The sequence below is a fragment of the Piliocolobus tephrosceles genome, chromosome 5 (genome assembly GCF_002776525.5).
Source record: "Piliocolobus tephrosceles isolate RC106 chromosome 5, ASM277652v3, whole genome shotgun sequence".
Classification (NCBI taxonomy): Eukaryota; Metazoa; Chordata; class Mammalia; order Primates; family Cercopithecidae; genus Piliocolobus; species Piliocolobus tephrosceles.
The window spans coordinates 43153196-43225284 of NC_045438.1; the positions used below are offsets into that span (position 1 = coordinate 43153196).

The following is a 72089-nucleotide window of genomic DNA, read 5'->3' on the forward strand; positions in this document are numbered from 1 at the left end:
TGCACCCATCAACTCGTCAGCACCCATCAACTCATCATTTACATCATGTATAACTCCCAATGTCATCCCTCTCCCCTTCCCCCTCCCTATAATAGGCCCCAGTGTGTGATGTTCCCCTTCCAGAGTCCAGGTGATCTCATTGTTCAATTCCCACCTATGAGTGAGAACATGTGGTGTTTGGTTTTCTCTTCTTGTGATAGTTTGCTGAAAATGATGGTTTCCAGCTGCATCCATGTCCCTACAAAGGACACAAACTCTTCCTTTTTTATGGCTGCATAGTATTCCATGGTGTAAATGTGCCACATTTTCTTAATCCATTCTGTCACTGATGGACATTTGGGTTGATTCCAAGTCTTTGCTATTGTGAATAGTGCCGCAATAAACATACGTGTGCATGTGTCTTTATAGCAGCATGATTTATAATCCATACCCAGTAAGGGGATGGCTGGGTCATATGGTATTTCTAGTTCTAGATCCTTGAGGAATCGCCATACTGTTTTCCATAATGGTTGAACCAGTTTACAATCCCACCAACAGTGTAAAAGTGTTCCTATTTCTCCACATCCTCTCCAGCACCTGTTGTTTCCTGACTTTTTAATGATTGCCATTCTAACTGGTGTGAGATGGTATCTCGTTTGTGGTTTTGATTTGCATTTCTCTGATGGCCAGGGATGACGAGCATTTTTTCATGTGCCTGTTGGCTGTATGCATGTCTTCTTTTGAGAAATGTCTATTTATATCCTTTGCCCATTTTTTGATGGGGTTGTTTGTTTTTTTCTCATAAATTTGTTTGAGTTCTTTGTAGGTTCTGGATATTAGCCCTTTGTCAGATGAGTAGATTGCAAAAATTTTCTCCCATTCTGTAGGTTGCCTGTTCACTCTGATGGTAGTTTCTTTTGCTGTGCAGAAGCTCTTTAGTTTAATTAGATCCCATTTGTCAATTATGGCTTTTGTTGCCATTGCTTTTGGTGTTTTAGACATGAAGTCCTTGCCCATGCCTATGGCCTGAATGATATTAGCTAGGTTTTCTTCTAGGGTTTTTATGGTTTTAGGTCTAACATTTAAGTCTCTAATCCATCTTGAATGAATTTTCATATAAGGAGTAAGGAAAGGATCCAGTTTCAGCTTTCTACTTATGGCTAGCCAATTTTCCCAGCGCCATTTATTAACTAGGGAATCTTTTCCCCATTTCTTGTTTTTCTCAGGTTTGTCAAAGATGAGATGGCTGTAGATGTGTGGTATTTTTTCTGAGGGCTCTATTCGGTTCCATTGGTCTATATCTCTGTTTTGGTACCAGTACCATGCTGTTTTGGTTACTGTAGCCTTGTAGTACAGTTTGAAGTCAGGTAGCGTGACCTCCAGTTTTGTTCTTTTGACTTAGGATTGTCTTGACAATGCGGGCTCTTTTTTGGTTCCATATGAACTTTAAAGCCGTTTTTTCCAATTCTGTGAAGAAAGTCATTGGTAGCTTAATGGGGATGGCATTGAATCTGTAGATTACCTTAGGCAGTATGGCCATTTTCACGATATTGATTCTTCCTATCCATGAGCATGGTATGTTCTTCCATTTGTTTGTGTCCTCTTTTATTTCACTGAGCAGTGGTTTGTAGTTCTCCTTGAAGAGGTCCTTTACATCCCTTTTAAGTTGGATTCCTAGGTATTTTATTCTCTTTGAAGCAATTGTGAATGGAAGTTCATTCATGATTTGGCTCTCTGTTTGTTTGTTACTGGTGTATAAGAATGCTTGTGATTTTTGCACATTGATTTTGTATCCTGAGACCTTGCTGAAGTTGCTTATCAGCTTAAGGAGATTTTGGACTGAGACAATAGGGTTTTCTAAATATACAATCATGTCATCTGCAAACAGGGACAATTTGACTTCTTCTTTTCCTAACTGAATATCCTTGATTTCTTTCTCTTGCCTGATTGCCCTAGCCAGAACTTCCAACACTATGTTGAATAGGAGTGGTGAGAGAGGGCATCCCTGTCTTGTGCCAGTTTTCAAAGGGAATGCTGCCAGTTTTTGTGCATTCAGTATGATATTGGCTGTGGGTTTGTCATAAATAGCTCTTATTATTTTGAGATACGTTCCATCAATACCGAATTTATTGAGAGTTTTTAACATGAAGGGCTGTTGAATTTTGTCAAAGGCCTTTTCTGCATCTGTTGAGATAATCATGTGGTTTTTGTCTTTGGTTCTGTTTATATGCTGGATTATGTTTATTGATTTGTGTATGTTGAACCAGCCTTGCATCATGAAGCCCGCTTGATCATGGGGGATAAGCTTTTTGATGTGCTACTGGATTCGGTTTGCCAGTATTTTATTGAGGATTTTTGCATCGATGTTCATCAGGGATATTGGTCTAAAATTCTCTTTTTTTGTTGTGTCTCTGCCAGGCTTTGGTATCAGGATGATGTTGGCCTCATAAAATGCGTTAGGGAGGATTCCTTCTTTCTCTCTTGATTGTTTCAGAAGGAATGGTACCAGCTCCTCCTTGTACCTCTGGTAGAATTCGGCTGTGAATCCTTCTGGTCCTGGACTTTTTTGGTGGATAGGCTATTAATTATTGCCTCAATTTCAGAGCCTACTATTGGTCTATTCAGGGATTCAACTTCTTCCTGGTTTAGTCTTGGGAGAGTGTAAGTGTCCAGGAAATTATCTGTTTCTTCTAGGTTTTCTAGTTGATTTGCGTAGAGATGTTTATAGTATTCTCTGATGGTAGTTTGTATTTCTGTGGGGTCGGTAGTGATATGCCCTTTATCATTTTTATTGCATCTATTTGATTCTTCTCTCTTTTCTTCTTTATTAGTCTTGTTAGCAGTCTATCAATTTTGTTGATCTTTTCAAAAAACCAACTCCTGGATTCATTGATCTTTTGGAGGGTTTTTTGTGTCTCTATCTCCTTCAGTTCTGCTCTGATCTTAGTTATTTCTTGCCTTCTGCTAGATTTGAATGTGTTTGCTCTTGCTTCTCTAGTTCTTTTAATTGTGATGTTAGAGTGTCAATTTTAGATCTTTCCAGCTTTCTCTTGTGGGCATTTAGTGCTATAAATTTCCCTCTACACACTGCTCTAAATGTGTCCCAGAGATTCTGGTATGTTGTATATTTGTTCTCATTGGTTTCAAAGAACATCTTTATTTCTGCCTTCATTTCATTATGTACCCAGTAGTCATTCAGGAGCAGGTTGTTCAGTTTCCATATAGTTGAGCGGTTTTGATTGAGTTTCTTAGTCCTGAATTCTAGTTTGATTGCACTGTGGTCTGAGAGACAGTTTGTTATAATTTCTGTTGTTTTACCTTTACTGAGGACTGCTTTACTTCCAACGATGTGGTCAATTTTCAAATAAGTGCAATGTGGTGCTGAGAAGAATGTATATTCTGTTTATTTGGGGTGGAGAGTTCTGTAAATGTCTATTAGGTCTGCTTGGTACAGAGGTGAGTTCAATTCCTGGATACCCTTGTTAACTTTCTGTCTTGTTGATCTAATGTTGACAGTGGGGTGTTGAAGTCTCCCCTTATTATTGTATGGGAGTCTAAGTCTCTTTGTAAGTCTCTAAGGACTTACTTTATGAATCTGGGTGCTCATGTATTGGGCGCATATATATTTAGGATAGTTAGCTCTTCCTGTTGAATTGATCCCTTTACCATTATGTAATGGCCTTCTTTGTCTCTTTTGATCTTTGATGGTTTGAAGTCTGTTTTATCAGAGACTAGAATTGCAACCCCTGCTTTTTTTTGTTCTCCATTTGCTTGGTAGATCTTCCTCCATCCCTTTATTTTGAGCCTATGTGTGTCTCTGCATGTGAGATGGGTCTCCTGAATACAGCAGACTGATGGGTCTTGAATTTTTATCCAATTTGCCAGTCTGTGTCTTTTAATTGGACCATTTAGTTCATTTACATTTAAGGTTAATATTGTTATGTGTGAACTTGACCTGTCATTGTGATATTAGCTGGTTATTTTGCTCATTAATTGATGCAATTTCTTCCTAGCATTGATGGTCTTTACATTTTGGCATGTTTTTGCAATGGCTGGTACCGGTTGTTCCTTTCCATGTTTATGCTTCTTTCAGGATCTCTTGTAGGGCAGGCCTGGTGGTGACAAAGTCTCTAGCATTTGCTTATCTGTAAAGGATTTTATTTCTCCTTCACTGATGGAACTTAGTTTGGCTAGATATGAAATTCTGGGTTGAAAATTCTTTTCTTTAAGAATGTTGAATATTGGCCCCTACTCTCTTCTGGCTTGGTGAGTTTCTGCCAAGAGATCTGCTGTTAGTCTGATGGGCTTCCTTTTGTGGGTAATCCGACCTTTCTCTCTGGCTGCCCTTAACATTTTTTCCTTCATTTCAACTTTGGTGAATCTGACAATTATGTGTCTTGGAGTTGCTCTTCTCGAGGAGTATCTTTGTGGCATTCTTTGTATTTCCTGAATTTGAATGTTGGCCTGCTTCACTAGGTTGGGGAAGTTCTCCTGGATGATATCCTGCAGAGTGTTTTCCACTTGGTTCCATTCTCCTTGTCACTTTCAGGGACACCAATCAGACATAGATTTGGTCTTTTTACATAGTCCCATATTTCTTGGAGGCTTTGTTCATTTCTTTTTCCTTTTTTTTCTCTAGACTTCTCTTCTCACTTCATTTCATTCATTTGATCTTCAATCATTGATACTCTTTCTTCCAGTTGATTGAGTCAATTCCTGAAGCTTGTGCACTTGTCACGTGTTTCTCGTGTCATGGTTTTTATCTTGTCAGTTCGTTTATGACCTTCTCTGCATTGATTATTCTAGTTATTCATTCTTCCATTCTTTTTTCAAGATTTTTAGTTTCTTTGCGCTGGGTACGTATTTCCTCCTTTAGCCCTGAGAAGTTTGATCGACTGAAGCCTTCTTCTCTCAACTCATCAAAGTCATTCTCCATCCAGCTTTGATCCATTGCTGGCGATGAGCTGCGTTCCTTTGCAGGCGGAGACGCACTCTGATTTTTTGAATTTTTTGAATTTCCAGCTTTTCTGCCCTGCTTTTTCCCCATCTTTGTGGTTTTATATGCCTTTGGTCTTTGATGCTGGTGTCGTACTGATGGGGTTTTAGTGTGGGTGTCCTTTCTGTTTGTTAGTTTTCCTTCTAACAGTCAGGAGCCTCAGCTGTAGGTCTGTTAGAGATTGCTTGAGGTCCACTCCAGACCCTGTTTGCCTGGGTATCAGCAGCAGAGGCTGCAGAAGATAGAATATTGCTGAATAGCGAGTGCTGCTGTCTGATTCTTTCTCTGGAAGCTTCGTCCCAGGGGTGTACCCCACCGTGTGAGGTGTGAGGTGTTGGTCTGCACCTAGTGGGAGATGTCTCCCAGTTAGGCTACTCAGGGGTCAGGGACCCACTTGAGCAGGCAGACTGTCCGTTCTCAGATCTCAACCTCTGTGCTGGGAGAGCCACTGCTCTCTTCAAAGCTGTCAGACAGGGTCATTAACATCTGCAGAGGTTTCTGCTGCTTCTCCCCCCCCCCCCCCCCCCCGCTATGCCCTGTCCCCAGAGATGGAGTCTACAGAGACAGGCAGGCCTCCTTGAGCTGTGGTGGGCTCCACCCAGTTCGAGCTTCCTGGAGGCTTTGTTTACCTACTTAAGGCTCAGCTATGGCGGGCGCCCCTCCCCCAGCCTCGCTGCTGCCTTGCAGTTAGATCTCAGACTGCTGTGCCAGCAATGAGGGAGGCTCTGTGGGCATGGGACCCTCCTGGCCAGGTGTGGGATATAATCTCCTGCTGTGCCATTTGCTAAGACCCTTGGTAAAGCACAGTATTAGGGTGGGAGTTACCTGATTTTCCAAGTATTGTGTGTCTCAGTTTCTAAAGGGATTCCCTTCCCCCTTGCGCTTCCCAGGTGAGGTGATGCCTCACCCTGCTTTAGCTCTCACTGGTCGCTGGTCGGGCTGCTCTAGCTGACCAGCACCGATTGTCCGGCACTCCCCAGTGAGATGAACCTAGTACCTCAGTTGAAAATGCAGAAATCACCCGTCTTCTGTGTCACTGGTGCTGGGAGCTGGAGGCTAGAACTGTTCCTATTTGGCCATTTGCTCGCACCCCCACCCCCTGCCACTTGTGTCTTTATATTTAACAAGTACCTTTTCTGTAAGCAGCATATAGTTGCATTTTTCTTTTTTGTACAGTCTGACCATCTCTGCCTTTTAACTAGAGTGATTAGACTACTTATATTTAATGTGATTATTTATGTGTTAGTCTGAAATCTAACATCTTGCTATTTGTTTTCTGTTTGTTTCATTTGTTCTTTGTTCCCCTTTTCCTCTTTTTCTGCTTCTTTTGGATCAATTGAGTATTTGAATAATCCCATGTATTCTTCTCTTTCAGGTGACTATAAATGCAAAGTAGAGCTTGCTTTGATATTTGATGGCAGGATGATATTATGCTACCACCCTTCTTGTGGACATTCCATATGAACACACCAAACCTATCCCTCTAAACAGATCCTGTGCATAATAACTAAGAAACACATGACCAGGTGCTCAGAACCAAATTAGAAGAATATGAGCACCTTGAGCAAGGACCCAGATAGACCAGCTTAGCAAAATGTTTGTTACTACTAAGCACTGTTGGTATCCTCATGGATAGTATCACAGAGTCATAAAAAATGGAACCCTCCAAAAGACTGATGATTTTGAGGTTCCTGAGAATCAAAGAGAAATGTTATTCTTTGCTTCATTTGCCATTTGTGAAAATGCAATCTGTTATATTCAATAATATGATATATCATAAAAATAACTATAAAACCTCTTCATAAAAAAAGATTAAGATACAAAAGCTTTCTTCTTATCTTTTTCTGTAGAGTAGTTTTATTTCTTCCTTACCCTACGTATTAGTCTGTTCTCACACTGCTGTAAATACACAAGACTGGATAATTCATGAAGGAAACAGGTTTAATTGACTTACAGTTCACCATGGCTGGGGAGGCCATGTAAGTTTCAAACTTACAATCATGGCAAAAGGAGAAGCAGTCACGTTCTTCACAAGGCAGCTGGAGGGAGTGACTGTGAGAGTGCAGTACCATTTATAAAACCATGAGATCTCGTGAGAATTCACTATCACAAGAACAGCATGGAGGAAACTGCCCCCATAATCCAATAACTTCCCTCCCTAGACACATGGAGATTACAATTCAAGATGAGATTTGGGTGGAGACACAGCCTAACCACATCAACTTGTGTCAGCTCTGTATGGAGATCTTCTGTTAGTGCATCCTTCATGTAAGTTCTCTTTCTTTCTTTTTCTTTTCCTTTTCTTTTCCAGGATCTCAGTCTGTCACTCAGGCTGCAGTGTAGTGGCATGATCACAGCTCACTGCAACCTCTGCCTCCTGGGCTCAAGAGATCCAGCCTCATGAGTAGCTGGAACTACAGTAGGGCACCACCACACCTGACTAATTTTTGTATTTTTTGTAGACACTATGTGGCCCAGGCTGATCTTGAACTCCTGGGCTCAAGCAATATGCCTGTGTCGGCCTCCCAAAGTGCTAGGATTACAGGAGTGAGCCACCGCACCCAACCAGTTTTTTCTTTTTTAATGACATATGAAACAGAAGTGTATCTTACAAGCAAAGGTGTCTCATATTAAGGGAAATATAATTTTAATATTTTCATGTTACAGATTAGGAAACTGAGGCACAGAGAGGTTAGTTAGCCAAATTCAAACAACCAAAAATTTGTAGTGCAGTATTGCAGATTGGGTTGTCTAGAAGAATTTGCGGAGACAGAGTTTGGGATATAAGATGTTTATTAGGCATCAACACCCATGAAAGGAAGATATTGGAGGCAGAATTGGGCAGAGGAAGAAATGAAACTGGGATGGACGACTGGCAAAGCCTCAATGAACCTGACCTGTAGCATACTGTGCTCATCAGAGTATCCTGCATATAGTTGAGATGGCCCCAACTTTATCCCTAGCACAGGACACAAGCTGCTGGAGGAAGGTGTAACCTCAAGGAACCAGCTTTCTGTAGCCAAATTCATATTCAAATATATTCAAAATAAAGAGAATCACATAGCTAACAAGTGAAATACAAAACACCCAAATGACCTTTTTTACTTTTAGAATAAACTTTCATGGCTTAGTTTCATCAAAACAATGTTAAATCAATGTTGTTTTATTATTATTATTATTTTGAGACTGGTCTCATTCTGTGGCTCAGGCTGGAGTTTGGTGGTGCAATTATGGCTTACTGCAGCCTTGACCTCAGGTGATCCTCCCACCTCAGCCTCCCAAGTAGCTGGGACTACAGGCTTGCACCATCACACCTGGCTAATTTTTGCTTTATTTATTTATTTATTTATTTATTTATTTTTTCTTGTAGAGATGGGGCCTTGCTCAAGCTGGTCTCAAACTCCTGAGCTCAAGAGATTCACCCATCTCAGCCTCCCAAAGTGTTAGGATTGTAGGCATAAGCCACTGTGCCCAGTCTATTTTAATATTATTATTAATTTTATGCTTTTATTGTATAAGTTGGTTTGGATTTTATAGTTTTTTAAAGGATCTACAGTCATAAGGAATTTATAGCTTGCTTATGTTTAGTAACACTGTGTTTATATTACATTCAAGTAACACTGTGGTAGAAAAAATTTGTCAACACTGGGTGCCACATTGGTTTTTTCTTGAAAAGGGATCCACTCATTAATTTGCAGAGATGCTGTGCCAGGTCTGTGTAATAGGTGTAAATAAATTATGTCTAGCACCCACATTTGCACAGTAATCAATTATGAATTCTGGTTTGCATGTGGGCTTTTGTAAATGTTTCTTTGTGACTAGGGATACAGGGTTGTGACAAAAGTTCCTGTTTCATAATTCACCTTTCTTCATCACCAACCTGTAGAAAAATAGGGTTTAAAGAAATCAGCTCCAGCAGCATGTTTTCAACACCCTGAGTGACGCAAGCCATGTTAGACCCTACCAAAGATCACTCCTCACACCTGGGGCACACAAGGAAAGGAACTGACAGGACTGAGAAGAACATCCGTCAACTTCTGCAAAGTATCAACAAGATCATCACCCACAGAGGCAGATGTCTCAAGGAAAGACTATCCCTTGAATCGGTGAGTTCACTGCCCAGACTTCAACCTGTTTACTCTGCCATTTGTGGTCAATTCATATATATACATATATGAATATATATATGAAACATATATATATATATGAAAAAACATATATATATATGGTTTTTTTTTTTTTTTTGAGACAGAATCTCACTCTGTCACCCAGGCTGGAGTGCTATGGCGTGATCTTGGCTCACTGCAACCTCTGCTTCTTGTGTTCAAGCGATTCTCCTGCCTCAGCCTCCCAAATAGCCGGGACTACAGGCACATGCCACCATGCCTGGCTAATTTTTGTGTTTTTAGTAGAGATGGGGTTTCTCCATGTTGGCCAGGCTGATCTTGAAATCCTGACCTCAAGTGATCCTCCGACCTTGGTCTCCCAAAGTGCTGGAATTACAGGTGTGAACCACCGGGCCTGGCCCAATTCATCATTTGAAACAACTTGTTTTTTGTGGTGCCAGTATTGTACTTTCAAATTTTCTTCAGGGTCATGGAAGTTTGCTAGCAGGCTGTGGTCCATGAACTCACAGAAACTATAAACCATCCATGAAGAAGGAATGGGTCCATCTGAAGAGTGCCAAAGGGAAAAGTAAGACAAAGACATGGAGCAGCCTCCAGGGGATGAAATCGATGAATGGGAGGAAGAAGAGAAGAAAGCCAGATCTCAGGAGTTTCTAAGTAGATGGCACAAATTCATCTAAATGAACAGAATACGGCTGTGCAAATGTTTAATGTATTTGTGAAAATTATACTTTTTGAAAACTAATTATTCACATTCAAAACCAGTATTTCAAGGCTTGTGGCTAAACTATTGTCTGTAAAAGCCATGGCTTATGTGTTACATTCTGTTTGTGCTTTTCTGTTTCACTTTTATCTGTTCTGCAGATGAAGGCAATGGTGCAAAAAGGAGTTTACCAGAAATGAGTATTGAGTAACAGTCTGATCTTAAAATACTTTTGCAACTTGTTATGCAAAATCACAGTTGCAGAAAAATTGGTTTCCATCAAAAGCTATTAAACAGATCAACTAGATTACCTCTAGCTCAGATTTTTTAAAAACCCAATCTCCTTCACAGAAAACTTTTGTTCTATTTGTATACATTAGAGCAACCAGTACATATCAAACTTCAGGCCTCTTACGAGTAAGCAAATATATCAAAGAAAAGTTTTTACTTAATTGAAATCTGGGTTAAAGTAAAGATGCAATAGTGTCAATTCAGGAACTGTAGGCAGGAGGACAATTTAACAAATACCAACATAATACAATTTTTCGCCACATGTTTTCTACCTCTATGGTTGTATTAAACTTGGAAAAAGAAATGATCTTAGTAAATAACAAGAAGTTTGCTTTTCTATAAGAGTTATCTATTGCATACTTTTCTTTTTTTTAGTATTTTTTCTAAGCTTACCTTGAGTTTCATATTACCCTTTTGTGCAGATAACAGGATGAAAAAAATCATTTGCTTTGGAAAGTCATTATTTTCAGTTTGTTGTTGTTGTTTTGAGACAGGGTCTCATTCCATTGCCCAGGCTGGGGTGCGTGGTGCAATAATGGCTCACTGCAGCCTCGACTTACTGGGCTTAGGTGATTCTCCCAACACAGCCTCCCAGATACACAGTATCTGGGACTACAGACACCAACCACTACACCTGGCTAATTTCTTTGTATTTTTTTGTAGAGACGGGGTTTTGCCATGTTGCCCAAGCTGATTTTGAACTTTTGGGCTCAAGCACTCTGTCTACCTCTGCCTCCCAAAGTGCTGGGATTACAGGCGAGAGCCACTGTGCCCGGCCTCTTCTGTGGTCTCTAACATTGTTCTTGAATTATTAACGGTGAAGAACCTGGATTTTTGTGTTGCACACCAGTATTTGAATCTGAAGTCTTCTGCTTGTTGTTTCCTGGACAGTGGACAGGAGCTTATATGGTTCAGTCTATTCCTCTCTTAAATAGGGTTGAGTTGTGTACATCTCACATATTGGTGATGAGAAATTAAATAGTATACAACAACGTGAACATGATACTTGGCACATTGTAACCAAAATAATAGTACTGGTTATCTTTAATATTGGTATCAGCATTATTAGGTTTATATTTTTTAATGATCTCATGTTTGCTAAAAATTGTACGTTTAAAACAAGCTTCAAGGGATAAAAACTGTGTTCTCTGGTATGTGAGTAATGACGACTTGTTTGCAGTACTGAAACCTTTGCAGATTTCATCATATATCTAGAAGTAATTTGAAATATGCTTATTACATACTGAAATATTTAACTCTTTTATTATACACTGAAATATTTAAAACTTTAACAATTAACTTGATTTTACTTTGTAAATTCCCATTTATGGGATAAAGAAAATGTGGTATATAAACACAATGGAATACTATTCAGCCACAAAAGAATGAAATCATGTCATTTGCAGCAAAATGGATGGAACTGAAGGTTATTATATTAAGTAAAATAAACCAGACATAGGCACATTTCACATGTTCTTACTCATGGGAGCTTAAAAGTTCATTTCATTGAGGTATAGAGTAGAATGATAGATACCAGATGCTGGGAATGTTGTGTGAGTGCAAAGGGGGATGAAGAGAGTCTGGTCAAAGGGTACAAATTACAGTTACATAAAAGAAGTAAGCTCTAATGTTCCATAACAGTTCATAACTACAGTTAGCAACAATGTATTGTATATTTCAAATTAGCTAAAATAGGGAACTTGAAATGATTCCAACACATGGAAATGATAAATACTCAAGGTGAAGAAGGCCCCAAATACCTGGACTTGATCCTTATACAGTCTATGCATGCAACGAAATATCATATGTACCCCATAATATGTAAAATATTAGGTACCAATTCAAAACACAGAAACATTTCTCATTTGTATGTTTCCATAAATTACCTTTTATGTAGAAAAGCTATATGCAAAAAGATTTGCCTGTGAATCTGGGAATATATTTCTAGTCTGCTTGTACTGGAGAACAATTATATGACATACAGTCTGGCTTCTTCATAAAGCTAACAAGTGGATTGAAATAATATGATAATATCACTAGGGAACATTTCTGTCAGGATTGTACTTATAAAATTTTCAGAGATGGGATTTAGAGACTATGCTCTAGCTACTAATTAAGAAAACTGTATTAGTTAAAGTCCCAAAGGGAAATGGATGGCATATTCAAATTAGGATAATTCAAGCAGAGGTTTTAAACAAGGGATCTATTATAAAGATATGGACAGGGTGGAGGGGAGCTGTAATGGAACCTTTGACTGGGAATCACGAGTTTGGGAAAGTATCTGAAACCAGGAAGGGAGAGAGAGACATGTAGAGGAGACCACCTTAGAGGAATTGGGATGTTTTCTTGAGGGGCACACACGAACTTCTATTTGGAATAAATTTCCTGACCTCATTCCCTGCCCCTGGCCTCCTGTCAGAGTTTTCCTATTGGCAGGAAAGCTATGGGGCACAGGCAGCTGTCAGAATAATCCATTCAGATTGGAGAAAGTGGATTGGAGGGGCAAAAGGAGATCTCTGCACACATGCTGATGCTATACAAATCTAGAATTTATTTGTTCTCATTATTATATTCACTTATGGTAACAGGTGTTTACAAATCAGAGTAGTAGCTTTATAAACATGCATTAGACAAGATCCTTATAGGAATTAAATTTTAAGTCATTTTTTAAATAATGGGGAAAAGACCCTAGCTTAAAAATCTATGCTCTGTAAGAAAAAACATCTTTTCTAACTATTAATATATGAGAGCTAGATAGATATTCCCAGGTCTTGTTATGTCTAGGTGCCTCCCTCCAAAAGGCTGTATCAGGGCCTTCATCTCAGTGCTTACTATGGTCATTCATTAAATCATCTTTCAACAAATATTTATTGAGTGTCTCAAATGGTCTAGGTATTGTGCTAGGCTTTAGGTAAAAAGGAGTAAGTGAAACAGACATAATCCTTGCCTTCTTGAAACTTATGATTTAGTAGGTGAGTTGAATGATATAGACAAAGCTTTAACTAGTTTTGTAAGTCTGCATTCACAGAGGTAGTAAAGAGCAACAGATCCACATGACCACTGAGTGTCCAAATACAATGTTTAAACATGAAAATTAGAGAGTTTACAGAGCAGCCGTTGAGGTACAAAAAAGTCACAGAGTTTTAAGCAGCATATTTTTTCTTTCCTGAAAGAAAGATCTTAAAGTTGGCCAGTTCTGGAAAAGCTTATTCAAATATTGTTTGTAAGATGAGGCAGAGGTGGCTACCAGAATCTAGAAACTGTTGTCCAATATAGAAGCCAAATATTAATAACTGTCTACAATGATGGAAATATTATATTCTGCACTGCCCAAAATAGTAGACACTAGTTGTGGTGGCTGTTAAATTCTTAAAATGTTGCTAATGTGGCTGAGGAACTGAATTTTAAATTTTATTTAATTTTTATTCATTTAGATTTAATTAGCCACATGTGGCTATGGTAAAGAACAGTGCAAATCTAGAACAAGGTGCACTAACTGAGACTTGCTGAGCACAAGTTGCTTCATTTAACCTCATTTCCTTTTTGACAGGGTTAACAGCAGGGTCAATAATTTACTCATACAATATCATGTGTCCTGCAGGGTATGAAATAGAAATCAAAGATAGCCTAAGGAAAGTAAGTGTTGGCAAGGAGGTGGAGACATTGGAACCCTTGAGCATTGCAGGTATAAATGTAAAATGGCTTGGTTGTTGTGGAAAATGGTATATGACAACTCTACAAAAAATTAAACATAGAGTTGTCATATGACCCAGCAGATTCATTTCTGGGTATATACCCCCCCAAAATGAAAGCAGGGACTCTAAGAGATATTTGTACACTCATGTTCATAGCAGCATTAGTCACAATAACCAAAGGGTGGAAGCAACCTAAGTGTCCATTGACAGGTGCATGGATAAACAAAATCTAGTATATACATACAATGAGATATCACTCAGCCTTACAAAGGAAGGAAATTCTGACACATGCTCCATACAGCATGGATAAACATTAAAGACATAATGCCAAGTGAAATAAGCCAGTCACAGAAGGACAAATATTGTATGATTCCACTTATGTGAGGTAGTATGTGAGCAGTCAAATTCATTAAGGCAGAAAGTAAAATGATGGAATCTAGCAATTTCACTACTGGGTATACATCCAAAGGAAATGAAATCAGTGTGATGAGATTTCTGCACGTCCATGTTCATTGCTGCATTTTACAAGAGCCAAGATATAGAATCAACATAAGTGTTCAACAGTGAATGAATGGATAAAGAAAATGTGATATATATACACACAATGGGGTACTTTCAGCCTTACAAAAGAAGGAAATCCTGTCATTGCGACAAAATGAATGAACCTGGAGGACATTATGTTAAGTGAAATAAGCCAGGCACAGAAAAACAAATACCACATGATGACATTTACATCTGGAATCTAAAAACATTGAACTCATAGAAGCAGAAGTAGAATTGTGGTTATCAAGGACTGACAGACATGTTAGTAAAGAAAAAAAGTAGAATGGTGGTTGCTAACGGTAAGAGGGAGGAGAGATTAGGGAGTTAGTGTTTAACGGGTGCAAAGTTTTAGTTGGCAGGATAAGAACGTTCAGGATGGTGGTGCTGGTTACACCACAATGTGAATGTACCTGATTTAATGCCACTGTACACTTTAACATAGCTACAATGGTAAATTCTATGTTGTAAATATTTTATCACAACAATACAAGAAGTTTAAACATATTCTTTGTCTGCAAAGAGTTCTCGAACTAGCATGAAAAAGAGAAATGGTAGTTGATACGCAATGACTATTTGACTGAGAGCCGTGAAGGAGTTGCACCTCAGAAGGGTGGCTGTGTTAGAGGACCTTCCAACCCTGGCATTCAATGGGTTTATGCGCTCTGTAAATTAGGAACGGCACTAGTGTGCAGGATGATGGCCGCGGCTGACAGACCTCCATGCAATGGCCACACCCCGCACCCAGTGCCAACTCTGCTTTATCTGAGCTTCACCCTAAGGTCCTTATCAGTCATCACCTCTGAAAAACTTCAAACTGGAGGGGAGAGCTAAGGTTTCCAGAGACGTCTGTAAAACAAGAATAACCCAAGAATAAGCTGGGGTTTCAGCTGAGTGTGGGCAGATCAACTGCAGAAGATAATTTAGATTGGCCATACTCTAAACCCTGTCATCATGCGCCACCATGCCCAGCTAATTTTGTATTTTTAGTAGTGACAGGGTTTCTCCATGTTGGTCAGGCTGGTCTTGAACTCCTGGCCTCAGGTGACTCACCCGCCTCAGCCTCTCAAAGTGCTGGGATTACAGGCCTGAGCCACAGTGCCCGGCCTTTGCTTTTAATTTCATTGATAAAATACATTATTGCCTCCACATTTACCAGCATCTCTGCAACACTTTCCAAGTAGCTGGGACATCAGGCATGCACCACCACACTTGGCTAATTCTTTGATTTTTAGTAAAGATAAGATCTCCCTATGTTGCCCAGGCTGCTCTCCAACTCTCGGGTTCAAGTGATCCTCCTACCTTGGCCTCCCAAAGTGCTGGGTTTACAGGCTACCACACTCAGCTGAGATTAACATTTGAATCCATGAGGACGACTGCCTGAAAAAGTAAATTGCGGATGGGGAGGGAAGGGGAAGATTGCTGGGGATTATAAGTGACATTTTGGACATGTTCAGTTTGGAGTTGTTTTCTCCTGTTACCAGGGACGAACTCTTTCTTCTATTTTACCCCAAATTTCCATTTGTGCATTGGATTGCACACCTGCTCGTCTACTCAAGAACATTGCTCCAGCATGTAACCCATATTTTCGCTCCTGTATCATCCCTTTCCTTTCCTTTTGGTTCATGCTGGTGAGTGTACAAACATGTATAACTTCTAATTAAAAAAACAAATGAACGAACTGCTTTGACTATATGATTCCTTCCGGTTTCTACTCCATTTCTTTGTCTTCATCTGCCATTTTGATTCTTTCTGGGGTCACTCCAAATAGGCTTTGGTCATCTCCCACTAAAACTCTTCTTACCAAGCTCACCACTGACTTCCATGTGGCCAAGCCCATTGCTCAGTTTTGGGTCCTAATTTTACACACCGTAGCAGCATTTGAAAGTTAATCGTTCTTTCTTGCAACATTTTTTTCATTTGGCTTCTGGGAACATGTTCTCTCTTGGTTTATCTACCTCACTAATCAGAACTTCTCATTCTCTTTTTTTTGATTCTCTATCTTCCTAACCTCTGAACTTCGGAGCATGCCAGGACTCACACTTCAGACATCCCCATTGTGTCTGCACACCATCTATATGCTAAAGAACTCCACATATATACCACCATCCCAGACTCACCTAACCAACCACCTTTGTGACAACTTGACAACTCCAAACTGAAGATGTCCAAAATGCCACTCTGAATCCCCAGCAATCTTCCCCTTTCTTCCCTATCCACAACTTAGACTCTTTTTCAGGCAGTCTTCTCCATGGATTCAAAGGTTAATCTCAGCTGAGCATGGTAACTGATGCCTGTTAACCCAGCACTTTGGGAGGCCAAGGTGGGAGGATCACTTGACCTAAGGAGTTGGAGACCAGCCTGGGCTAAAAATAAAAAATTTGCCAAGTGTGGTGGTGCATGCCTGTAGTCCCAGCTACTCGGGGGGGCTGAGGCAGGAGGATCACTTGAGCAGGGGAGGTCGAGGCTGCAGGGAGCCATGATCATGCCACTGCACTGCAGCCTGGGCAACAGAGTGAGATTCTATCTCAAAAAATAAAAAATAAAAAATAAAAATAAAAATGTCATCAGCAAGCACCCTCACATACACACCCAGGATAATGTTTTACCAAATATCTGGGCACCCCATGGTCCAATAAATTTAACACATCAAATTAACCATCACAGCTTTCTAACTCGCTGGCCTCTTTTCATCTTTGTCCTTTAATCTATCCTCAGCAAAACGGTAGATTAAAAAAACAACCGGCCACATCATTTAACTTCTCTGTTAAACATTCTTCAGTCTTCCTATCTCAATCAATGTAAAATTTAAAGACTATCATGACTACCAATGCCCAATATGCTCTATTCCCCACTCCTAGTCACACCACCATAACTCTTCCTGGACTCTGTTTTGCCCATGCTGATATTTCTCCCAGAAGCCAAGCATGCTCCTGCCTCAGGGCCTTTACATCCACTGATTCCTAGGCTTGAAATGATCTTAATCCCAACAGCTGCATTGTTTCGTCCCTCAATGATTCTCCTATCACAGAGGGCTTTGCAATATACCTTTTTTAAAAAATATAACATACCTCATCCCTCTTATTTCACTTTCTTTTAAAATAAACTGTATTTTTTAGAACAGTTTTAGAGTTACAGAACAATTGCAAACATAGTACAGAATTGCCATAGATTCCATTTCAGATTTCTCTATGATTACCATCTTACATTACATTCCTCACAACTAATTAATCAACCTTGATTCTTATTACTAATGAAAGTCCACACTTTATTTAGATTTCCTTAGTTTTTCCCCAAGTCCTTTTTCTGTCCCAGGATCCCATCCAGGATACCACATTACATTTTGTTTCACATCTCCTGAGTTTCTTCTAGGCTGCAGCAGTTTTTCAGACTTTCCTTATTTTAATTTTTTTGTAGAGACACCATCTCATTATGTTGGCCAGGCCAGGTCTCGAACTCCTAGCCTCAAGCAATCCTCTTGCTTCGGCCTCTCAAAGTGTTGGGATTACAGGCGACAGCCACAACGTCTGGACTGTACTTTCCTTACTTTTGATAACCTGACAACTTCGAGGAATATTGGTCCAGTATTTTGTAAGATGTCCCGCTATTGGAAGTTGTTTGATGTTTTTCTCATTATGATACTGAGATTATGGTTTTCGGGGAGGGAGACCACACAGGTAATATGCCGTATTCATCACATCATATTGACTACACACCATCAACGTGAGTCATGATTGTTGACGTTGACTTAGAACATCTGGTTGGGGTAGTGTCTGTCGGCTTTCTCCATTGTAAAGCTACTCTTTTCCCCTTTTCACATTGTACTATTTTGGAGGAAGTCACTGTGCACAGCCTAAGGCAGATGATCTACATAAATTATTTGGAATTATTCTGTATAGGAGATTTGTCTCCTCTCCGCCTTTTATTTATTTATTTATCTATTTATATCAGTGTAGACTCATGGATATTTTTTACTTTGGTTTGTAATCCAGTACTACCTTGTTCAGTTTACTTCGTTGCTCAAATGGTTCCATCTTTGGCAACTGGGAGCTCTTTCAGGTGGTTCCTGTGTTTAAACATCTCCCATCAAGGCAGGATTCGTTTATTTTCATTTTTTATTTTTTTTCTTCTCATTCAATTGAGGCAGCGTCTCATTCTGTCGCCCAGGCTGGAGTGCAGTGGCGCGATCTCGGCTCACTGCATCCTTGACCTCCGGGCCTCAAGAGATCCTCCCACCTTAGCCTCCCGAGTAGCTGGGCTCACAGCACGTGCCACCACGCCCAGTTAATTTTTTTTTATTTTTTGTAGAGATAGGCTTTCACCTTATTGCTCTGGCTGGTCTCAAATTCCTGGGCTCAAGAGATCCTCCCCCTTCGGCCTCCCAAAGTGTTAGGATTACGGGCGTGAGCTACCGCGCCCGGCCCGATTTTTCCTTTCTTGAGTATCACTTCCTTACTTCTCAGTCTCAGCCTTGTTTTTCAAGGTGCTTTACCATCACCTGGCACAATCCACACTTTCTGTTTATCTCTCCCTGTTAAAGTGCCGGGACCTGGAGGGAGGGTCTTGGCAGTGTTTTTGAGCGCGGTGTTATCCTGGGAATACAAGGGGACGCTCAGTTGATATCCAGGGAATGATGAGCCCGGCGGGTGTTGAGGCCCACTGGAGATGGGTTGGCCGGCCGGGTTCTGGGAAGGCTGTGCTCTGCCTCTGTGTGACCGCAGGCTCCTCGGCCGCCTCCTCGAGGGTCCTGCGGCTGCAGGACCTGCTGCAGCCTCCGCAGCCACACCCACGCTCAGAGACCGCTTCCAGCGTCCTCGCCGCAGAAACGCAGCAGACTACAAATGTCACTGGCGCAGCGGGGATTCCCGGGGAAAGTCCATCGCACTCCCTGCCCTGGGGACCAGAGAATGAGCGGAGGAAGTGTCTTGGGCGCCCAACGTCCCACTCCCCGCGCCGGTCCGCGCCGCCCCCGGGAACGCCCCGGGGCTCGCGGGAGTGGCTGGAGCGAGTCCCCGGCTCCTGGCGGTCCCGAGCGCACGGACTCCGGGTGGGGCAGGAACCCGCGCTCTGTGAGCCGGCTGCTGCCGCGCCCCGGCGCTGTCATCCCGGGGCGGGGCCTGGTCCCCAGCTGTGGTAGCTTCCTAAGCGGCAGGGGCTGAGCCGGCGGTGCCCAGATGCGGCCGCGGCGGCGCGGAGCTCGGGCGGCCGTGGAGGAGCCCAGCCTGGGCCGCAGGAGGCGCCGGGAGCAGAGCCGCCGGGAGTCGCGCAACAGGTTTCCTTCCCTATCGCGGCGCCCACAGGGGACGTGCGCCCTGCGGGGAGAGAGGCTTCTCAGTTCGCGCTCTCGTTCCGGGTCCAGGTTTGTTTTTCTCTCCCTGAGCCTCCATTTCTCTTTCTGAGCCCCCATTTCTCTTCCTGACTATTCCCCGTGCGCGGAGAGATCGGGGAGGCGGGCGGGCCGGGGCGGGGGCACTGTCTGGGCTCGCGACCCGCGGCTGTGCCTTAAGTTGGGATTTTGGATCTGACGCAGGTGAGGACGCCGCCTCTGGGCACCTTCGGAAACACAGGATTGGGTTTCTCATATAAAGCGGAATGATTTTTTAAAATTACTTTTAATTTCAGAGGCTGAGGGACTTAGGATTTAGTGCTTCACAGGAATTATTTTAGGGATACCTGTCGGTAGGCTGCCTTTATAAAGTGTCCACCTAAGACTACTTTTATTTTAAATCGAAAGACTGAAGTGTTTTTTTTTTGTTATCACCTCTTCACTTCCTATTAGGGTGAATGTGTCAAAAACACCAGATGGGTGCTTCTTGACTTGAACTTGGCAGTGTCACTCAGTAGCCAGGAAAGACGGAGAAATTGATAGAGCCTTGGAGCAGTCCCTTCGCAGCCCACGTAAGACTTTGTTTTAGAAAAACGGAGAGAAGTAGTGGCAATGCCTGTGAGAACCACGCCGTCCTGAGAGGGAATTCTGCCTTTTTCTAGACTCCGCTGACACCAGCTGAGATCTGTATTACTTCCTGTGGTTCTCACGCGCTTGTTTCAGCCGTTTCTCAGCAAAGGGAGGAGCTGTTATTTACAGGTATCCAAAAATGAGTCACAGGGCTGCTCTCTTAATTGTGAGACTTTGTTAATGAACTTTTGAAAAGCGAGGCTTGCTCTGTCTGTATTTAAAATGAGACTCTAGATGTGAAATGCCTGCCCTGCTGACCTGGGGCAGTGGTATGGGAAGTGACGATTGAGTTTTCAGTTTCCTAAGGCGCCTCATGTTACAACATGCCAGTAAAGGTCACTGGGTTGATCTAAGATAACCACTAAAATCATGTGCTTTGCCACAGAAGCCCAAGAGAAAATTAATTTCATTATTCAATGACCATTTTGCTGCCATTTTCACTGAATGGTAGAAATGCATCATTTAATGTGGTGATTGTAAGTAACTCTCTAAAATCAAAATATTTCAGACAGTTTGTGTTTACTAAATTGGTGCCAAAACCACACGATGATTTTTGAAGCGGGTGGGTCCCAGCGGGAGCAGAGAAATTTAAAAGTTGACGCTGACAGGCCCCACTGTGGTGGGTAGCAGCCCCTAGAAGGGACTGCACACTATCTCAACCCGGTAGAGAAGGGAGCACCATCTCTACGGGAGCTGAGTTGAGCTGAATTCAGTCCCAAACAACAGTTAACAGGTACTTTCTCTGTGCCAGCCTCTTCCCTGAACCTTGCTTGTACAACCATGAATAATAGGATCCTGCCGACAAGGTGCTAGGGTAAATCTATACCCAGAGTGAAGTTTCTGTCCCAATATAACTCAATCTGCTGGGTTCCAGTGTATTTAAAGAGTAAACTCAGCAGATTACCATCCCTAGATCATTGTAGTTACCTTTAGTTAGCAGCGTGACTTTTAGGAAATGGTATGACTAATTAATAGGTTGTTTTGTTTTGTTTTTTTGAGACAGAGTCTTACTCTCTTGCCCCAGACGGGAGCGTAGTGGTGCAATCTTGGCTCACTGCAACCTCCTCCTCCTGTGTTCAAGCAATTCTCGTGTTTCAGCCTTCCAAGTAGTAGCTGGGACTACAGGCACCCACCACAACACCCAGCTGATTTTTGTATTTTTAGTAGGGACAAGTTTGGCCGTGTTGGCCAGGCTGGTCTCGAACTGCTGACCTCGGGTGATCTGCTTGCCTTGGCCTTCCAAAGTGCTGGGATTGCAGATGTGAGCCACCATGCCCCGCCTAATACTTTATAAATTTGTAACACTATATTGGAAGCAAGTTTTTGATCATTGTTTTTGTAGTTCAAATCAATGTGTTTTAGCACATTATAGCCTTGTGAGCCAAAATGAATAAATCTACCATATCACAGTTTACTGTTGCAAGTGAAATCTGCTGAGACGATTTTGAACTTGATGCCCAAGTATCAAGGTTTCCAAGTTTCCCCAGTTTGCTAAGATATCCAACTAATAAAGGCAACACTGCTAAATTTCAGACAACTTTACCTTAATTTCCAAACTTTACTCCTCCTTTGAGAGCCCTAAAGTTACTTTTTCTATGAGAAAGAAATGGTTGAGTGTGTCATTCAGCATTGTACTCCCTGAACTCGTCCCAGGCTCGACTCATGAGAAGTGTTGGAAAGTGTTTATTGATGAAATAATGAACCTTCATGTAGGAGGATGAATTGGCAGGCAAGTGGAAGGCTCGGTGACCCAGCAGAAGGAACAGCACCCATAGAGAAGTGAAACAGCACTGGACATTCAGGAAACTCCAGCCTGTTTAGTGACAGCACAGAGCGAGGGCTGGGGAGACAGGAAGGGCCAGATCACAAAGGCCCCATGAGGGTTTATAGTACTGAGCCCTTTGAACAAGTGAATGATATTGTCAGGTATGTGTTTAAAAAATAATAACAAAAATTGGAATTTAAAAAATCTTAGATTAGATGACAGTGACATTGACTTTAGGGAGACACCTTGGAAACTGTTGTCTTATTGCAGATGGGACATTAAAGAAGGCCTGAATCAGGCAGTGACAGTGCAGACGGGAAAAGAGGGAAGGGGCTGGTAGAGGTTTAATAGGTGGACCCCAGTCGGGTGTATATTTAGAAGTGGGCAATGAGGAGGTGGGAGAAGTTAAGATGACTCCCACATTTCTAATGAATGACTAGGATAAGAATATCCTACTCAGTGGAATAATAGGTTTGGGCTAAAGGGTGGTGAGAAGCTCGCACAGTACTTGGCACATAATCAGTGCTCATTGAGATTTTTCAAATGAATGCCAGTAATAGCTAAAATTTATTGAGTGCTTATTATGGACCACACACTATCCTAGGCTCACTCACGCATTAAGCCTTTTACTCCTCAGTACAATCCTGTGAGATAGGTACTCAAATTAACTGCTTTGACTGGTGAAGAAAGTGCAGTGTTAGTAACTGACAGAGCCAGAAATGGATCCCAAGCACTTGGTTCCACGGCTTGCATTCTGAAGCACTCTGCTGTGATGTGCTATCTTGATGGATGAATCAATGAGGATTTGGACTTTGTGGTAAGCTCAGGTTGAAGTCACTTTCCTGCCCCTAATAATTTTTCCTTATCCCAAGAATGGCCTTGATGCATAAGATGGGCCCTCAGTGTCCCTACTGTGCTGCATGACATCCCACCCCCAACCTTCACTCCAAGAAATACCTGATTCATCTAGGAAGAAACCTGGAATAATCAGACATTTTTATCCTGGGAATTGAAACGTCTTAATGGAGACTCACAGTGTCTGAAGGTTCCAAGTGCTTCAGTCATTGCGTCTCCAGAGCTGCCTTGGTTACCATCCATCCTAAACACTGAATGCTCAACTTTTCATATTTCTCAGATGCACTCAATGTTTTGTTGCTAAGATCTTCCATAGGGAAGCAGAAAGGCTAGCAAGGGAAGTATTAATCTACAGAACAGGGTCAAATGGTGGAAGAACCACTAACAAATGCAGACAGGTACTAAAACAACTCCAGATCTTACATTCCTGACTTGTGATCTGCCTTCCGAATCCAATTTTGTTCTAATTTTACCTTGACGCAGGTGCCTTACCTGCCTCTAACTTCCAGAATCTTATTAAGTGAGGCTGGGCCTGCTGTGTCTCCTGTCCTCTTGATTTTGGCTTGGCAAAATAATTAAAGTATCTTGCTTTAATTCAGAACTTGCTTTCTATTTGGGGCACCTGGGTGCATTATTTAGTCTGAACAGCAGTATTTTGACCAACAACCCTGTCCACCCGCCCCCTGCCTCCCAAAAAAATGATCCCAACGCTTAACTGTTCTCATTGTTTCATGATTCAACCTACCCTGACTTGGATTAATATCCTGATTTTTGTTCAGCAATCAGGGACTAACAATTGATCTAGGAAGAAACTGGAACAATCAGACCTTTTCTCCTGGGAATTTACATTTTAATGGAGACTGTCTGAAGGTTCCTAGAGCTTAAACCATTGTGTCCACAAAGCTGCCTTGGTTATCTTTTCCTCAAAGACCTCTACTTTGGACCATGTAAGGTTTAAAACACCCAGTTAATGTTGTACCCAAACTGAATCAGCAAACTCACTTATTGAAGCTTTAAAATGTTCAAATGTCCACTTTGGGAGGCTGAGGTAGGAGGATCGCTTGAGCCTGGGGGCAGCAGCAGGGGCAGGGGAGAACGTTGACATATCTAAAACTTGAAGTTTTAAAATATGTTCTCCACACATGAATCACATGAATTGAATGTTTTGTTCAGCATTTCTTCAGATTGATTGGGAAATCAGCATATTTATAGTTGCCCATGAAATGTGAGTGACATGAAGCCTCGCAGGGTAATAGAGCCCACATGTCTGCCCCTTGGTCTGAGCTTTTATGTGCCTGCCTATAATTCATTCAGTGCTCAGATCACAAGAAAGGGAAGGGTTTTGGTTAATATTTCATGTGGGTTTGTCTTGGCTGTTCGATTCAACTGTGGTTTCCCTGAGAGAAGAGAATAGCTAGAGTTGGGGGCTCTGTTAAGCCACCTCTAAGACTCCTCCCAGTTCTAATAACCATTCTGTGACGTTTACTAATAATGAAACCATCTGTCAGAGTAAGCCATTTCTTGGCACTCCTTCTGAGTTTACGGATACCAGGCATTATCTGTGTATTTCATTCAACTTCTTTGTAAGGCTCCGTAATTTGGTAATTTTTAGAATGATGTAGTTTTAGAATTGGTAATTTTCAGTTGCCCTTCTTGAGCTAATTAAATGTGTTTTAAAATTTAATCAATCTTTCTTTATTTCTTTCTTTCTTTCTTCCTTCCTTTCTTTCTCTCTCTTTCTTCCCTTCCCTTCCCTTCCTTCTCTTTCTCTCTTTCTCCTTTCTTTCTGTCTGTCTTTCTGTCTTTCTTTCCTCAGAGTTTTCACTCTTATTGCCTAGGTTGGAGAGCAATGGTACCATCTCTGTTCACCACAACCTCCGCCTCCCTGGTTCAAGCAATTCTCCTGCCTCAGCCTCCTGAATAGCTGGGATTACAGAGATGCACCATCACGGGTGGCTAATTTTGTATTTTTAGTAGAGATGGGGTTTCTCCATGTTGGTCAGGCTGGTCTCCAACTCTCCACCTCAGGCAACCCACCTGCCACGGCCTCCCTGAGTGCTGGGATTATAGGCATGAGCCACCATGCCCGGCCTCATTTCCTTCTTTTCAGTGGATAGGACGTCAAAGTAATCCAGAAAATACTAAGTCTTCTAGAAAAGTATTTCCCATTTTGTGTACTTGTTTTACTTGTTCCCTGTTCAAGGATGCAAAGAGATATTCCATTACTCCTTGCAGAACTTATTGTGTAATCAGGTCACTTTCAGCTTTTCAGAGTAGTGACATAGCTCTGTTTTTATCTTCCTATGGAAACAGTAAGCAAATAGTTCTGTCTTCGGTTTCAGTTTCAGGATTGCAGCAGTGTGCATCTCTTTTCATGGTTGTATTTCTAATTTTCTATTATGTACTTCGTTATGTTGATTAGTGACCCAAATCTGTTGATTTGAGGTAAGTAGGACATAGTGTATTAGCTAAATTCTGTAATAGTACAACATTTCCCACCTCCTCTTCCCCATTTCCTTGACTACTTCATGCTAAACCAACATATAATGATGTTCAGTTGATAATATTATTTAGCTGTTTATTGTTTATGAAGTACTGTCATATATATTATTTCTGTTAATTCTCATAACAGCCAGAAAGAATGGAAAAATAAGAATTCGTTGTTGATGTTGCCATTATCCACATTTTATAGATAAGGTGGGAAACACTTGGAGAGATTAAGCGACCACCCAAGATTGCCCAAGAAGTTAAGTGCAGAGTCCTGCTACATTATGCTGTCAGGACTTGACTGAAAGGCACAAGTTCAGCGTCTCAGGTCAAGTTGCCAGGAAATAGACCTCGAGACTCAAGATTTCCATACAGGAGGTTTTTATTGGGAAGTGCTCTGGGGACAGCACACAGTAGGAGAGAGGGAAGCGGGATTGCGCAGGGGGAGAAACTGAACTGTGGGGCATGCACAACAGCGGCCTCAACAGTGAGGAACGTGAAAGCTGAGATTGTTGTTCAGAATTGTTCTGCCTCCTGAGACAAGAGGCTCAGCATTCATACCCACATCAACTAATCATTGGATGCAGGCAGCAGCTCCCTTCAGTCCAGGGCAATTTCTGAAACTGGGAGCCTTCCGCAGCCAACCTTCCTAGTAACTGGGCGACTGAGGATCTTGGTCCGGAAGGGGATCTGGATACCACATCATTTACTACATTTGTAGCCAAGAGAGCATCCTCCTCTGCAACGGCCTTGCTTGTGTCTGATGACCCAGACCATCACCGTGCAGAGTGGAGCCCAGAAAGTTGTCATTTTTGTCCAAGTCCCTTAAGGATTTTAGAGTAACTGACCAGAGAGCAAGACAAAGTAGTCTTAATCCCAAGAAGATTAGGAGCAGAAGAGCCAGGGAGAGTAGGCCGTGGCGAGGGCAATAGTGGTGTTTAACAAAGAAGGCTAAACTCTGGCGTCCAAGTAACAAACAACTGTGGCTGTCCAGACCCAGAACAAAAGTATGACATACACCAGTCCTTGCTGTAATGCTAGGCTTTAACATTGTCAAATGTTAAACAATTTTGTGATAATTGGATTCCCCCCCCTTCTCTCTCGCTCTCTTTCAAGCCCTTGAAAGTCCTCAAACCAGTCCAGTGTGTCATCTGTAGATTATAACCTCAGAATCTCACAATCTCAGTATGTAGTCTGTAGATTATAACCTTCAGAATTACCAAGGATATTTCAGTACAAAAAAACAGGGGTAAAAGGAAAAAAAGAAAAGAGAAATAAAAGTCCAAGGTCCCATTCTAGATCCACTGGAATAGAATCTAGGGGTGGAACTCATGAACTGACATTTTCAACACATTTTCCCCAGATGATTTTGATACATGCTATCGTTTGAGAACCTTCACCCTAAACTCTTAGGCCTTTCGTGGTGACCAATTCTATTGAGATTTTTTCAGATTATCCAGAAGTCATGGGAACCATGAGACAGCAGAGGAGCACCGGAGCCTTAGTCCCAGCAGGCCTGGTATAGTGAGAGTCATTCCTTGTTTTTCATTTAAATTCTTGATGTGGCCAACAGACAGCACAGCCCAAATTCCTTTGCTGGCTTCTGACCAAGATTGCAAGAGGGAGAGAGGTGTCCCTGGCTTGGCCTTATACTATCTTAGATAGCAGAGTGAGAGATGCCAAATGTTTTGAATAGTTGCAGATGGGGGACGGGCATCAGTGAACTTAGAGGAATCAGTAAACTTTCTAGGAGAATAAAGAAGGTTTCAGGAAATCTTATGCCAGAGGAAGCTTTGAGGTGCTGTCTTAAAACTTTAATAACTGTCTAATAGGATCAGAGATAACTTACAGGAGAATGTTAAACATTCATAAATGTGGGATAGTATATTATCTGATTCACTGACCTTGGCAATGATTTGTTCGTCGAAGGGAAAAGCACTTTTAAGCTTACCGATTTTTACTCCTGAAACACCAAATTGCTGTGGTTCCTACACATCCCATGCTTCGTGCCTTCGCTGAAGTTGTCCGTGTCTGGGTCCCTTCCCCTTCTCCCTACCAAGCTAACTCTTTTTAAACCTTTTAGGGTAAGCTCAGACCACCTTCCCTCCCCGTTGGCCAGACTGACTTCTCAAAGTATTCCCATAGATCCCTCTATTATGGCATTTATTATCATTATTCTCTCCAACAGCCTATAAGAGCAAGAACAGTCTTTTTCATTTTCGTGTACGAGAGACCTAGCCTCATCAAAAATGAGGGAAAAAAATAATGGTTCTGGTGAGCATATCTATTCAACAATTATTTATTGAAGCTTTTCTTTTTTTTTTTGAGACGGAGTCTGGCTCTGTCGCCCAGGCTGGAGTGCGGTGGCCAGATCTCAGCTCACTGCGAGCTCCGCCTTATTGAGGCTTTTCTATATGCCAGGTGCTCTGGGGTACATGGTGCAGATACAATAGGTACAGCTCCTGGCCCCATGAAGCTTATGGGCAAGCAGAGAAGATAAGTAACAATTGAATATGTTATCAAACAACTAGCAATAAAATATGGTGAGTACCAGAAAAAGAGAAGTGAAATTATAGAGCTGGAAACCCAGCCTAGTCTAAGGTCAGAGGAAGTGTTTCATTTTCCTGAAATATAATTTATATCAAAATAGAAGTTACGGGATTGTCTTTGGTTACAAGAGACTACTTTTTAACAGAGGAAGATCTTTTGGTTGAGCTAGTTCAACATTGAACAAGTGTGTGTGTGTGTGTGTGTGTGTGTGTGTGTCCAGTATGTGAAAAAAGAGCGTACGAGGAAACAACACTTTTATTTAATGAGGTAAAATAGGGAACAAGGAACAGAGAGGGAAGTTTCTGTGTGTCTCATTCAATGCACCATTGCTAGAAGGTACTTTGTTAATATTTTAATATGTAATATACAGTGGAAGAAAATAAATGTAAAGCTCTGAAAATCATGAACTTACATCACAGCCTTTTAAAAATTACTCTCAAGGATCTGATTACTACGGCCTAGGAGCGTGCTTGACAGGTTTGCTTTTGGGTCTTGTTGGAGACCGTGGGTGAAGTGCATTGCCCCAGAAGTCCATATCCACTGAGGTTTCTTATCTTTCCAGGTCACTTTTGAAGCCCTGGGTGAAGAGGCCACAACCCCAGTGTTGCAATTTTCAGCTTCCACCCAGCTTGGTGGCTCATGCTGGTCCTTTCTCGCCTTTTCTGGCCTGTTCTTGTTTTTTATTTTTTTATTTTTATTTTTATTTTTTTTGAGACGGAGTCTCGCTCTGTCGCCCGGGCTGGAGTGCAGTGGCCCGATATCGGCTCACTACAAGCTCCGCCTCCCGGGTTCACGCCATTCTCCTGCCTCAGCCTCCCGAGTAGCAGGGACTACAGGCGCCGGCCATCTCGCCCGGCTAGTTTTTTGTATTTTTAGTAGAGACGGGGTTTCACCGTGTAGACCAGGATGGTCTCGATTTTTTAAAAAAATTATGATTTTTGAGAGACAGAGTCTTGCTCTGTCACCCAGGCTGGAATGTAATGGCACGATCTCTGCTCACTGTAACCTCCGCCTCCCGGGTTCAAGTGATTCTCCTGCCTCAGTTTCCCAAGTAGCTAGGACTACAGGTGTGCACCACCACGCCCAGCTAATTTTTGTATTTTTTTTAGTAGAGATGGGGTTTCACTATATTTGGCCAGGCTGGTCTCAAACTCCTGACGTCAGGTGAACCGCCTGCCTCAGCCTCCCAAAGTGCTGGGATTACAGGAGTGAGCCACTGTGCCTGGCCTTTTTAAAAATTATTTTTGTACCTGCTTATTTCTTCCCATAAATTGTAAGCTTAGGGTAAGGATTGAGACTTCCTGATTTTTAACTTTTGAACCTTTGCAGCTCTTCTGCTGCAATTTATTTACATTTATTATATTAAATAGATAAAGGACCTTAAGTTTAATATATAAGTTAGCAGGCAAATCTTAGGTTGAAAAAGTAACCAGATTGGTTCTCTAGTGAGAGCCTATTTCTTGTTTAACCTGACATCACAAAGCAAATAGGCCAAGTGCTAACATATGCATATTTAACCTGTGAACCTCTACGTTAAGTACTAAGAATACCAACCATTGGCTGATTGCAGGGAGGGAGGGATTAATTCACCATAAAGCAGCACTTCTAGATGTAGGTGGAGTTATGTAATGCTCTGCTGTGTCCCATTTAAGTGGATAAACATATACATACCATTCAGCATCTTGACCACACTGACACCAAAAAAAAAAAAAAAAAAGGAACTAAAAATTATAGTGCTAGTGAAAATTTAACTCAGGCTTGTAGTGTGACTTCACGTGAATGGATGTGTGAGGTCCTGTGATGACCATTTGCCATGTATTTTCATAGCTTTCCTCACCTCCTTTGGCATATTCCTTGGTTTATCTCAAGTATAACTTGATTCATGTTCTCATTTTTTGTCTTGCTTTTACCATAAATATTATATGAAGGAGCATATGAATGGTAAGGAAATAATTCTAGACATTTGTTCTTGTACTTTTTATTTTGTATAGGTTGAACTTGGTTCATTGCTGAAGTGTAGGTAGTGATTTTAACCACTGTGAATCCAGTTGAATACTTTATTAACTGCAAATGAGCTCCATTTTTATATTTTCATTAAGAATTTGAATTTTTAAATAAGAAGCGATGATGGTAAAATGGAGTATTTTCTCTTTTTGGAAGTAAACTCGTTAGAGGATGAAACATATTCCTTAAGGAATCAAAGTTATAATAGTGTCACTTCATCTGAAAAGATTAACAGTTAGTGGAGGAAAATCCTGTTTAGTCAGCATATTTTTGGTATTGTTTAATTGGAAATTTTTTTTTTTTTTCCTTTGAGACAAAGTCTCACTCTGTTGCCCAGGCTGGACTGCAGTGACATGATCTCAGCTCACTGCAACCCCCACCTCCTGGGTGCAAGCAATTCTCGTGCCTCAGCCTCCCTAGTAGCTGGGATTACAGGCGCCTGCCACCATACCCAGCTAATTTTTGTATTTCAATAGAGACGAGGTTCTATCATGTTGGTCAGGCTGGTCTCAAACTCCTGACATCAGGTGATCCACCCACCTCAGCCTCCCAAAGTGCTGGGATTACAGGCGTGAGCCACCGCGCCCGGTGGCTTAAGAAAATTTCTGAAGTTATTAACTGCCTTTTGCTGCAACTTCAAGTGCCTTTCTGCTGACATCTAGATACCTGCGCCCACCACTGTTAACAGCAGCATAAACACAATAAATATTTTTATTCATAGGATGTTTTCTCTCTGAAATTCCTATTATTTGGAATTTGAATGTAAAGGACTGGACCTCTAAGCTCCTTATCTTTACTCTTATTTTTTCACCTCTTTTTTCTTTCTTTCTCCTTTATAGAAAAGGATCTTCTATTTTTCTGCCTGTAAGATATCGGTCAGTGTGCTGGAAAGTAGGTGAAGGAGGAGGGTTTGAAGATTCAACATTCCATGTAAAAATATTCACTGAATCCTCCTCTTTTCAGTTGGGTACCTCTACCGCAGTCTAGATTCTCTTTTACCCTGTTCAGAGTCTAATCTGTCATCTGTCTGTTCTTCTGCCCAGGTGGAACAGAGGATGGAGGGCACGCCCACTTCTTTAAAAAGCTTCTATCCAAACCCAACTTGTTATGACCCCACCATCATGCCCTTTTCCATAGGTACTCGGACTTTTATTATGAGTTCTGAGTCTTTAGGAGTTTATTTGATGGTGTAACTTTAGTTGCTTCTTGTACTTCTCCATTGTTCACTGAGGATTTAACTTTCTTAAATCTGCTAGACCAACTTTCGTTTTTCTGTTTGCTTCATAATTTCCAAAATTGTGTTGCTGCTTTCTTCTCTCTTGTTTATCCTAGTTGGCTTATGCCTTTAGAAAGTTTCTTTAGTGGGGTTTTGGAAGGGAGCAAAAGTAATGTTCAATTTGCTGTTTTATCCAGAATATAGAAGGCATCTTCAAAAATGCAAATATGTTTTCTGGATGGAGGAGTATATTAAGCTATTAGCACTTACAAGCAGATATATTCATCAGAACAGTTGTTTACTGCCTTAAAATGTAGAGGATGGATTATAGGCGTGGGATGTTCTGATGGACAAATTTGAATTTGGATAGGGGATGGGAAAGGTTGAGGGACATCTCTGGTTGGAGAACATCTCCAGAAGGAAGGCAGGATAAGGTGGCATGCCATGGTGGAGTTTCTGTAGGCCAAGACAGGTTAAGAGCAGTAAGTAAAAAATTACTTGACTGTTATTTATACATTTTCTGGTTGATATTCATAGAAAGTGTGTATGTTTACCAACATGAGTGACAACATAAGTATTATCTAAGAAAATACCTGCATTTGTTGAGAACTCATTCACCATGTGTAAATACTTTTTGAGGTTCATTGTCTTATTCTAGTTTGCTCAGTGCTAGCAGTCCCATGCAGGCTTATTCGATTCTGCATCCTTATTTAACCACTAAGCTGTTCTTTGTGTCATAGTTGATCCCAGTGATTGAAATTAATAAATTCGTTGTAAATACATATAAAACTTTGGTTTCAACTGTGTCTATATTTAAAATGTCTCATCAGTCTTTCAAATTTATAACATTTTAATTTATTTCTTTAAAAATGCTTTATGGGCTAGGCATCATGGTTTATGCCTGTAATTCCAGCACTTTGGGAGGCCAAGGCAGGAGGATTGCTTGAGCCCATGAGTTTGAGACTATCTTAGGCAACATAGTGTGACCACATCTCTACAAAAATTTTAAAACTTAGCCCATGGCGAGACCCCATCTCTACAAAATATTTTATTTACAAAATATTTTTTTAATTTTTGTTTTTTGAGATGGAGTCTTACGCTGTCATCCAGGCTGCAGTACAGTGGCGCAATCTTGGCTCACTTGAACCTCCGCTTCCTGGGTTCAGGCGATTCTCCCTGCCTCTGCCTCTCGAGTAGCTGAGATTACAGGCACTTGCCACCATGCCTGGCTAATTTTTGTATTTTTTTTTTTTTTAGTAGAGACGGGGTTTCTCCATGTTGGCCGGGCTGCTCTTGAACTACTGACCTCAGGTGATCCACCCTCCTTGGCCTCCCAAAGTGCTGGTATTACAGGCATGAGCCACTGCGCCTGGCCGCAAAATTTAAAAATTAGCTGGGTGTGGTGGCGCATGGCTTGTAGTCCCAGTACTCAGGAGACTGAGGTGGGAGGATTGTTTGAGCCCAGTGGGTGGAGGCTGCAGTAAGCTATGATTGTGCCACTGCACTCAAGCCTGGGTAACAGAGCAAAACCTTTTCTCTCTCTCTCTCTCATAAAAAGGTTTATATTAAGTTTTTTTTTGTTGTTGTTGTTGTTTTTTTGCTTATCTAGAAAATATATTTTAAAAGTACTGGGACCACCTATCTTTTGTTCACCAAGCTAACCTCATCATATCATGCCTGGCACATAAATACTCAATAAATACTTGTTGAATAAATTCATGAAAGTCCCTGTCAGAGTAGCCTATGCAGACATGTGTCCTGAAAGATGTGGATAAGAATATCAATCACATAGTCTACTTTATGAATATTCCTTAAAAGCTCATTAAAAGGCTTCCCAACTTGGTTTATAAAAATAAAATAAAGCTAATGGATGCCATTGTTTCTATGCAGTTTTGTGTATTTTAGCTAATAGAATTGAGGTATTTTAATATTATGCTAAAATCAAATGATAAAGAATACTCAACAGTAAGTAAAAGTGAAAGTTACGGTATTTAAAGTTGTACGCATTTCATGATTTCTGGGAATTATTCTGCACGGATACTGATAGTCTGTTCATGAGAGAACAAATTATATTACTCTTTATGGCATTTTCTGCACTTTTGGATGTATAGAAAGATATCTACTGATTCCCGTGATAAACATTACCAGTATCACTGCAAACATGCAACATCCCTTTTATACAAATTAGAAGCTCACATATAAGGGAAAATTAAAATTCTGTTAGTACTAAAAGATGTTTAAGATTTTTTCAATACCTATAGATGTTGAGTCTATATAACTTTATTTTATTTTATTTTTTATTTTTTGAGACAGAGTTTTGCTCTTATTGCCTAGGCTGGAGTGCAGTGGCACAATCTCGGCTCACTATAACCTCAGCCTCATGGGTACAAGTGATTCTCCCGCCTCAGCATCCCAAGTAGCTGGGATTACAGGTACATGCCACTATGCCCGGCTAATTTTTTTTATTTTTGGTAGAGACGGGGTTTCACCATGTTGGCCAGGCTAGTCTCGAACTGCTGACCTCAGGTGATCTGCCTGCCTTGGCCTCCCAAAGTGCTGCGATTACAGGTGTGAGCCACCATGCCCAGGCTATGTAGCTTAAAAGAGCACAGTTGCTACATGGAACAGTTTTCATTTGGGGTAAATGTATAAGAAATGTGATCGACTGCTTTTTAGTTGGTTTTGTTTTGCAAGGGGGTATTGGTTATTTGTCTTCTTTGACAGGTACAATGCAATATATTCACTTTGAAGAAAAATTTTCTTTACAATAAGTGAGTTTGTTTTCTTAGCCTCTTTTATATAATGAGTACAAAGCACCTAACTTCTGTCTTCCTGAAGTTTAGGCTGAATAGAGCATTAATATGCTGTCACTTGAGTTATAGGAGTAATATAAAAACTAGTTATAGGATCATTCTTTGGTTTTATAGAACCATTTTAGATCATATGATCTGCACATGCTTCCAAAGGAGTAGTACTTGTAGTATCTTCAATAAGCTAACTGATAAATTAACTGATTATGGATGGCAGTAGTTCAAAGTAATAATTCCTAAGACTGTGTTTGTAAAATACTTTAAAGTTTATGAAGTGCTTTTAGGTACATAACTTACGTTACTTAACAACCAAAAGGTAACCCTTGTGAGGTAAGTAGAGTTATTACCGTTTTACAGATGAGGAAACTGACAGAGATGTTAAATGTCTTGCTCAACTTTATGCAGCTAGAGATGGAAATGGGAATAAGCCCTCGCTTACCAGGCCAAGTACTCTTTCTCTTACATGGCATTTGCTTTTCAGATGATATTAGCAGTAGTAGGAGTATCTATCCTTTGCTTCTTTTTTGGAAATAGTACTTTTAAGGCTTCTATCTGTTAGATGAAGAAAAGATCTTTTCACTACTTGAATCTAAGTAAAAAACTAAACACAAGCTACCAACACTAACAATGAAACATTAATTGGTGGTGGGGGTGAGGGGAATACAGCTTACCTTTATGAGACACTTATGAGGAAGAGATGTTCAATGTATATGTAATGCATTAAAATTGTTAACTTGTTTCCAAAAGAAAACCTAGCCACTAATTTTATAAACATTAAGTCTTAAAGAATATCAGTCCTCAGACTGGCTTAGACACTTCAAGATTCTTTTGCAATGTGTGGAATTGGGGTAAACATCTTGAGATTCTTAAACATGAAAGCACACGTGAAGATTTTCTTGTATTCTAAAATTTCCTTTTCCAAGTTTCCCTCAGTCTTCCTTTCTTTCTCTTTTCTTTTCTTCTTTTTTCTTTTCTTTTCTTTTTTTTTTTTTTTTTTTTGAGGTGGTGTTACTCTGTTGCCCAGGCTGGATGGAGTACGGTGGTGTGATCTTGGTTCACTGCAACCTCGGCCTCCCGGGTTCAAGTGATTCTCCTGTCACAGCCTCCCAGGTAGCTGGGATTACAGGCATGTGCCACCATGCCCAGCTAATTTTTGTAGAGACGTTTCACCATGTTGGCCATGCTGGTCTCAAACTCCTGACCTCAAGTGATCCACCTGTCTTGGCCTCCCAAAGTGCTGGGATTACAGCCATGAGCCACCGTGCGTGGAACCCCCATCTCCCTTCCCACTTCCCTTCCTTTCCCTTGCCCCTTCCCTTCCCTTCTTTTCTTTCCTTCCTTTCTTTCCTCTCTGTCTACCTCTCTCTTTCTTTCTTTTTACCTGACTTTACCTGCACAAAACTTTTGTTGATGGAAAGTACGGTGTGACTTGCCCTGTGGCCCTGCACCTCTGAGGGATGCCCCTGGGAAGAAGAAATCCTAGAGAGCTCCTGTGATTTTCCAGGCAAACAAACTAAATTTCACAGTAGCAGGACTGGTTCTTCTGAACACTGTCTCTTAAGTGTTCACAACCTTCTGGTATTGAAAAGAATCTGGAAGAATATGTATTATATTTTATCATTGGTTATTTTATAGAGTTATTATATATAGTTGTATTAGATGATGGAAAATTTTTACTTTTCGTGTTTAACAATTCTGTCTTATTTGATTTATTATAACAGGTTGAGTATCTCTTATCTGAAATGCTTGGGACTAGAAGTATTTTGGATTTCAAATGTTTTTGGATTTTGGAATATTTGCATATACATCATGAGGTATCTTGGGATTAAGACCCAAATCTAAACATGAAATTTACGTTTCATCATTGAGAACACTTGGACACAGGGTGGGGAACATCACACACCAGGGCCTATCCTGGAGTGCGGGGAGCAGGGAAGGATAGCATTAGGAGATATACCTAATGTAAATGACAAGTTAATGGGTGCAGCACACCAACATGGCACGTGTATACATATGTAACAAACCTGCATGTTGTACACATGTACCCTAGAACTTACAGTATAATAAAAAAAAGAAACGTATGTTTCATATATACCTATCCACATAGCCTGAAGATAACTGCATACAATGTTTTTAATAATTTTGTGCATGACACAAAGTTTATGTACACTGAACCATCAGAAAACAAAGGTGACTATGTCAGGCACCCACATGGACCATCTGTGCTTGCTTGGTATCACTATCATTCCTGACTCTGAGTTTACATGCTACTGATAAGCAATCATTTCTCTCTCTTATTTTCATTTCTTTTTTATTGTCTTTTTTTGAGATAAGAGCTTGCTCTGTTGCTCAGGTTAGAGTGCAGTGGCACGATCACAGCTCACTGAAGCCTCAACCTCCTGGGCTCCGGTGATCCTCCCGTCTCAGCCTCCCAAGCAGCTGGGAATACAGGTGTACACCACTGGTCTCAGCTAATTAATTGTATTTTGTTGTAAGGGTGGGGTTTCACCATGTTGTCCACGGCTGGTCTTGAACTCCTTGACTCAAACAGCCTGCCCACCTCAGCCTCCCAAAGTGTTAGGATTACAGGTGTGAACCACCACGCCTGACTACAGTCGCTTTCTTAGACTTATTCACACATAAGTACTTAATGGTAAAAAAAAAAATAACATACCATTAATACAGTGAAAAAAATAATGTGTTCAGGGTAACTAAGCCCAGTAGCATCACCAAATACCTGCATCCACATTAACAGCAACAACAGTGGCAGGCTTTCAGTCTCCATGTGCAATTATGTATTTTGATTAAAAAGTTACTGTACACTGTATTTTTTTTAGGTGAGAAGAAACATCAGTAATAGTTGAGGGACCAGAGAGTGGGTCCTCTGAGGATGAGGAGGCATCCTGCTGGATGGCCTTTTAAAATGTTTCCTCCAGAGTCATTTGCCTCATTAACACTGGTTTTTGTCTTGGAAGTCTCTTTGACTTTATAAACTGACATCATTTCTTGTTCTGTTATACATGCATGCTGCTCTAGTCCTTCAATAAGCTCTTCACATATCCACTATGTCATCTATAGGCACTTTTTCTGCAGTATTAATGGTATCTTCCTTGTCAGTATTATCACAGTCATTTTCATTGAGAACCATTTCAGCTATTTCATCATCAGTCAATAAATGAAGAACTGTAGCCTCCTTGTTGATGTTAAAAAAACTTCATTGATATCTTCTTCCAGCTTACTGCTTGACTCTGAAGGTATATTTTTTGCATATGTAAGGAGGTCATACATCATTTTTTTCTCTCATCTGATATACGGAATTCCTTCAAAGTCACCACCTTATTCATCATAATCACTGAACATAGTCACACGCTGGAGCTTGTGCCAGGTATGCACAACTGTGTCTTTAGTCACATGTTCTAAACATTGGCAACAGCATATATGGCATCCTCTCATGCTAAACTCCTTTTGAAAATCTTCTACACTCATGCCTCTGTTCACTGCTGCTAGCATGCTGTTCAAGAAAGCATTATTTACTCCTCATTGATCTAAGGATGCCTTGTCACATGGATGAAGTAGAGAAATCACGTTTTAGGAAAGGTACATGACATAAACATTATTTTTGATGAGAATTTCCACTGGAGGATGAGCAGGACAGATGTGAAGGAATAACAAATTCTTGCAGTTGTCATCCAGTCTAACTTCCCTGCACTGAACACAAGTTCCTGGTACCGAGTGCTTATGAAACTAATCATAAAAGATACCCCTGGTGATGATCCAAGCCTTTTTATTAGCATAATAATGGGTTGGTAAGAAATTCACTCCTTGGAAACAGCGAAGACACAAGCTTTTGCCTGTCAGCCAGATTACACTATGCATGCCTGCTGCATTAGTACATCCCAGCACAGTTGTTCTGTCCTTGGAATCCTTAATTCCTGTAGGGGCTGTCTCATCAGCTCTAGTCAGTGTCTTTCCGGGGCAATAACACCAAAACGGTGAGGTTTTATCAGCATTGTAAACTTGTTCGGCGTCAAATTTTCATCAGCAATGACCTTGGCAAACTCATTAATGAATTTCTCTGCTGCTTTGTGATCAGCAGATGCTTCATCACCACACGTCTTTGAAAATTTGATGCTGTGTCTTTTCTTAAATTTCTGCAACCAGCCTTTCGATTATTTATAGTTTCTGTCAATTTTCAGTTCACTGGGCTAGATCTTGCATGTTTATGATCAGTATACCATTAAGTGGCATGTGTTCACTGTGAGGCTGATGGATCCACCCTTTCAATACATGATCAAGATCTTCATTTCTAGCTTTATACAGTGCTTTCCTCCCTCCCCCTCTCTCTCTCTTCCTTTTTTCTCTCTCTTTTCTTTCCTTTTTCCTCCTTCCTTCCTTCCTTCCTTCCAATGAGGTCTTGCTCTGTCACCCAGACTGGAGTGCAGTGGCACAATCATAGCTCACGGCAGCCTCAAACTCCTGGGCTCAAGTGATACTCCCACCTCATCCTTCTGAGTAGCTAGGACTGCAGGCACACACCACTGCACCTAGCTTTGTTTTGTTTTTCATAGAGCCATAGTCTCACTATGTTGCTAGTATTGAACTCCTGGGCTCAAGTGATCCTCCTGCCTTGGCCTCCCAACACTCTGAGATTACAGGTGCGAGTCATCATGCATGGAGTATTTACTATTTTTTAACATTAACTTTTGTTCATCATTTTCAGCATGGAACTTCAACAATTTATCTTTTTGTTTCTTCAGGTCATATAAGGTGGTCATTCCAACACCATATTTTTCTGTCTGGTTTCTCCAATAGCTTGACTTTCTTTGCTACAGATAAATATAAATGCTTCCCCTTTTTCTTATCACTGTTACTCATAGAAGTATCCACAGGCCTTTTTGACATTTTGAAAAATGTCAGAGCAGAGTATAAGCAAAGAGTCATAGTGATTAATACATGAAGCTCTTGGTGCCATGTGGGGGCATGGTGGAGAATCTGCTGTTGGTGCATCCAGCCTGCTGTACGTGTGCCATTTTATTGCCCTTTGTGTGTGTGTGCGCTTGTGAAGGGGTGTCTGGGCATGTGCAGAAAAGATATACTGCAGCTGAAGGGGGATAGGAGGGTCTTTTTTCCCTTGAGAACACTGAGTAAACTGTGTGTTATGTACTTACTTGTGTTTTGACTGCAACTTGTCACATGAGGTCAAGTGTGGAATAGTCCCCTTGTGGCCAATGCTCAAAAAGTTTTAGATTTTGGAGCATTTCAGATTTCAGATTTTCAGATTAGGAATGCTCAATCTGTATTATTATTATTATTATTATATTTTACAAAGAGCATGGGTTGCTTTCATAATCAGAAAGAGATATTTTGCAATATAATAGTTGGAAGAAAGGTATTTCAAACCTCAAATCATTGAGTAATGCACAGGTATTAGTGTTCACTTATGATCATAGATGAGACAGAAAATAAACTGTTAGTAGTGTAATTAACAAATGCATCATTTACACAAATAGTTACTGACTCTACATTAGTTATTTGAGGGAATTTAAATCACAGGAATACATGACCATAGATAACATATACAGAGTGCTCACTCTCTGCCAAGTGCTAGTCTAAGAGCTTTACATGGCTTACCTCATTTAACCCCCTCTACTATCCTATGAGGTAATTATTTATACATGGGGAAGACCAGGTGTAGAGAAGATGGCCTACAACAATACAGAACATAGCAGAGGCTTGAAAAGCACTCATCAGTTAAAAATTGCACTCATCTGTTGAGAATTGCCCTAACTGCTGGGAACCCTGAAACCAGTGAGGAAACCCAGGCAAGAAGACCAGGTAGCGTCAGAGGTGAGATGTGGATGTGTCTCCACATAATTCAGGAGACACACTTGCCCCTCTCCTGTACGTCCCTGAGTAGATGTGGAGTTCTAAGCTGATCCTACAGCTTTGAAAAGAAGTATCCTGATAGCCGTTAACATTTTGAAGGGGGTTAGTAAGGCCATAATAAACTTCTGAAATTCCTTAGAAACCTAGTTCACATCCCACTAATTTTTGCTGTTTTTGGCATGGCAGCAGGAAACATCTCTGGTCCAGTCTTTGATGATGAAGGAAACTTTGGGGTGTGGCAGTGGAGTTGTGTTTGGGAAGTTGCACTGTGCCTACATACTGTTTATTTTGGTGAGCTGAATGATAGACTTGTGATATACTTCAAACTATCCACTTCCATTTAAAAACTGGCTGTTCAGGTTCTCAAAACCTCTTATTAGACTGAAACTCAGCCAAGGTGAAAACTGCCAAGTATCTCTGTACTTTCCTGACCCTGCTGTTCAAGGACTCCTATTTAGCACACTGTATTATCGAACAGCTTTTGCAGAGTCTTTGTGTGGAAGCTGTGTGTGTGTGTGAGATACTCTTTTTTTTTAGCATATTTTTTTTCTCCTCACCATGATTATGACCACAGTCTTCAAACCACAAACAAACAAAAAAGAAGCGCTGTCTTCAGACATGTTACGAAACATGTGCTTTTAAAAAATGTGTATGCTTTACATTAACTTTTGCATACAATATGAGTAGAATATCACAAAGGTCTACTGAATTAAAATCAAGATATTAATATATACCTTAAGTCACAATTATTGGATAGGTGACATACTTCATAAGGACAACTATTTGGTTCATGTTGCTTATGTTTGTGTTTTAAAATCATAGCAATAAACTTTTGTTTTAAATGCATGACAATAAACTTTCCAGAAATTATAATTTATCCATGAGTCACAACAGCCTCCAAGTCTTCTTTAAAGAAGAATACACCTTAAGGAGCATAGAGAAACGCAAAGAGAGGTGTATCAGGTAGCTTTGTCAGTATAACAAGCCACCCCCAAATAACAATTTTCTGTTTCTCACAGATGCAAGGATTAAATGAGATAATCCATGTAAACCTTCCACAACAGTCTCTGACAGATAGTAAGCACTAGTGCTTCTTCCACGGATCTCCCCGGGACTCAGTCATGCACCTGTAGAGGTGGGTTAGCTGGGAGCTGGCCTAGCTCTCCGTGCAGTCTTCATCCTCCAGGAGGCTAACCTGAGCTTTCTCACATAATGGTTTCGGTGTGCCCAGGATGGATAAGCCCCAAGGTACTAGTGCTATTGAAGGCCTCTGCTTGCTCCATGTTTCCTCCCATCCTCTTGGTCAAAGCAAATCTCATGGCCAAGGGTAGAGAAACTGATTCAAAGGGCAGAGAGACTGACACCACTTCTTGATGGGAGGTGCTGCTAAGAATTTGTTGCCATTTGTTGTAATCAAGTATAGTCTGTAGCTGACAAAAATTATTCACATTTCTCTTGCAAGAAAAATATGCTCACTCCCATCCCAGGATTCCCCGAAGTCTCATCAGATTATAGTGTTAGCCTCGAAGTCTAGAGACTCATGCCTGATCTGCATGAGATCTAGATACAGTTCAGACTCCTCAGAGATAGCTCTTCCTATGCTGATCCTCTTGATCCCAAGACAATGAACAGGCTGTCTTTCCCATACACATTCAACATATAATGATGAGATAGGAAAAGGATAACAAAAGTAGACATCCCATTAAAAAACAAAACAAAAAAAAAAAGCCATTAACAGGATTCATATGACAATCACTGGTCCATAGCAATTCTGTCCAAGCACATGTTACCAGGTGCTGCTGCTCCTGGACTAGGCCATGTTCCTTGATTAGGACCCAGCTCTGCTTTTCAGAAGTGGTTTCCTGGTTTATAGTCCTCCACTGCTCTTGGCTCTACCCTCTGAAACTCTTCTTTTCCCACAACAAATGGCTTATTTTTGTTCCTAAATAGCTTTGTTGGCCTAGATCCTGATCATAAAATGTTGGGGACCCAGAGGCCTCTTTTCCTTTGAAAAGTCTTTGTATTTTTAGGCCAAGGTTGTGTGTGTGCTTGTTAGTAACATTCTCTTAAAAACTTTATGGATTTCCAAATAATCTAATTAGGCTCCATGCCCCTAAAACCTACGTTCATAATTGTTTTCATGTTAGACCTCTGTCTACTTCAGACTGAGGATCAGATTGTTTGAGACAACATACTTAGAGTCTTAGAGCTCACTTTGTCTAGCTGAGAAGGTCTTCGAGCCACCTTATTCAATTTTACCAAGGTCTTTTTTTTTTTTTTTAAAGGCCATTTCTTACTTAGAATTGTTTCTTCCCGTTGAAGAAACTGGAGAGATAAAAAGTTTTTATTTTCCTATCATGTGATAGGAAAATAGAGAGAAACCAGAAAGGTTTTCTCTGAATAATGCTTGCAAACTAGATGATTCAATTTTTAGTTTGTCTCTATCTTGCAGAACTTCTGTGTAGTTATAGACACACTCAAACACTTTCAATTGTCTGGAGATCTTTGCAGCGAGATGCAAAATTCATACCGACATTTTCAGCCTTTGGAGCTGCCATAGGCAACAGTGTTGTCAAGTGTTTGGCTGCCTGTGATACGGGCTGCCTTTTCCCCTGACTGCTCTCGCAGTTTACTCACCACTGCCACCCTCCTCTGACAGTCTGCATGCCGTCTTTCCAGTTTTCCTTAACAGTTACATCACTGCTTTTTGCCTGCTATCTGGTGCCAAAGCCAAGGAGGAATGTTTTAGGTTTCTGTTCTGGCAGCATGCCACTTCTAGGTACCAATTTTTCTGTCATTTAGCTTATGCTGCATAAGAAACTGCTACCCATTTTGGTGGTTTCAAACACAACGATTTATTATTTCTCACTTTCCTGTTGATTGGCTGAACAGTCTTCTGTTGGGCTCTCCTCGGCTTCTGCATTTTCAATCTTTTGGTGAGTTAGCTGGTGGCTGTGCTCAGCCTCGAGTACTGCTCAGCTGGGCATCATCTTCCTGCAGGCTATCCCAGGCTTCGTCATATAGTGGAATTAAGGTACCCAATAGCAAGCCTTTTTGCACAAGTGCTTTTCAAACCTCTGCTTGCATCATATTTGCTAATATCTCAATACTCAAAGCAAATCTCAGTCTTACAGCCACCCTCAAACTCAAGGAGTTGAGAAATAGTCTGTACCTCTTGATCAGAGAAGCTGCAAAGATTGTGTAATAAGAATATTTTTATTTTTATTTTATTTTTATTTTGAGACAGGGTCATGCTGTCATCCAGGCTGGATTGCAGTGGTGTGATCTCAGCTCATTGCAACCTCTGTGTCCCAGGTTCAAGTGATCTTGCAGCCTTAGCCTCCTGAGTAGCTGGGACTGCAGGTGTGCACCACTACACCCAGCTAATTTTTGTGTTTTTGTAGAGCTGGGTTTTGCCCTGTTACCCAGGCTGGTCTTGAACTCCTGAGCGCAAGCGATCCACACACCTTGGCCTCCCAAGCCAGGATTACAGGTATGAGCCCCTGTGCCTGGCCAGAAAAAAATTTTTTGCAACCTTTCACAAAGAGTATGTACAAATTCAAGGGGAAAGAATGGGGCTACCTAGGAGGTCAGATCAAGAATGTGGAATGAGAACAGATGCTCACCACATCATGGAAATAATCTTGGTTGATGTTTTCATGGTTCAGATACTATCTGGTACTACAACACTAAAATTAGGCCAGGCACAGTGGCACACATCTGTAATTACAGCACTTTGGGAGGTTGAGGCGGAGGGGGATCACTTGCGCTCAGGAGTTGGAGACCAGCCTGGGCAACAGACAAAACCCCATCTCTACAAAAATATATAAATTAGCCCGTAGTCCCAGCTACTCAGATTTGCAGTTTCCGAGTGGATCACTTGAAGCCAAGAGTTCGAGGCCAACCTGGCCAATGTAATGAAACCCTGTCTCTACTAACAATGCCAAACATTAGCTGAGCATGGTGACATACACCTATAGTTTCAGCTACTCAGGAGGCTTAGGCATTTCTAGACATAGGAGGCAGAGGCTGCAGTGAGCCATGATTGTGCCACTGTACTCCAGCCTGGACAACAGAGTGAGACCCTGTGTCAAACAATAATAATAATGATAATACAGTAAAATTAGTAGTTATCATTTGTTGAAGTCTCAATATGTGCTACTCTCATGAAAATGCTTTATACATGTTAGAATTGTATTGCTATAAATGGAAATGGCAATTACATAAGAGTTTTTTCCACTTTGCTAATAACATTTTTTTTTCTTCTGCCTCAGCCTCCTGAGTAGTTGGGACTACAGGCATATGCCACCACACCCAGCTAATTTTTATATTTTTAGTAGAGATGGGGTTTCACCATTTGGCCAGGCTGATCTTGAACTCCTGAACTTAGGTGATCCACTCACTTCGGCCTCCCAAAGTGCTGGGATTACAGGCATGAGCCACCGCATCCGGCCTTAATAACACTCTTTTAATCATTATTTGTGTGTTAATGTAACGAGCCTCTCTTTCCTCATCTTTACAGTGAAGGCACTGTGCAAGTTCATCGTTAGTCTTTTTCTGCTCTCACCTCCTTTGATTTTACTTAACATGGTTGTTGGGTTGATTAAGGGAGGAAGACAATAAGTAGCTGCTGACTGATCCGCCTGACTTCCACCCCCGTGGAGAAATAAGAAAGGAAAAGCAGGCAGAAGCCAGAAGGTCTCATTAGTGACGATAAAGACAAGGTTGGAAGATGTGGCTTACATCTGGGGGACTGTGCTTTCTGATCTTGAAGCCAGCATTAGCTGGATTTACCCTCCCTGGCCAGAGCTGATTTCACCCACCCCACCCAAGGGTACTGCAGAGACAATACAGTTTCTCTGGTAAACCCACTTTCAGGAAAAAGAAAGAAGCAGCCAGGCTACTGCAGACAGGTTCTTCTTTTAGATTCACTAATTAGATAAGCAACTCCATGCCCCTTTGCAGGAGTAGGTGGAGAGGGATGCCAGAGAAGTGAAGAAACAGAGCAGAGAATATTGCTCCTTAACAACACTAGCGCCTCCCAACCTAGCACCTCTCCACGCTAGCACCTCCCACCCTAACTCCCCCAACAGCTTCAATGCAGGATTGAGTGGAAAGGGCATGAACTCAGGACCTGGACCGATGTGAGTTTAAATCCCAGCCTTCTCTCTTACTCACTGGGCGAACTTAACTTTTCTGAGACCCAGATAGTAGTAAATTGAAAATGATGTGACCCTCCTCCCAAAGTTATTGTGAGGATTGTGGTGGATTTTATATCAGTTCTCCAGCACAATGACTGGTTTGGGGTGCACACAGTCTGTCACTGAGATTCATTTTTCTTTCCTTGCTTTACGGAGCGTGCTGATTCTAGAGGGCTGCAGACCCACGCAGAAGCTTACTATTATTGAATGTTTGCTTCTCAAATTTCTTTGCTTGCCACAATCTGCAAGGGGAGTGAGACAACTGTCAGTGGTAAGTGGAGACAACTGAGGAAGGGTTTGTTATTTTAACTCCCAGGAAAGAGAAACATTTTAAATCAAATAAAACTGTATCACTACATGATTCAAAGATGTTAATAATGGCCATTTGAGTCATCAATAAATTGTGTCCAATACCCTCTTTTTTAAAAAAGCAAGGAGGTGTGTCCATACGTTTTAGAAGAGGATTTCCAACAAAGATAAGTAGATGCCTTTGACATTTGAAGGGAGAAACTTCAGTTACAGTAAAGGTTACTTACATGGAAAACCCTCATGAATTGATGATGTTGGATATCTCAGATATTTCTGTACCTTGTGTAAAAGATATCAGCCATATATAAGAATATTTTTTTCTGGAAGAATTTAACAGGAGTAACCAGGCAATGAGACTAGAATAGGTGGCTCAAAGGACACTGTTTACGAGAAAGGGGAATAGATAAAGGAATGCAAAAATTCTGTGAACTTTTCTTTAACTGGTGTTATAAGTTGGAAAAGAAAAGTTCATTGATGATTCTGGAAACTCCATGGATGTCTCCCTTTAAAAGATACTTCATGGAATAGTTACAAAATATAAAGGAATTACTTAAAGGCATATACATTTTCCAGCTGGACTCAAAATCTATTCCCCATCATTTTTTAAACATAAATCGTCAGTGTATTTTCCAGGCAAAATTTTGCTTCACATTTTAGGGCCACAGGGAAAGCAGATGTAAGATTACAACAACTGTTTTGGTTTATAAATACTAATAGAGATACAAGTGGAAAAACTTGCATAGATGACTTTAGCCTTGAGCCTTGACCCTTGAGTGCCCCTGTCTTTATCCCTTAGAAAGCTCATCTACTGGCTGGGTGCAGTGGCTCACGCCTGTAATCCCTAGCACTTTGGGAGGCTGAGGCAGGCGGATCACAAGATCAGGAGTTTGAGAACAGCCTGGCCAATATAGTGAAACCCCAACTCTACTAAAAATATAAAAAAAATTAGCCGGGCATGGTGGCGCACACCTCTAATCCCAACTACTGAGGAGGCTGAGGCAGGAGAATTGCTTGAACCTGAAAGGCGGACGTTGCAGTGAGCCAAGACACATAATTGCACTCCAGCCTGGGTGACAGAGGGAGACACTGTCTCGAAAGAAAGAAAGAAAGAAAGAGAGAGAGAGAGAGAGAGAGAGAGAGAGAGAGAGGAAGGAAGGAAGGAAGGAAGGAAGGAAGGAAGGAAGGAAGGAAGGAAGGAAGTGGGGGGAGGGAGGGAGGAAGGAGGGAAGGGAGGAAGGGAAAGAAAGTTCATCCACTGTCCTTTCCTGTTGTGGCTTCTATGCACCCGACTGTAAACTTTGTGTCTCCAAGTATCTGTGCTCCGTTATTTCACAGCGTTAATAATTTTATGGATTTTTGGAAAGTTGTGGTGACTTACTCCCTGTTTTTAGGGCTGTAACCACTGAAGTGTTGCAATGTTGGGGAAACTCTGATATGAAGAAACTTGTGTGGGAAAGAAAGTAGTGATTCTAATGGTGACAATATTTCCATGTGTTAATCCAGATCTAAGAATTAGATGCTAATAATTGTTCCTAATAGAAAAGCTATGACCCAGCCATCCCACTACTGGGTATGGATTATAAATCATGCTCCTATAAAGACACATGCACACGTATGTTTATTGCGGCACTATTCACAATAGCAAAGACTTGGAATCAACCCAAATGTCCATCAGTGACAGACTGGATTAAGAAAATGTGGCACATATACACCATGGAATACTATGCAGCCATAAAAAAGGATGAGTTTGCATCCTTTGTAGGGACATGGATGCAGCTGGAAACCATCATTCTTAGCAGACTATCACAAGAACAGAAAACCAAACACCGCATGTTCTCACTCATAGGTGGGAACTGAACAATGAGATCACTTGGACTCGGGAAGGGGAACATCACACACTGGGGCCTATCATGGGGGGGCGGAGGGGGGAGGGATTGCATTGGGGAGTTATACCTGATATAAATGACGAATTGATGGGTGCTGACGAGTTGATGGGTGCAGCACACCAACATGGCACAAGTATACATATGTAACAAACCTGCACGTTATGCACATGTACCCTAGAACTTAAAGTATAATAATAATAAAAAAAAAGATATCTTCAAAAAAAAAAAAAAAAGAAAAGAAAAGGTCAATTAGGGAATATGTTTTCTATTAGACTAACAATTTTAAAAGAAACTTGTGGGGAGTTTAGGAAAAAGAAGCTAGTGTAGCTTTGTGGATTACAGATGGACCCTCAAGTCACACTTTTGGGATTTCTATCTCAACTCCATAACTGTGTGACTTTAGGCAAACTGCTTAAACTCATTAGGTCTCAAACCTGTAGACTGGGGATGATGATGATACTTCATAAGGGATAAATGAGTTAATACCTGCACATTGCTGGTACTGCATTTGGCATTTTACAAATACTTAATAAATGTTTACTGTAGAGCAGAATGTATGAAACCTACACAGGAGTGGCTGCTTTGATTTCCCATGCATTTCTACAGAAAGCATCTGAAAGCATATTGCTAAAAGTGAAATCCCAACTGCCCACTGGCTGTTTATCAACTGTGCATATCAAACTGCCTTTTTCTGTTCACACACTGGCAGAAAATTCTGATTGAGGAAACTGAAAAGTGAATTATGTCAGAGGGCATCAAATGAGTAGAGTGATTGAAAAGTAGAGACTGTCTCCTCCAGAAATGCTTTGAATAACTCCTACCTGCTTTCTGCTTTACAGCAAAGACAAAGCAAGAGACATTTAAAAATGATTTCTTCTAGCCTCAGACTTTTATCGTTATTAAACCATTTCAATTAATACTCTTCAACCTTTCAAATTTTGCTTTGAATGAGCCCTAAGACAATATTAAACGTGTTCTTGCCCAATGCACTTTAAGATACAATACAAGGTTTTTTTGTTTGTTTTTTTTTAATTAACTTTGGAGCAGCAAGAAAACTAGAACTATTCATTAGGAACTTTTTAGTTTTAACCTGTAATGTTTAGATATTCAAAGAATAGTGTTTCCTTCTGTATCAGTCTGTTTTCATGCTGCTGATAAAGACATACCCGAGATTGGGCAATTTACAAAAGAGAGAGGTTTAATGGACTTACAGTTCCACATGGCTGGGGAGACCTCACAATCATGGCGAGGCAATGGTGAGGCATGGTGAATGCAAGAAGAGCAAGTCACATCATATGTGGATGGTGGCAGACAGAGTGAAAAAGACACAAAAGCGGAAACCTCTAATAAAACCATCAGATCTCATGATACTTATTCACTACCACCAGAACAGTATGGGGGAAACCACCCCCATGATTCAATTATCTCCCACTGGGTGCCTCCCACAACAGGTGGGAATGGTGGGAATTATGGGAGTACAATTCAAGATGAGATTTGAGTGGGGACATAGAGTCAAACCATATCACCCTCTTAGATGTGTCATTTTAAATATCAAGAAACAGAGAACCAGTTTTACTCATTTGAGTGAAATTATTGTTTGTGAACCTGTTGGGGAAAGTCTGGTTGTTGTTCTTTAAGGGCTGTGTTACTATGGGGTATGCTGGAAAGGAACTGCTAAATTACAATGACACTGTACCTGTAGAATTTCCAGGTGCCTCTGGTGGTGGGGATTTGTGGGCAGGAGAGACTGGATGAGGTGGTTGAGAAAGGTGTACACAGGGCAACCCCATGGGGCTGTGCAGGTTGTGATCTCACCATGGATGAGAGAGGCTGGCAATGCAACCATGCTCAGCTCACCAGGCCGCATGCCCTGGGGCAGGGATGCATCCACCCACAGAAAGGGGCCCTTTCCTAGTTTTCACAAAGATACTATATGAGCCCTACACAAAGCCTCATTAAGGCACCCTATAGACCAATAGTGGACCTTCTGATTTGTAATAGTCACTTTAATCATACTTTTACAACTGGCATAAAATTAAGACATATGAGATATGTCATAGAATCTGAAAATCAGAACTTGGGTACCGTGGGGAAGTCCTGAATGGAGTGTATATCTTGGGGACAGGATCTGTTTTGCTTCTGAAATAGCTGAATTCCATTTGCAAAGACTCTCTTTCTTTCTCTTTCTGTTTCTCTCTCTCCGTGTCTCTCTGTGTGTGTGTGTGTGTGTGTGTGTGAGTGTGTGCGTGTTTCTGTATCTATAAGCTGATCCCCATAATAAGCTTCACAAGGTTTGCTATGTGCCTTGAGCTGGTTTATATTGCGTATTCCCATATCTGAAAATGTCTCACTACTTGTAAAACCACTTTAACATCTTGCTGTGAAACGGGAAAAGGTTTGTTTCCTGGTTTTGGCAAAATTTGCTGAATGCATATGTTAGTCTTTTGGGACTGCCTAATAAAGCTTCTCCTTTATGATCGGAGAGATACTATATATTTCATTTATAAATGGTTCCCTTAGAGGCATGTTGGGAACAATGACTTTCACAGTTGTTCTTTGTAGCGTCCAGTGTCTTAGTTATTGATGTGTGATATGGTGTGGCTGTGTCCCCACCAAATCTCAACTTGAATCGTATCTCCCAGAATTCCCATGTGTTGTGGGAGGGACCCAGGGAAAGGTAATTGAATCATGGGGGCTGGTCTTCCCTGTGCTATTCTCGTGATAGTGAATAAGTCATGAGATCTGATGGGTTTATCAGGGGTTTCTGCTTTTGCTCCTTCCTCATTTTCTCTTGCCACCACCATGTCAGAAGTGCCTTTCACCTCCCACCATGACTCTGGGGCCTCCCCAGCCATGTGGAGTTTAATAAGTCCAATTAAACCTCTTTTCTTCCCAGTTATCAGCAGTGCAAAAACAGACTAATACAATGTGGTTGTCATCTCCACTCTTTGGTCTTCTGAGGTAGGCGGAAACCTGCTTTCTGAATTGTTCCTTCCTGACATGACAGAAAATTTTAAGATTCTATGTGCCAAATATAGTAGGCTCTTCAAAGCGGGATCTAGGTCTCAATGGCTAGAACATTTAACTAATAGAATATCACCATCCTTCCTTGTTCCCTGTGAATCCTATTAGAGAATTTATTCGTGTACCTGAGGGTGCCTCATCATAGTAAGCTCAGTTTTCTATTTTATTCATACTCTCCTTTAGTCAATGCCTGCAACAATTATAATTTTCTATCATAAAATGAAGGGATCAGAATAAACTATTTCAAACATTCTTGATTCCTTTTCCTTTTGAGCTTCAGAGATTGTTTTTATGAGAGTGAGTTTTCAGCTGACTTTCTTATTTAGCCTCTATACCAGGGAGCCAGAAGGCAGTGCTTATGAAAGCTACCATCTTTCCAGTGGGGGAGAGAGGCCAGTAGCTACCCCTTTTCCTTCCCTATCAGTTTTTTGCTCATCGAGACTGCCCCCAAGCTGGGAATTATTTAAGTTCTCCAGAATTGCATGATAATTATGAATAAAAAGCTGACATGGGTCAGGTGCAGTGGCTTATGCCTGTAATACCAGAACTTTGGGAGGCCGAGGCAGGTGGATCACCTGAGATCAAGAGTTTGAGACCAGCTTGGCCAGCATGGTGAAACCCCGTCTCTATTAAAAGTACAAAACTTAGCTGGGCATGGTAGTTCATGCCTGTAATTAAAGCTACACGGGAGGCTGAAGCAGAAGAATCACTTGAACCCGGGAGGTGGAGGTTGCAGTGAGCCAAGATTGTACCACTGCACTCCAGCCTGGGCAACAGAGCAAGATCACCTCAACAAAAAAAAAAAAAAAAAAAAAAAAAGCTGACATGATAGGTAGGTATCTATGGAATGGGCCACAAATTTGGGTGTGCATTACAATCAGCTGGAGATCATCCTAGGCCTACCAATCAGAAACTCTAGGTGCCCAGGAATCTGTAATCTTTGAAGCTCTCCAGATGATTCTGTCACCTCCTGCAGACTGAGGACCACTGAGCTGCCATCGTCTCTTTGTTCCTTTGTTTTCTCTTACACAGAACTTTATTGCTCAATGAAAAAAGGCTTCAGCAATTCCCCCTTCCTTCCTTATTGGATCTAGTTTTCAGTACAGATTATATGCATGCCTGAAAAGAAAATTAGAAAGCAGAAGCAAATTTTTGGTAGTTGGTTATCAATTTTCTTTTGAATCTTTTACCTCCATGCAAATTGAAGCAGGACTTATTTTTTAGCAACTTGATTAATGCAATTTACCAAAGTTTATTGCACTATCCTTTATTATAATGGGACGGGAAGCTCGGTGGAATTGTCTTGTTTTTCTTTCTCATTTACCATAGTTCTCTTTCTAGGAATTCATAGTACAGAATCAAGCTATGGGATATATAGGTTATTTTGATGCTCTATTTGTGCCCACTTCTATATTTTTGTAAAACTTCAGCAATGTATACACTTTTAACCTTTTTGGAGACATTCTTAGGAATAGCAGTCTCTTCATTGACTTTCTGTTGTACTTTTCCTAATGTTTGCTCCCTGGTGACCAGAAGACCTTCTATGTCAGTGCAGGCAACTCATCTGAGGCTGGCTGAGCCAAGAAAGGTGGGCAGGAAGGCGAGGTGAAGGCCTCCTTCTCTCCTTCTTGACCACATCTCAATAGAGAATCTTTACATCTCCCATACCCTTTCTTTTTCTCTTATTAGCACATTATGGACTTGCGCCTTCACATGAGCTTGGGCCCTTACCTGATTTATAATTTGTTACCTATGAATTTATAGTTGTTCAATCTTGAGAAGGAATGACTGTCCCTGGACATCTTCCAAAACCATTTTCTATATGGTTGAATTGTACTCGACTCTTCATATTGTGATGAGATGATTTCCCCTAATAGCTTTTTAATGGCTCTAGGAGAGCAATACAGAGCACAGGACCTGTCTAGGATGAGCAGGATACCTACAAATGATCCCTAGTGCCCCAGGGCATGGCACAGTCCCTTATCTCTACCCATTTCCTTTCATTGAAGTGCCTTGTAAGGCTTGGCCAAGATGTAAGGAAGGAAGGCATCTGTCACCTATTCTTGCCTTGTTCATCAAAATGCATCCATTCCATCTCATCCACTTGTTGCAAGGCAGACTATATTGGGTACTAACTTAAGCAGATGGGTACAGCTCAACTCTATGCAAACTAGCTAATGCGCTTTCCCCGGGTAGCATAAAATGTTAACTTGATCACAATGCATAGACTTTTAAAAGTTGCTAAGGAGTTAGTCCTTCAAACAAATAGTGTTTATTGTTTTGTGGGGGTTTTAAAATTATGAAATCTGTATGGACATTATAAAAATTTTGGAAAATACAGAAAAGCAAAGGGAAGCAATTTAAACCACGTATAATTCCATAACTAAAAGAAAACTACAATTAACATTTTGATGTGTATTTTTCAAGTCTCTGTTTCAGAATGCTGCACATTCTCTTTCTCCATAACTACTTTTTCTGCCTAACAGAGTATAAATGCTTTTCATGCCATTAGAGAGCCTTCTAAACTCTGTGACTTATGTAGAAGCCAGGACCTCATTATTGTGCATTCAACTTCTTTCTGAATTTCTGTAAAAACAAGGTGGTGATTAAAATATTTAGAGCTATGAGTTTCATACACTTTTGCATTATATATTTAGAATAAATGCACATATGTCAAAACAAATGCACACTTGAAAAGCTTTTGATAGATATTACTAAACTCTTCCAGAAAGATTCTATCAATTACCAATTTTTAAAAATAATTAATAGACTTTATTTGCAAAATCATTAAGTTGCAAAAACAAAGACACCACAGGAGTTTTACATTAGACTATTTTTTTAATCTAGAAGAAAATTTAATTTAATTTCTTAGTTTAGCAGAACCTGAGAGAGGTCTCAGGACCCTGAGTGATAATATTGATTGTATTATTTTATTTTATTTCATGTTTTTAAGTTCCAGGGTACACGTGCAAGATGTGCAGGTTTGTTACATAGGTAAATATGTACCATGGTGGTTTGCTGCACAGATCATCCCATCACCTAGATATTAAGCCCAGCAAGCATCAGCTCTTTTCCCTAATGATCTCCCCTCCCCCATCCTTCCCCAACAGGCCACACTATGCGTTATTCCCCTCCCTGTGTCCAGGTGTTCTCATTGTTCAGCTACCATTTATAAGTGAAAACATGCAGTGTTTGGTTTTCTGTTCATGCATTAGTTTGCTGAAGATAATGGCTTCCAGCTTCATCCATGTCCCTGCAAAGAACATGATCTCATTCCTCTTTATGGTTGTATAGTACAGTCTAACATTGATGGGCATTTGGGTTGGTTCTGTGTCTCTGCTATTGTGAGTAGGGCTGCAGTGAACATTCACATGCATGTGTCTTTATAATAGAATGATTTATATTCCTTTGGGTATATACCCAGTAATGGGATTGCTGGCTCAAATGGTATTTCTGGTTCTAAATCTTTGAAGAATTGCCACACTGTCTTCCACAATGGTTGAACTAATTTACATTCCCACCAGTAGTGTAAAAGCATTCATATTTCTCCACAGCCTCCACCAGCATCTGTTGTTTCTTGACATTTTAATAGTCACCATTCTGACTAGCATGAGATGGAATTACCAGAATGTTTTAAGAGTTCCCAGAATGCTTACCCATTTGAAAAATTATTGTTTTTAAAAAACTCCTGCTAACTTTGTGGGCAAAAAAATTCTCAGCAGTTTAATTTGCATTTCCTTGTTTAATGCATAAGTCTTTTATGACTATATTTTTATACTTTTGCTAAGGATTATTTCGTGTAGTGGTTAAGTGGTGCTGTTCTAAAGCCTGAGTGTTCACTTACTGGTGACCTTGAGTAAATTCCTTGATCTCCCTATGCTCACACCAACTCTGATAATGGCAGTACCTACTCATAGAATCATCTTAACCCATTGTCTGTCATATATTATAATTTCTCCCCAGTTGGTGGTTTGTCTTTCAATTTTGTTCAAAGTGAGGAAACAGTTGAATATCAAGAAATTCAGACCAAGTGAAGGCATAGTTTTGGTCCTGGATCTTTATTCTGCCTGTCAACCATACTGCTAGGAGAATCATCTTCCCCATCTTTGAGAACGTCTGGTATCGATTATAGCCACCAGATGTCAGAAATGGTGGCACTTTAAGCAGCTTATATTGTTATATTAAAAATCACCATCATAGAATAAAACTTCTGCTTAATTTATGTAAATGATGATCACGGTAGATGAAAGGCCATGGTTAATATTTCACCATTTTCCATTTATCACCAAATCCAACTTCTCAGCATTCCATTAGTGGTGATATAAAATGAATTACTTCAACTTGAAAGAAGCTTTTAGAGACCAAGAACCCTGATAGACTGTGTAACCATTAAGTGTTACTACTTTTCCCCTCTTTGCTGCAAATTGTGTAGTAGAAAAGGAATCTTTCTCATCATGAAGTCTCATGTATAAACTCAAGATGTTCCCTATATTAGCATATATACATGCTACTAAAAATGGAAGTTTTTTACTTCACTGAAAAACAATATGGACATAGAGACTATTACTTTGCCTTATTAAGCAGAGGAATTACCAGAACCATCCTTGTAAAAACATGAACATTCTGCCTGAGCTGCCAATTTGTTTCAAAAAGCTATTAAAATTGGACAAACATTGCTGCTACATGATGAATGAATGGGAGTGTGTTATATTATTGCTACTAGGCCACACATGATTGGAATTTTCCATATAAAAGCATTTTAAAAAGCAGTGTTATTTACGATGCTTATCATTAGGGAATGATATTGAAAAGAGGAGTAAGGAAACCTCAACTTCTAAATTTTACACTTAGATTTCTGTATTTTGTTGTTGTCATTTTACCTTAAGCATGTTTTACTTTTATAACATCTTTAAGAGAAAAAAAATTAAATCATGATTTGCATGGTAACTATTTTAAGAGTTGTTAGTATGTACAGGAGGGGATGCTTACCAGTGCTGAAATAGACACAAAATAGGCAACATTTAGATGTTGGCCCCAAGGCCTTGTAGATTGTCCTCAATTAAAAATGCTTAAGTTTGCAAGTCTTTCTTCTTTTTTCTTTTTTTCCTGTGTCTGTTTTGATTTGCGATGACTGAAAAACATAAAGCAAGAAAAAGAGATGGTTTCCCAATGCAATCTAAAATTTTAAATTGTTGATTGAGTTCTGGACGGCTATGATACTGAGCTGCAGGTGCCTATGGGCCTTAAAATGCAACTGTTTCATGTTGTTCAGTCATCTTACTTATTTCCTTGTAAGCAAAATGTCAGAACATTTAGCTCCTTTAGTGCACTTATTTCCCACACCTAGGAATAAAAAATTGGGACTGCTGAGTAAAATGTTTAAGTTTAATCCCTTGAAGGCAAATACTTGACTCTCAATAGAGAAATTTAACTGAATTATCTCTACTTGCAGGCAAAATGAAAGACCGGCTAGCAGAACTTCTGGACTTGTCCAAGCAATATGACCAGCAGTTCCTAGACGGGGACGATGAATTTGACTCGCCCCACGAGGACATCGTGTTCGAGACGGACCACATCCTGGAGTCCCTGTACCGAGACATCCAGGACATCCAGGATGAAAACCAGTTGCTGGTGGCCGACGTGAAGCGGCTGGGAAAGCAGAACGCCCGCTTCCTCACGTCCATGCGGCGCCTCAGCAGCATCAAGCGCGACACCAACTCCATCGCCAAGGCCATCAAGGTCCGGGGCGAGGTCATCCACTGCAAGCTGCGCGCCATGAAGGAACTGAGCGAGGCGGCCGAGGCCCAGCACGGCCCGCACTCAGCGGTGGCGCGCATCTCGCTGGCGCAGTACAACGCGCTCACCCTCACCTTCCAGCGCGCCATGCACGACTACAACCAGGCCGAGATGAAGCAGCGCGACAACTGCAAGATCCGCATCCAGCGCCAGCTGGAGATCATGGGGAAGGACGTCTCGGGCGACCAGATCGAGGACATGTTCGAGCAGAGCAAGTGGGATATGTTCTCCGAGAACCTGCTGGCCGATGTAAAAGGCGCGCGGGCCGCCCTCAACGAGATCGAGAGCCGCCACCGCGAGCTGCTGCGCCTGGAGAGCCGCATCCGCGACGTGCACGAGCTCTTCTTGCAGATGGCAGTGCTGGTGGAGAAGCAGGCCGACACCCTGAATGTCATCGAGCTCAACGTACAAAAGACGGTCGACTACACCGGCCAGGCCAAGGCGCAGGTGCGGAAGGCCGTGCAGTACAAGAAGAAGAACCCCTGCCGGACCCTCTGCTGCTTCTGCTGTCCCTGCCTCAAGTAGCAGGCCGGTCCGGGCTGCCACCGCCCATCCCAGACCATGGAGCACACTGGGAAGGACGCACCAAAGCCGACATCTCTGCCCTGCAGGGAGTTGCCCCAACTCTTTCCAGAACTCAGTCTTTAGAGAAGAAACGCGAGGTTCAAGAATTGCAGACAAGCCGGTGCTTGGAAAGATGGTTAGCTGATACCGTCCGATGGTTCTTCAGTAAAGGTAGATTCCTACAAAGTTGTGCAATGTCATTATATGTCACCTTGCACTCTTAGTCTCTAGACAGAAGCCAAGAAAGGAACTGACCTTGTATCTAACTGTAGGGTGAATGTCTGAGGCTTGCCTCCTAATAAAGACTCAAAGAAGGAATCAGTTGTTCATCTGCTAATAGAATGAACTCATGATGGAAACTTCAGTTCATTTACTTTGTCCTGAAAATTCCCTGGTTCTGTTCCATTCTGAGCGAAACTGGCCTTGGGAAAAACCACGTTCTTCCTTTCCGATTCTTCATCCTGTCTATGCTATGCGATTCCTCCCCAAATATAGATTTTATTTCTGCTCATTTCCCCTACTTATTAAAATCACACCAAACACTTACTATTTTCTTATCTCTTTCACTTTTTAAGTATCTTTCACCAGGTTATATTTTGGGATTATTTTTCCAAAAATTTTTAAGCACTGAATCGAACAAGCACTCAAATTGAAGTATTAGTCATGTTTTATGTATTTTTCACTGATAAAAATTATTTAACATTTTTCTTTTTACTTGATTACATATGCATATATATTTGTAAATGTAAAATACTAATATTCACTAATGTATGTACATAATGATCAATTGGTTTAACTTCTTTTATGTAAGTATGGTATATAAATTTCAAGAAGAACACTTTTTTGGCTGTTGGTGTTGGTTTGCTTGTTTTGAGTTTGTTTCACTCCAGTTTGCGCCTTCATAGTCCAGTTTGGGTCAAAACTTCATGTTAAACAACTCTGCATTGGTTATGGCGGTAGACATATGACGGTAGAAAATGTATACAGAGCTAGAGACAACTAACATTCTTGGAAATACTGCTTTTGTTTTACTGTGGACCATTCCTTTCATGCATTGAAATGGAGAAATTTAAAGTAAAAGAATTCTGTTTTTCAAGCAAGCTTAATAAACATTACATTATACATATACTTTTATACATCTGTCTTGATCATTTAGTTTACTTTCTCAATTATTGTTAAAGTTTTTCTTTTTCCTTTTTTTTTTTTTTTTTTTTTTTTTTTTTGAGACGGCGTCTCACTCTGTTGCCTCTGGAGTGCACTGGCAGGACCTCGGCTCACTGCAACCTCTGCCTCCCAGGTTCAAGCGGTTCTTCTGATTCAGCCTCCGGAGTAGCTGGGACTACGGGCACATGCCACCATGCCTGGCTAATTTTTTTGTGTTTTTAGTAGAGACGGTGTTTCACCATGTTAGCCAGGATGGTTTTGATCTTCTGACCTCGTGATCTGCCCGCATCGGCCTCCCGAAGTGCTGGGATTACAGGCGTGAGCCACAGTTCCTGACCTATTTTTTTTCGCTTTTGAGACAGAGTCTCCCTTTGTCACCCAGGCTGAAGTGCAGTGGCATAATCATGGCTTACTGCAGCCTTAACTTCCCAGGCTCAAGTGATACTCCCACCTCAGCCTGCAAATAGCTGAGACTACAGATATATGCCACCATGCCTGGCTAATTTTTGTATTTTCTGTAGACACAGGGTTTGCTATGTTGTCCAGGCTGGTCTCAAACTTGTGAGCTTGAACAACCCGCCCACGTTGGCCTCCCAAAGTGCTGAGACTACAGACCTGAGCCACTGCTCCTGGCCAAATTTTTTTCTTCTAGCTACTTGAGGCTGCCACATCTGGATGGAACTGAGTGGAGGGGGAAAAGAATGAAAAACTCAAAAGAGTTCCCATGAGGGTGTCTTGCTTTCTCTCCTGAGTTACAATACTTTAGCAAAATCATCAGGCTTTAGAGATATGGTGTAGTCTACTAACTTTTTAATGCCCTTACCCACATTTACCATGTTTCCTGGCCTTTCTCTGTGTCAACTCTTAGCTCTTCCTAATCATTATTTAATACACGAGTGAGTTTAGTAGTGATCATATTTCTCAGGTCCTTCAGAAGGTGGAATTTTAAAAGAAGTAGAAGGAAGAGTATTTGAATTCTTTGGAGCTCACTCCCTGGCTTGCTTATGGCCAGGAAAATCTATCCCCTATATCTAATTTTAATTTTATGGTTAAATTTGAGAATTGTGGAAACCAAGTTCCATAATGCTATTCTCAGATTTCTTCCAATTTCTTTTTCAGCTAACTTCAGAGATATGTATCACCTTTGACTTAATTCCCTTTCTCTAAGGGAAAGGGGAAAATGTGTTCACATAGTTCCATTGCAATGTTTTTTATAATGGAGGAGAGATATTGTAAATAGAGACTGCCAGCCAGTTTCCACACAAAGAAAATTGAGTTCATAAATTTGACTTGTTTGAACCCATAAAGCATTTTCTTTGCTTAGAACCATTATAAAAGTAAGTGAGTTTTCAGGCTTTGTATACATTTTAATTCCCCACGTTTTATATTGGAGAGTTCAGTACAGACTGTACATCACTGCACCAAAAGAATGAGTCAACTGTTGCCTATGGAGAAGGAACACGTCTTCCTGCTGTCTGGGAACCATCTCAGTGTGGCATAATGGTTAAGAGTACAGATTCCGGACCCTGTTTCGTAGATTTAAATCTTGACTCTGCCACATACTAGCTGTCTGACTTAACCTTAGTTTCTCTGTGCTTCAGTTTCTTCATCTGTAAAATGGAGATAATAGTACTTACCTCATAAAGCTGTGTGAAAAGTAATGACTGAATATGTAAAAGCACTTAGAACAGTGCCTGGCACATGCTAAGTGCTTTGTTCATTATTGTTGTTATTATGTAATTTTCTCTTAGACTGAGAGCACTGTTAGTGACCCAAGTAAATTTATAGTTTTTAAGTTCAGAGGGGAAAAAGGCCTTATTTTTTGTTAACAGTCTTAACAAAGAATAAAATGGAATAAAGAAACCAAGACCCCATCTTCTGTGAATATTAGGGCTTTTTTTTTTTTTTTTTTTTCTCACAGTGATAAATCTGTTTTCACTCTGGCATTTCTATCCCCATGTATATCCAAACAAGTCCTGAAGAAGAAATGAGATGTTCCACCAAAAACACATAAACAGGAAGTAGCTGTTCTGCTCAGCTTGGCAGGTGTTCTTTCCTAATTCTTCCCAAGCTGTGAGTCAGAAAGTCCTGGAAGGAGTTGTAAGAAGTTGTAGAGACTGGGTCACAGACCTAAGGAAAGGGATCATTTGGCTCACCGCACATCCTGGCATATTCACCAAAGCCCTTCTGCCATGCCAGGCAGTGGGTGAAATGCTGGCTTTTTCCTTAAGAAAGTGTGTTCTAGTGCCACCAAGAGATGTGGTAGAGCTGGCTTTACCAATCTCATGATGCTTGCTTGGCAACTCTGAAAGGTGACATGGGCCAAGGGCAATTCTGCCAATTTCATACACTAATATCTTTTAGGGTACAAAATGAAAGAACAAATCACAAAGAACAATAGATCCTTCCCGGGCTGAAGGTAAGAATCTTTTATAGCTATTTTAACATATACAGTGACTACTTTCTACTAGCCAAATATCAAATTTTACGACTCCAACCAAACCACAGTTAATAGGTGGTGACAACTCCAGAAATGTCGTAACTAGGAAAGGTGCTCATCTAGGATGCGTTGGTATCCAGGATGAGTTAGAATTTTTAAAATGTCAGTAATTCAAAAATATTTGAGCTGTGACATCACAGAAGTAATTTTAAGGCCTTTTAAGGGAACAACTTAGAAAGAGAACAGTGCTCTTTTTATATCAATGCCTTTACATATATTTAAAAATAGTCCTAATGCTTTATCCTGAAATGTCATATGCAAATATGTTCAGGCTCTAACATATAAAGTTCCTAACTTGACAGGAAACTGCTGAAGATTGTGTACAGCTTAAAAATAATAAAATAGGGTAACTATAGTGTTGATTTTATGTATAAATGCTATCATACTATATTTTGCCATCAGACATATTTCTACTCTTTTCTTTGAAATATGCAAAGTTTCTCCAACAGCAGCATGCAACTCATTCATTTGTAATCAAGATGATAGTTTGAAACATCCAATTGTAGTCAGAGCAACAGTTGACTTACTTTTGATAGCAGAGTTGAAAATCATTGCAAGTACTAAAATGGGGCTATTAGAAATGGAAAATGAATAGGATCTAGAATGTAACTTCATCATATAAATGATGAGGGTCTTTATTATCAACACATGTTATTAAGAATGGGCAAGATGTCCTTACATACTAGAAGCTTTTGTGAAGTCATGTATCTATTGGTAATAAAGATTTTCTGAACTGATGTTCTGAGTGAGACTACAAAGGATGCTTTAAAACCAGTGATACCTGGCTGGGCATGGTGGCTCACACCTATATTCCCAGCACTGTAGGAGGCCAAGGTGGGAAGATGACTTGAGGCCAAGAGTTCAAGACCAGCCTGGCCAACATGGTGAGACCCCTTCTCTACTAAAAATACAAAAATTAGCTGGGCTTGGTGGTGTATGCCTGTAATCCCAGCTACCCTGGAGGTTGAGGCATGAGGATCACTTGAACCAAGGAGGCAGAGGTTGCAGTGAGCTGAGATCGTACCACTGCACTCTAGCCTGGGCAACAGAGTGAGACCCTGTCTCAAAAAACAAGCAAACAACAACAACAACAAAACCAGTGATGTCCTGCATAATGAGGATTGAGAGACAAGTCCCCAACAGTATATTTTTAAATTCCTGATGTTTCTTTTTAAGTTCTATTTTATATTCTATTTGAAGCATCCATAGATACTTCTTGGACCTTTTCTATTTTTCTTAATCTATATTTCTACATTTTCATGGTCCTATAGCCAACTCTTTAGACATATCCACCCTTCTGTATCTCAGCATGCCATGACGTTGGATAGAGGGTAAAAATAACAGAGTATACACACACACACACACACTCACACAGAATCTACCATCATCCCCATTCCCTGCTCCTTCTGTCTACCTTAACTTGCAAATGGCAGCATCAATCAACTGCCACCTGCCCAGGTCAGACAATTATCCTCTCTTACTTCCATTACTTCAGCAGCTTTTTTTTTATTTTTATTTTTATTGTTATACTTTAAGTTGTAGGGTACATGTGCATAACGTACAGGTTTGTTACATATGTATACTTGTGCCATGTTGGTGTGCTGCATCCATCAACTCGTCAGCACCCATCAATTCATCATTTATATCAGGTATAACTCCCAATGCAATCCCTCCCCCCTCCCCCACCATGATAGGCCCCGATGTGTGATGTTCCCCTTCCCGAGTCCAAGTGATGTCATTGTTCAGTCCCACCTATGAGTGAGAACATGTGGTGTTTGGTTTTCTGTTCTTGTGATAGTTTGCTAAGAATGATGATTTCCAGCTGCATCCATGTCCCTACAAAGGACGCAAACTCATCCTTTTTTATGGCTGCATAATATTCCATGGTGTATATGTGCCACATTTTCTTAATCCAGTCTGTCACAGATGGACATTTGGGTTGATTCCAAGACTTTGCTATTGTGAATAGTGCCACAATAAACATACGTGTGCATGTGTCTTTATAGCAGCATGATTTATAATCCTTTGGGTATATACCCAGTGGTGGGATGGCTGGGTCATATGGTACATCTAGATCTAGATCCTTGAGGAATTGCCATACTGTTTTCCATAATGGTTGAACTAGTTTACAATCCCACCAGCAGTGTAAAAGTGTTCCTATTTCTCCACATCCTCTCCAGCACCTGTTGGTTCCTGACTTTGTAATGATTGCCATTCTAACTGGTGTGAGATGGTATCTCATTGTGGTTTTGATTTGCATTTCTCTGATGGCCAGTGATGATGAGCATTTTTTCATGTGTCTGTTGGCTGTATGAATGTCTTCTTTTGAGAAATGTCTGTTCATATCCTTTGCCCACTTTTTGATGGGGTTGTTTGTTTTCTTCTTGTAAATTTGTTTGAGTTCTTTGTAGGTTCTGGATATTAGCCCTTTGTCTGATGAGTAGATTGCAAAAATTTTCTCCCATTCTGTAGGTTGCCTGTTCACTCTGATGGTAGTTTCTTTTGCTGTGCAGAAGCTCTTTAGTTTAATGATATGACATTTGTCAATTTTGGCTTTTGCTGCCATTGCTTTTGGTGTTTTAGACATGAAGTCCTTGCCCATGCCTATGTCCTGAATGTTACTACTTAGGTTTTCTTCTAGGGTTTTTATGGTATTAGGTCTAACATTTAAGTCTCTAATCCATCTTGAATTAATTTTCGTATAAGGAGTAAGGAAAGGATCCAGTTTCAGCTTTCTACTTATGGCTAGCCAATTTTCCCAGCGCCATTTATTAAATAGGGAGTCCTTTCCCCATTTCTTGTTTCTCTCAGTTTTGTCAAAGATCAGATGGCTGTAGATGTGTGGTATTATTTCTGAGGACTCTGTTCTGTTCCATTGGTCTATATCTCTGTTTTGGTACCAGTACCATGCTGTTTTGGTTACTGTAGCCTTGTAGTATAGTTTGAAGTGAAGTAGCGTGATGCCTCCAGTTTTGTTCTTTTGACTTAGGATTGTCTTGGCAATGTGGGCTCTTTTTTGGTTCCATATTAACTTTAAAGCCGTTTTTTCCAATTCTGTGAAGAAAGTCATTGGTAGCTTGATGGGGATGGCATTGAATCTATAAATAACTTTGGGCAGTATGGCCATTTTCACGATATTGATTCTTCCTATCCATGAGCATGGTATGTTCTTCCATTTGTTAGTGTCCTCTTTTATTTCACTGAGCAGTGGTTTGTAGTTCTCCTTGAAGAGGTCCTTTACATCCCTTGTAAGTTGGATTCCTAGGTATTTTATTCTCTCTGAAGCAATTGTGAATGGAAGTTCATTCATGATTTGACTCTCTGTTTGTCTGTTACTGGTGTATAAGAATGCTTGTGATTTTTGCACATTAATTTTGTATCCTGAGACTTTGTACTTCAGCAGCTTTTAATTGGCCTCTGGCCTCTAGTCTTATCTGCTCCAGTCTAATCTCTGTACAATGCTGTAGTACAGTCACAGTGCCTTTTTGTTGTTGTTGTCATTATGTTGTTGTTTTTAATTGCAGTATTATACACATGACTTAAACTTACCCTCCTAACCATTCTTAAGTATGCAGTTCCTGTATTGGTTGGTTCTCACATTGCTATAAAGAACTATCTGAGACTGAGTAGTTTAAAAAAAGAAAAGGTTTAATTGACTCACAGTTCCACAGGCTGTATAGGAAGTATGGCCAGGGAGGCCTCAAGAAACTTACAATAATGGCAGAAGGTGAAGTGGAAGCAAGCACATCTTCACATGGTGACAGGAAAGAGGGAGACAGAGAGATGGAACAAAGGGAGAAATGTCACACACTTTTAAACCATCAAATCTCATGAGAACCCACTGTCACAAGAACAGCAAGGGAGAAATCTGCTCCCATAATCCAATCATCTACCAGCAGCTCCCTTCCTCAATGTTGGGAATTATAATTTGACATGTGATTTGGGTGGGTACACACAAAAACTGCTCATCCTTCTAGTCCCTGGCAACCACCATTCTACTTTCTGTCTCTATGAGCTTGACTACTCTAGATACCACATAGAAGTAGAATAATACAGTGTTTGTCCTGTTTTGTCTGGCTTATTTCACTAAGCATTATGTCCTCAAGCTTCATCCATCTTGTAGCACGTGTCAGATTTTAAAGCTCAATAATGTGCCATTGTAATATAGAGCACATTTGGTTTAGTCATTCACCTGTCAATGGACAGAGGTTGCTCCCACCTTTTGGCTGCTGTGAATAGAGCCCTTCATCTGCTTAAAACTCTGTAGTGGGCCGGGCGCGGTGGCTCACGCCTGTAATCCCAGCACTTTGGGAGGCCAAGGGGGGCGGATCACGAGGTCAGGAGATCAAGATCATCCTGGTTAACACAGTGAAACCCTGTCTCTACTAAAAATACAAAAAATTAGCCAGGCATGGTGGCAGGCGCCTGTAGTTCCAGCTACTCGGGAGGCTGAGGCAGGAGAATGGCGTGAACCCAGGAGGCGGAGCTTGCAGTGAGCCGAGATCGCGCCACTGCACTCCAGACTGGGCGACAGAGCAGGACTCCGTCTCAAAAAAACAAAAAACAAAAACAAACAACAACAACAAAACAACAACAACAACAACAACAAACACTCTGCAGTGGCTGCCGATTGCTGTTGGGATAAAATCCCATCTCCTTAATGAGGTTCTTCAAGGCTCTGCAGGAGCCAGGCCCCGCTTACTTTTACTTTCAGCTTCATCCCTGACACATTTTATTTCCTTCCTTCCTTCCTTCCTTCCTTCCTTCCTTCCTTCCTTCCTTCTTCTTTGCTTCTTTCTTTTCTTTCTTGTTTCTTTCTCTTTCTTTTTCTTTCTTTCTTTTCTTCTCTTCCTCTCTCTCTCTGTCTCTCCCCCTTCCCCTTCCTCCACTCTCTTTTAGAGACAGGGTCTTGCCTAGGCTGGAGTGCAGTGGCACAATTATAGCTCACTGCAGCCTCAAATTCCCAGATTCAAGTGATCCTCTCACCTCAGCCTCCTGAGTGGCTGGGACCACAGGCACGGAACACCATCCTGGCTATTTCAGAGCACTGCACCTACCCGCTCAGTTACACTGTTTTGTAGGAGCTCCTTGAAGTGCATATTTAAGGACTGCATCACCCCCATCTTCACGATGCTATGTGTGCTTCTGCTACGAAACTGCTTTTTTATTTTTAAGGACAACCAATAGCATCTTACTTGTTTTGGGATCTTAGCACTTAGTACCTTTTATAGGCATTTGGGTATTTGCGTTCTACATGCAGAAACAGAGATATTCAGAATTTGTTTTCTGCTGTGAGTGACCTTTTGTATACCTTTTTGAAGATGCTTATTTTACAACATAAACCATGGTATCCAGTTTCTCCTCCCAGAGATCTGTGTTGGGGTATTAAGGCCAGGATGCGATTGGCGGGGGGGCAGTGTCCTGAGAACAGGGGTGGGACTTTGTGAGAGGAGGGGACATGACACTGGAGAAAGACTGCTTGGGAAGAAGTAGATCATGCAGGAGAATGGTCACTCTGAAAAGCTGAGTGGAAAGAGAATGAAGTTCTGAGTCACGGGCACCAAAACCAGCAGAATTGGGAGCAAACAGAGCCTGGGATTGGGCACTGTGTGGCAGAGCCTGGAAGAAATAGATTAGTCAAGGTACAGACTCAAGTTGGATGCAAAGAAAGTTGTAAAACTAAATTTTATCTGGAATTGATTTTCTTTTTCTTTTTATTCTTCCAAACATGTAAAACAAAGTGTGTGTGTGTGTTTTTTTTTTTTTTTTTTTTTTAATTTTGGACAAAATGTGTTGGCTTGAGTTTCAGCTGGACATATTTTCATCTAACATGGCATCCAGTAGGGTAATTTGTGCAAAGTACTCAGCTCCCTGCTCCTAATCATACAGGGCTGTGTGGCAGCTTTGGGCTTCAGTCCTGAAATGCCCTCAGCCACTGCAGTCGCCCTGGTATGAAAATGGCCTGAGATGACTCAGTTCATGCCTCTGAATATGTCAGGAAACCCCACCACCCCTTACCCCACATGCATCCAGAGTGCTTATGAATCCATAATACTTACTCAATATAAAAATGTCTAACAGGCTGTGGATTGTGCAGAATAGTAACAGCAAGAGTCTTCTTTTCCTACAAGAGTTAAAGACGAAGGAGAGAATGGAGGACCCTAAACTGTCCTTGCTTAGAGCTGCAAGTTCTCTCCTTGCTGAAGCCGACCCTGCAGGTCAACTGCCTGAAGTGCCTCACAGCCACCAGCAGCTGGTGCCCCAACTCTTTGAAAACATGGATTTGGGCCAGGTGTGGTGGCTCATGCCTGTAATCCCAGCCCTTTGGAAGGCCAAGGAGGGAGCATCACCTGCGGGCAGATGTTTGAGACCAGCCTGGCCAACTTGGTGAAACCCCACCTCTACTAAAAATACAAAAATTAGCTGGGCATGGGGGCGCATGCCTGTAATCCCAGCTACTTGAGTGGCTGAGGCAGGAGAATCCCTTGAACCTGGGAGGCGGAGGTTGTTACAGTGAGTCGAGATCATGTCACTGCCCTCCAGCCTGGCCTGGGCAACAAAGTGAGACTCTTCTCTTAAAACAAACAAACAAACAAACAAAACACATGACTGTGAACCAAATCAAGCAAAGAAACTCCAGGGTGTAGTGCCTATAAAAGGAATGTTACCCCCAGATAAAAACAAACTACTTAGATTCTACATGACAGAGGAATTCCTCTTGTGGGTAGGAATGTTTACCTAATTCATTCCTTGGCTCTGCTATGTGGTTTACCCTGGTCTCATGAACCCTTAGAAGGGCATAGATGAGGTAATATGGTTTCTCTTCATAATCTTCATCCACACCTTGTCATCTGGTTTATGGAAGAAACCTGTCAAACAAGAAATGTTACCTAGTGGCACAATGTTAGGACATACAGTTACTAGGAGAAAGTAATCGGCCTGGGAGATGAAAGACATGGCCATTTTTTTAAGGCTGCAACTCCACAGGAGGGGTAGTTTCTCCTGTTCTGGCTCACTGCATTGGCCATTATCAATATTTGAAGTGACTTTGCAAGTAGTTTTCCAAAAGGAAACCACAGCTTTATTAGAAAAACTTGCATCTCTTTTCTCTGATAAGAGTGTCAGTGCCACATTAAAAATGGCCTGGCAGAATGTACTGTGGGTATGGGAGTGATAAGGAGAGATCCTTTCCTTCTTGCTAAGAGACAAAAAGGCTTAAAATAAGTATTTTCGGAAGAAATAATCCAGTGATGTGAATGAGTTTGAGATATAAAATGAAAAAGAAGAAAGGAAGAAAGAAGGATGAAAGAAAACAAGTCAGGGCCAGGCGTGGTGGCTCACGCCTGTAATCCCAGCACTTTGGGAGGCCGAGGTGGGTGGATCATTTGAGGTCAGGAGTTCAAGGCTAGCCTGGCCAACATGGTGAAACCCCATCTCTATTAAAAATACAAAAAAATTAGCTGGGCATGGTGGCACATGCCTATAATCCCAGCTACTCTGGAGGCTGAGGCAGAAGAATCACTTGAATCCGGGAGGTGGATATTGCAGTGAACCAAGATCATGCCACTGCACTCCAGCCTAGGCAACAAGAGGGGAAACTCCATCTCAAAAAAAGAAAATAATAATAAGTCAGAAAGCAAGAAAAACTTTTGCACTCAGAAGGGCAGACCAAGAAGAGAGGGCATGGCTGAGGTGGACCAAAACTTACAAAGTGGAAGCTGAGAATACAAAACACAGACTCTCCTTTGAACTAGTTCAGTTTATTTTCATCTGTGTACCAACAAACAGAAAGAGTAAGTAAACAACTTGCTTGGCTGATCTTGTCAAAAGGGACAACAGTTACAACTAGAAGTTGGTAAGTTGTTTTCATTTTCCTCTGTGCATGCCCTGTGAGTATAATTTGGTAAAATTATATATTACGATAGTCTACGGCATAATATTGTTTGGGCTTAAATTCAATATCAGTGGGATGAACATGTTGGAAATTTCTCCTAACAACTAAAGGTATTTACAGATTTCTAACTCAAAGCCTTTGCATTAATCACTAATTTGTGTGTTATTTTATTTTTCCTTTACTTTTTTTTTTTTTTTTTTTTTTGAGACAGAGTCTTGCTGTCGCTCAAGCTGGAGTGCAATGGCGTGATCTCGGCTCACTGCAACCTCCACCTCCTGGGTTCAAGCGATTCTCCTGCCTCAGCCTCTTGAGTAACTGGGATTACAGGCACACGCCACCATGCCCAGCTAATTTTTGTATTTTTAGTAGAGACGGGGTTTCACCATGTTGGTCAGGCTGTTCTCAAACTCCTGACTTCATGATCTGCCTGCTTCAGTTTCCCAAAGTGCTGGGATTACAGGTGTGAGCCTCCATGCTTGACCTCTTTTACTTCTTTTGTTAAAAAAAAAAAAGTTAAGGCCTACCCTTTGTCAGTCTGATAAAATATAAATGCCATTCTTTTCTTTATCTTCTTATTGTATTACTCTTTAATAGGTAAAACTAGGAGAGAACAATGCTATTAATTCTATTTGGTTTATTGTTTATTTGCTTATTCTGCTTTTTTATTCAGAAGAAAAATTTAAGAACACATACATGTTTTTCCACTTTCAAAATTGTCACAAAGTCTTAAAAACAAAGTAGAGATCGAGACCATCTTGGCTAACACAGTGAAACCCTGTCTCTACTAAAAATACAAAAAATTAGCCGGGCATGGTGGCAGGCACCTGTAGTCCCAGCTACTCGGGAGGCTGAGGCAAGAGAATGGCATGAACCCGGAAGGCGGAGCTTGCAGTGAGCTGAGATCGCACCACTGCACTCCAGCCTGGGCGACAGAGCGAGACTCCATCTCAAAACAAACAGACAAAACAAAACAAACCAAAAACAAAAACAAAGTAAATACTGTGTTTTTTACCTCAAACGAAAACTCCGAGAAACAGAAATATACCATGTAGCAAGTAATTGAATTCCATCTTAAACTTTATTGTAAAAAACAAACAAAAGGAAATATCCATGCATTCAAATACATATTAGCAACTCCTCTGATTTATTTGACAGGAGAAAGAGGCTGGGATTTGCCAACAGCCCACATACACTGTGTGGACTTTGTTGACAGTACTTTCCCCCTCCTTAGCTGTACCTGCACACTACACAGCAATAAATCATAAAGTGTGCTTAAGGGAAGCAGGAAAATTTACTGCTACCCAGTGCTTGGTTGCATAAAAACACAGTTACCACATCCATTATTCATGGTATTGGGTCAAATGTGTGAGCCTACATACTACAGTGTGAAATGGCAAGGGATTCTACCCTTAACTCTTTCCTCCCTTTCTAAGTGATCTCATCTACCCTGTGACTTTGCTACCTTATCCTGATAATTGCTAAACCTTTGTGGAGAGATAGTTGACCCTGAAGACCCTGGCATCAGGGTCTTTAGTTTGACTGATACGGAGCTGACACAGAGTGTCAACATCACCCAAGATTCCCACGTGCTGTCAGAATGAGTATGCAACGTCCCTGGGCAGATGGCATCCAAGCGAGACTCATTTTCCTTTGCGTGCACGACTGCTCTCATTCTCACCATTGGTAAAAGACTGTTTTTGAGTAGCAGGGGTCAGCTTATAATGGCCCCAGTTGGGTCCTACCCAAGCATAGTGTATTAGTCTGTTTTCACACTGCTATAAAGACCTGCCTCTGGTCTGGGTAATTTACAAAGGAAAGAGATTTAATTGACTCACAGTTCCATGTGGCTGGGGAAGCCTCAGGAAACTTACAATCGTGGCGGAAGGGGAAGCAAACGTGTCCTTCACATTGTGGCATGAGAGAGAAGAGCCAGCAAGGAAAAGCCAGACACTTATAAATCCATCAGATCTCATGAGAACTCACTCACTATCACGAGGACAGCATGGGAGAAACTGCCCCCATGATTCAATTACTCCCCACCAGGTTCCTCCCATGACACCTGAGGATAACGGGGATTACAATTTAAGATGAGATTTAGGTGGGGACACAACCAAACCATATCACATAGCATGGGATAATCAGAGACTACATGAACATCATCCATATCCTACTGTCTACTTGACCTCTCTTTTTGAATGTCCCACAGGTTCTTCAAACTCAGTATTCTGTTTTGCCTCCTATAGGCCTTCTTCATTCTGCCAGTTTAGAGGCAAAAACATCAGAATCACTTTCATTTCCGTCATCTCTGTTCATAGCCAAGTGAAATTAAAGAATTATTGCCAATACTAAAAAAATTAGTATCTGTGGACTACTATATGGCTGATGTCATCTAAAATGCACACCAGATACCTGAAATGTAAAGACAACTATAATTTCCTGTCTGGATTTTTCTAATTGGCCCAAAAAGGCAGTGGTTTATACATCAGAGAATTGTTTTGATTCACACTTAAATTTACATAATCCTTAATGTTAATGATTGCTCCTTTAATAAATGTCTGTTGTACAGAACTGATATTAATTAATTTTGGTCCTACCTTGCATACATATTTCTTACACATTTGTAAGGTACCTGGGACCAGCTTCTTGTAGACCTGTTGTCCTGGAATGATTTTTAATAGCTACCTATTTCACCTTCAGGAGTGTTTGTGTTTAGGTGATAAAAATTATATTGTCAACCAACATATATATGATATGTAATCTGGATGTACCATTGTTTGGCATTTTCTAAGTCCACTCTGCCCTTGGATTTCTAACCAGTTTAGTCTGAGACCCCATCCTGAGTAATTGCAGAAAGACCCTTCCTTTAGTTAGATTGTCACACTCTGATGTAGAGCAGATGGGGATAGAGGATGTGGGCTTTCTTCACTGCCAGGTCCCAAGCCCATATTTCTTGCTAGCAAAAAACACAAGGTAAAATAAATATTCTTCATGAAGAAAGAAAAATTTGCCAGATGCAGTGACTCACACCTGTAATCCCAGCACTGGGAAGCCGAGGCAGGTGGATCACTTGAGGTCAGGAGTTCGAGATAAGCTTGGCCAACATGGCGAAACCCTGTCTCTACTAAAAATACAAAAATTAGTCAGATGTGGTGGCAGGAGCCTGTAATCCGAGCTACTTGAAAGGCTAAGGCAGGAGAATTGCTTGAACCCAGGAGATGGACGTTACAGTGAGCTGAGATCGCACCAGTTCACTCCAGTTTGGGTTACAGAGCAAGATTCTGTCTCAAAAAGAAAAAAGAAAGATAGAAAGAAAAGAAAAAAAGAAAAGAAAAGAAAAATTTAAAGAAAAATTGTACAAGAAAGAGAAAATTTTAAAAAATTGAAATTAAAATACAAGATTAAATATGCATGCAACAATGACAAGATAAAATAATTAGACTGATGATCAAGGAAATAAAAAGCTATAAAATATAAAATAGAATAAAAATATGAATTGGATTCATTAGTTTAGTTTTTTTTTAAATTTAAATGCATTTTATTTTTAGACAACCTACATAACATGAAACAATGCCTCCACTCCAAATAAATCACAGTCAAAATAAATGAAGAGCTCAAGATGACATCAGTCCCATTTGTCTTAAGTCCTGGTGTTGTGCGGATGACAAGCAGAAGCCAGTTATGATGACAGGTGATAGATCCAAAGTAATTTCCAAATTTGTTAACATTTTTCCATTTCTAAACCATCCTTAAAGAAAATCATATATGGGGTCACACCATCTTCACGGTAGTCCAGTAGAGCAACCGTGCCATCTGGATTCATGTTTTCACCAATAAAGAACTGGTAGTTTTTGAAATTAGCAAGTATGTCCTTGGTTTGTTTTGAAGCCCCTG

The 72089-nt window shown here is 40.9% G+C and overlaps 1 protein-coding gene, 1 long non-coding RNA gene and 1 pseudogene across 4 annotated transcripts in view; 2 read left to right on the forward strand and 1 right to left on the reverse strand.

Annotated features, from left to right (window-relative positions):
- The first annotated feature begins 7228 nt into the window (after positions 1-7228).
- On the forward strand, positions 7229-12286 carry LOC111520749. Its single transcript, XR_002724751.2, has 3 exons — positions 7229-7243; positions 8862-9081; positions 9568-12286. It is a non-coding gene; the product is annotated as an uncharacterized LOC111520749 (long non-coding RNA).
- A 6918-nt stretch (positions 12287-19204) lies between these two features.
- Positions 19205-59671, forward strand: STX11 (syntaxin 11). Of its 2 annotated transcripts, XM_023183759.3 has the most exons (3): positions 19205-19690; positions 20111-20229; positions 55733-57773. In XM_023183759.3, the coding sequence occupies exon 3, from the start codon at positions 55738-55740 to the stop codon at positions 56599-56601; it is 864 nt and encodes a 287-aa protein (XP_023039527.1). In that variant the 5' UTR covers positions 19205-19690; positions 20111-20229; positions 55733-55737; the 3' UTR covers positions 56602-57773. The 2 variants fall into 2 exon arrangements, with proteins under 2 accessions (XP_023039527.1, XP_023039526.1); XM_023183758.3 differs by lacking the exon at positions 20111-20229 and having other exon boundaries at positions 19210-19690; positions 55733-59671.
- Positions 59672-71736: 12065 nt separating this feature from the next.
- Positions 71737-72089, reverse strand: part of LOC111520751 — a 1535-nt pseudogene continuing 1182 nt past the window's right edge. The window contains exon 2 of the transcript XR_002724753.3: positions 71737-72089. This exon is cut by the window's right edge and continues 431 nt beyond it. The product of XR_002724753.3 is annotated as a translationally-controlled tumor protein-like (transcript).

What these genes read in the sequence shown, in the direction of transcription:
- STX11 (XM_023183759.3), top strand. Translation starts at nt 55,738, where the DNA reads ATGAAAGACCGGCTAGCAGAACTTCTGGACTTGTCCAAGCAATATGAC.